We start from the raw sequence: 72,089 nt of genomic DNA on the forward strand, positions 1-72,089 counted from the left end.
TTTCAGCACGTCAGCCGTGGATGGGGAAGGAGCGGAAACAAATGTCCGCTCTGCCTTGGCCAGGGACCTCTCCGCCTGCTCAACCACCCGGGACGAGGTCCTTCGATATTGAGATATCCGTTGGGACAAAAACATACGGGCATGGGATTTAAAGGAGTCCCAAAAAACTTCAAAGGGCGCAGTACCTCTGTTAGTCTGAAAAAACAGGTCCCATTCGGCACCGGCCTCCTCTAAATCAGGGATGACCGATAACCAGAAAGGGTTGAGTCTCCAGTTGTAAGAGGAAGGAGGGGACTCGGTGTGGAGCTCTATCCAGTAGGATGCGTGGTCAGAGAGGACGCGGGGGTTAAACCCCACGTCACCCAAGATGGGGAGGAGGGTACGGGAAGTTAGGATTAGATCGATCTGCGACAGGGAGCCGTGTGTCGAGGAGAAGCAGGAAAAGGTCCTATCCAGCGGATGCCGGTGTCTCCACATGTCCACGAGCTCCAGGTCGAGGAGGAGTCTACCAAATCTAGTTTGAGCAGGGGGGGGCGGTCAGGGGGCATCAGGGACAACCTATCCAAATCATTGTTGGTAACGTTGTTGAAGTCTCCCAAACAGATTGCAGGCACAGTAGGATATTGAGACATGAACCCCAACCCCTCTGTCAGCACAGAAAATAGCGAGAATAAGGAGCTCCAAGCCATGCACCTTAGCATGTAAAAATAAAAATCTACCAAGGGGGTCAGACTGTAGTGTAAGTAAAACGAATTGTGTGGTTTTGGCAACCAGTATAGCCACGCCCCTTGAGTTGGGCGTGTGCGGAGCCTGGTACACCCAACCCACCCATGGCTTTTTCAAAGTCATCATGAGCTGGCCCGTTAAGTGGGTCTCAACCAATACCATAATCTCTGCACGCTGGGCTTTTAAATAGGAGAGAACTGCATTACGTTTAGGGCGGGCCCTGAGGCCCCACACATTCCAAGTCAAAAATTTCACAGCAGGCATGACAGGCAAGGACAAGCATCAATGTTCCAGACGCCACAAGCCCGCGCACCGGCGTCCCCAGCCGCCCCAACAGTAGGGGGAGAGCCGTAGACACCACGCACAGGGCCCAAAGCATCCGGGCAAGGAGGCCTCAGCATAAACCAATGAGCACATAGCATTGTAACAGTAGTATAAAACATACCATCCCATATATCACCCGTCAGTCCCTTCATAGCATCATATATGTCATTCTGCATTACACCAATAGTGAACAAAAGAAAATTAACAACTAACAGATCATAGATCATGTGAAACAAACTGCAAAAAAAGCTGGGGTGTCCGGACACGTGGTCTGCCGCAGAACAGTGCGACGTATCCCAACAGGCTCGGCCAGACCAGGGAAACCATACTTGAGTCAGGGAGCCTAGACTCCCAACAATTAGAACAGCAGATTCCAATGGGGCATCTGCGACTAGGGGGACGGTCAATCACTGGAAAACCAGCAATGGTGCAAGAGGTGAGGCCCCCAGTCCTTGAACTCCATGTAAATGGTCATAGGGGAGAGACAAGGATGTAGAAGTGTGAGTTCTCGTCCCAGGCACCAACACGGGGGGGGGCAGCTCGTCAGCTAAAAACAAGTAGATAGGGCCTCATTGTAGGTTCCTCAGCATAGCGTCCACGGGGGAGCAAGGAGAAAAACAAAACCCGGGAGGGGGGGTGGAAGAGTCAAGGATGGCACCTCCAAGAAGGAGCACGGGCAGGGCCAAGGGAGGATGGATGGAAGAGAATGGGGTGGAGGTGCGGAGGCCAGGCCGCGGGGAAGGGAACACAGGAAGCCGGGGAGCACACAATGGGTTGCAGAATTATGGGTGTAGGATATTGGGCATAGTACCTGAGGTCCAGTCAAGGTAGACAAACAGGGCATCAAAGGGAGAGACTCACACCCCCACGATCAGCAGCCGCGATCTGAGCGGAGGGTCCCTCAGGCCTGCATGGGATTTCTAGGCGGCTGTCTCATGTTCTCCAACCAGGTGATGACCGCCTCGGGTGTGTCAAAGAAATGTGTGCGATCCTCGCCAACGACCCGGAGCCTAGCCGGAAAGAGCATGGCATAGACATAGTGGCGGAGTCTGAGCTGGCTCTTGGCCTCAGTGAAGAGGGCCCTCTTCTTCTGCACGTCCGCAGAGAAATCCGGAAAGACCTTGAGCTCCACGTTTCTGAAGGGGATGTTTCCCTTGAGCCTGGTGAGACGGAGCACAGCATCGCGGTCCTGGAAGATTAATAGCTTCGCTATGAATGTGCGCGGCGGGGCGCCCGGAGGAGGAGGCTTAGCAGCCAATCTGTGGGCCCTCTCCACCACGAAGGATGAGGAGAATTCAGATCGGCCAAACGTGGACGCCAGGAGGTTCTCCAGGAATGTCGGCGGATCAGGGCCCTCCGCACCCTCAGGTAGGCAAAAAAAACGCAAATTACACCTCCTGAGGCAGTTCTCCATGTCGTCTTGCTTCGCCAGGACCATGGTAAGTTGGTGTTGCAGGTGTTCAGTCACAATTTGTAATGGCGGTATCTCGTCCTCCACGCGGCCGACGCGGGTCTCCGCCTCCGTCACCCGGTCCCTAAGTTTCTGCAGGTCCTGCCTGATGAGGGAGACATCCACCTTCACCTCCTCGATTCTGCAAGTCAGAGAGCTCTTACAGTCCGAAATAGCCTCCAGAACTCGCACTGTATTGTCAGCCGCCGAGGCTGCGTGAGCGGAGGGGCCGGCACCGGCGCCATCTTCCTCCACAGCCTCCTTGTCTGGTAGACGGAATTTGGCGAGCTTAGCGATCACATCCAAGGCTTTTTTCGGCTGCGACATGCTCCTCACGGATAGGGGGTGGATTGTACCCAAAATCAAGCAGTTTGTCAGGCAGTATAAGCCCCAGGATAGATGGTAACGGATGTTGGACGAGCGGAGCTCCCACTAAACACTCCTCACACCATGCTAGCCAGGCCACGCCCCCATGAAACATTATTTTTAGTGAGAAAGCTAATAGCCCAGTGCTAGCTGCCTGGCTTGCTGAAATTAATATTACCTTACCCTATAAAAAAAAGGTGATTTACAGTGCCTTGCAAAAGTATTCACCCCTCTTGGAATTTTTCGTGTTTTGTTGCTTCACAACCTGGAATTAACATGGATTGTTTGAGGATTTGTATCATTTAATTTAAAGAACATGCCCACAACTTTGAAGATGTTTTTTTTTTTATTGTGAAGCAAACAACAAATAGGACAAAATAACAGAAAAAGTCAATGTGCATAACTATTCACCCCCCTGAAGTTAATACTTTGTAGAGCCACCTTTTGTGGCTATCACAGCTCCAAGTCGCTTTGGATAAGTCTCTATGAGTTTGCCACATCTTACCACTGGGATTTTTGCCCATTCCTCCTTGCAAAACTGCTCCAAATCACACACAGAGTGGTACAGGTTTTGCTCAAGAATATCCCTCTATTTAGCACCATCCATCTTTCCTTCAACTCTGACCAGTTTCCCAGTCCTGACTGCTAAAAAACATTCCCACAGCATGATGCTGCCACTACCATGTTTCACTAGGGTTGGTGTTCTTTGGGTGATGTGATGTGTTGGGTTTGTGGCAGACATAGCATTTTATTTGATGGCCAAAAAGTTACATTTTAATCTCATCAGACCACATGCCTTTTCGCTAGGGATGAGCCGAACACCCCCCCCCCCAGTTCAGTTCGCAGCAGATCATGCGAACAGGCAAAAAATGTGTTCGAACACGCAAACACCGTTAAAGTCTATGGGACACGAACATGAAAAATCAAAGTGCTCATTTGAAAGGTTCCCAGGGGACATGTATCAATGCAAACATTTTTTTTAAAAACTGACGTTTTTTCGGGAGCAGTGATTTTAATAATGCTTAAAGTAAAACAATAAAAGGGAAATATTCCTTTCAATTTCATACCTGGGGGGGTGTCTATAGTATGCCTGTAAAGTAACGCATGTTTCCCATTCTTAGAAAAGTCCCTGTACAAAATGACATTTCTACTACCCCTTCCTTTCCCCCCTAAATACTTTAATTTTATCTTATATGCTCTATTGTGACTATGATGGATCACTAATTTTAAATATTGATCCTTGTTTTATGTTCTTGAATGTAATGTCACTTTTTCGACTTATTGCATACATTATACCAAGATCGCTTTGTATACTTTTACATGTTTTAAAAACCCAATAAACATATTTGAAAAAAAAAAAAAAATGACATTTCTAAAGGAAGTCATTTAAAACTACTCACGGCTATAAGGAATTGTCGGGTCCCGGCAATACAGATAAAAGTCATTGAAAAAAATGACATGGGTTCCCCCCCCCCCCCCAGTGGGCGGGGGGCTTATCGGAATCTGGAAGCCCCCTTTAACAAAGGGGACCCCCAGATGCAGCCCCCCTCTATGTGAATTGGTAAGGGTTACATTGTACCCCTACCATTTCACCTAAAAAAGTGAAAAAAAAGGTAAAAAAAACACACACACAGCTTGGGACAAGTCCTTTAATAAAAAAATAAAAATTCCAGCACTATGATCCTTCTACGACCCGGGCCCGCTGCCACAAACTATACAGCCTCCATAGATGGCGCCCAGCCGAATGACGCGCGACCCGTCTGACATCTCTTAAATAACCAAGGGTGGGGCCACCTGTGATGTGGACGGGTGACACCGCCCCCGCTGACGCAACAGGGGTTTCCCGTGACACGTCAGAGGGGGGCGGGGTCACCTGTGACACATTTATGGAAATAAATGACACTGGATTTACTTTCCCTTTTTTTATTTTTCTTTTGTTTGTTCTCATATGTCGTTTATTGGGTTGGAAGACTCTCCCCATTACATACATTACATTGTACAGTTGTCCTCTATAACTCTTTTGTACAAAACTCAATAAACTTTTGTTCCAATAAAAAAAAAAGGGATCATAGAGTAAAAAGTGTATTGGTTACTAGAGTCACCTTTGATATATTGGTACATCGTAATCATATATCATATCCCCTCTTAACCAGTTAAAGACCGCCCAACACATATATACTGCTGCAGGGCGGCTCTTTTGCGTGAAACAACGTACCTGTACGTTGTTTCATGCCACAGATAGTGTGGGCGCACGCGTGCCCACTGCACGCCGGGTATTGTAACTAATATTGCAATAATTACTACTAATTATATGTGTACTGTAACCTATAATATCTATGTATAACTATTGCATCTGTATTACTGTATATGAGCCATTCGCTTGCGAGTGTATGAATGAACAAACATGTGCTCAAGGCCTAAAGCCAGAAATTAGTTAAAGACAGACACATTTGAGTCAAACAGTTATATTTATTCTAACAGAATAAACTATACTTTAACAGAGATGTCTATCACATAAAGGATAATACTCTTAACAAAAATGTCTTACTATAACACTGGTAAATAAGATGGAATTATACTCAACACTCAACAGCTGTGTAACCTCATGGCCTGCTCTGGATGGTACAGAGAGAGAAGGCTTCGGCCTTGCCCCACGTGGCTGGGCCCCAAACTACACGCCAGGCTTAAGGCTTCCATAAGGCCCAATTGAACTAAGGACTAGTGAGTTGGGCTTTGAAGGCACACGATACAAAAATTATAGAAAACTAGAAAAATTTATTATAGGTACAGAAATATCATAGAAACCGTTATGAATAAAAAATCACAAAGTGAAGTTCAATTGACAACTGGTTTACCACACACGGTTCACATTCATCGTATAGTTCTAACATAATAAGCTTAAGATAAGAAGCATAATTATAAAAACGTTATATCACAAGTGACCAGATGGTTGTCCAGAGAACTAGGAGGATTTTCTCGACATGTTGCGCGCTTATGGAAATAGCGCTTACTCAGGAGCATAGATATTTCATTAAGGGGTATGCCGCGTTGGTGGTAATCAACGAGTGGTCTCTTATTGGCCTATCACTGATTGTAATTCACAAGGAAATTTGTCTCAACCAGATAGGGGATTGTAATCATAAGAATGCAGGACTAAATTGCATGCGGTGGTATGGCAGTTGATTGCTGGTAAGCAATGAACAATGAACCTAATCCAGGTATATATTCACACACTCAGTTAATGCATACAGTGTATTCAACCGGACATGAAAGAACAGATGGGTAAATCTGTCTGAATAATCGCCTACCTAACTGACCTTAGTCCATGGATATGGAAAGGATAATAGGTGGAGGCGTTAAAGTCCTTAATATTGCAGTACAGTGTATAGCTGAGTGTGTCCCTGGTATCAGAGTAGCGCCAGTAAGGCCCAGTCCATGTGGTTCCAGCCTAGGCCTTCCTCCAGCTGAGCTCTTCACTCAACCTTGCATCGCTGATAATAGAGACCTCTTGTATTGCCAACATTCCTTTTTACAAACCTCACTCATTCACACTACCTCCCATTTGCCTTGGACCAATCACTCTTCATCGGGCAGCCCCCTTCTTCAGCTTGTTTGTAGAGTATTGTCTTTCACTAAGCCAGCCCCCCCTGCTGTGCAGATTTTGCCTGAGGGTAAAACATTCTCTGTGCCTTTCAGGACTGCAGGAGTCATTCGTTGTATTTATCAGCCGAATTATTCTGCAACACCGGGGGAGCGCACATGCAGGTCCCACGCACTCGATGTTCACCGGGCACCCGCAATCGCTCTTGACAGAGCAGGAACGTGGATCTGTATGTGTAAACACACAGATCCATGTCATGTTAGGGGAGTAGAGATTGTGTGTTCCTAGTATATAGGAACACCGATCGGTCTCCTCCCCTAGTCAGTCCCATCCCCCCACAGTTAGAACACACCTAACACAGTTAACCCTTTGATCACCCCCTAGTGTTAACCCCTTCCCTTCCAGTGACATTTATACAGTAATCAGTGGCTATTTTGAGCTCTGTTGGCTGTATAGATGTCAATGGTCCCAAAAAAGTGTCAGATCTGTCTGCCGCAATGTCACAGTCCTGATAAAAATTGCAAATCATCGCCATTACTAGTAAAAAATATATATTTTGTAAAGGCTATAATTTTTTTGCAAACCAATTAAAATACACATATTGCGATTTTGTTTACCAAAAAATAAAAAACGTCAGAGATGATCAAATACCACAAAAAGAAAGCTCTATTTGTGTGGGGAAAAGGGACATCAATTTTGTTTGGGTACAACGACGCACAACGGTGCAATTATTATTTAAAGCAATGTAGTGCAGTGTCGTAAAAAATGGCCTGGTCAGGAAAGGGGCAAATCCTTCAGGAGCAGAAGCGATTAGTAAAAATAATAGTTTGATAGTTAGATAACAACAGACTGTTTCTTTGTGTGGTTGGATGATAATCTGTGAAAATAACATGCAATAATGAAAGCGTATGTTAACCCAAACCCCCCCACAGATTCTGTCCCTTTAATGTATGCTACTACATGTTAGCTTGTACTGTTTCATTTCACACCCTGTAACAATGTAATATTAGACAGAAAAACACATAAAGTCTGGGTTATGCAGGGACTGGGTAATGTCAGTAAATGTCAGCAGACTGGCAGACAGGGAGTGGCTGAAACTTGCCCAGGATAGTTTACAGACATTGCATGGAGGGGAGGGGAAAGCTATCACGGCTGGTGGCATGTAAAGCACACTGAGAATTGCTTATGACTAAAAATGTGTTTCCTTTTATTAATTAGCATGCTATACTACATTATTATACAGATAATAAAAGGAGCCTTCATAGACCCCTTTCACATGGGCGGACTGTTGAGGTCCGCCTGTCAGTTTTTTCAGCGGACCTGAACGGGCGCTCCATGTAAGTCTATGGATCGATGGATGTCAGTGGTGACCATGTCCGATCCGTAGGGTGACCAGGTGTCCCGGATTGCCCGGGACAGTCCCGCATTTTGCAGGTCTGTCCCGACACATTCATTCCAGGACAATACAGTGTCCCGGAATAAAAACTGTCACAGCCCCCCCCCCCCCCCGGGCGTATCTGATGCCCCCAAAAAAGGCTTTCACATCACCGCTTTACTCACTGACAGTACTTGTCCTGGCCGGGAATGCCAGAAGGAGCACAATCCCCACCCCCTGCTTGTGATTGGAGAAATCATAAATCCCGCCTCTTGTGTCCAATCACTGTGCTGTGATTTGTTACAGCTTGTTACAGCTTTTTGGAAGGGAGGGTGTCCCTGAATGGTAGTTTGGAAATGTGGTCACCCTACCGATCCGCTAAAATCAGACGTATGGCGATACGTTCGCCATCCGTCCTGGCGGATCGGATCGGGTGAGATCTGATGAAAACAGACATGTTGTCTGTTTTCGTCCAATCTCTCCATAGGACTCAGCGGCGCTCGACAAGCCCCTCCCCACTCGGAGAGATCTCCCGCTGAGCTGGCGGACTCCGTGGCAAAGGATCCGCCTTGCGTGAACGAGGCCTTAGTTGTCAGCCTAATCTTAAGTATAATGATCAGATAATGAATGAGTATAGTGAACAGTAAAGTAGTGCGAGTACCATGTTCCTATATTTGTATGGAAACACAACAGCAACATATTAAAGAGGAAGTAAACCCTCTGAAAGTTTTCCTAAAAAAAAAAAAAAAAAAACCCTGCAAGAGAAAGTCATAATGAGCTAGTATGCATAGCATACTAGCTCATTATGTATTACTTACCTTAGATCGAAGCCCCCGCATCGACCCTCGTTCCTCTCCTCCGCCGCCACCATGATTCCTGGAGTGACTTCCGGGTATCGCTGCTCTGGTGCTGTGACTGGCTGGTGCAGCGATGACGTCCCTCCCACGCATGCGCGTGGGAGCCGTCAGGGACAGCACGGTCCTATTCATTAATGGCACACATGTGCCATAGTCATCGGTGCAGTCTTTTCTGCAAATATCTCCTTAACCGTGTGGGTTAAGGAGATATTTCTTGCACCTACAGGTAAGCCTTAATCTAGGCTTACCTGTAGGGCCAAGTGGTCTGTAAAGCCTCGTACACACGATCAGTCCATCCGATCAGAACGGTCTGAAGGACCGTTGTCATCGGTTAACCGATGAAGCTGACTGATGGTCCGTCGCGCCCACACACCATCGGTTAAATAACCGATCGTGTCAGAACGCGGTGACGTAAAACACAACGATGTGCTGAAAAAAATGAAGTTCAATGCTTCCAAGCATGCGTCGACTTGATTCTGAGCATGCGTGGATTTTTAACCGATGGTCCTGCATACTAACGATCGGTTTTGACCGATCGGTTAGGAATCCATCAGTTAAATTTAAAGCAAGTTGGCTTTTTTTAACCGATGGTTAAATAACCTATGGGGCCCACACACGATCGGTTTTGACAGATGAAAACAATCCATCAGACCGTTTTCCTCTGGTTAACCGATCATGTGTACGAGGCCTAAGGCCCCGTACACATGACCGAACATGTCTGCTGAAACTGGTCCGCGGACCAGTTTCAGCAGACATGTTTGGCCGTGTGTAGGCCCGAGCGGACCATTTCCTGTTTCCTGGACTTGCTTTAAAACAGTCTGTACAGACCTACCGTACATGTCCGGCCGCCCGCCATTCCCTCGCATGCGTCGAATGATTACGACGCATGCGTGGAAGCATTTAAAAGGCAGGCCCGTCCACGTCGCCGCGTCATTGTCGCGGCGACACCGCGTCATCGACGCGGCGACACCGCGGATACGCCCCGCGTATTGTTTACGCGCGGACTTCTGTTCGATGGTGTGTACAGCCATCGAACAGAAGTCCCCGGGCAGACATGTCCGATGAAAACGGTCCGCGGACCGGTTTCATCGGACATGTCTGCTCGTGAGTACAAGGCCTAAGGGTTTACAACCACTTTAAACTGCTAAGGTGCAAAAAAACTTGACAAATGTAAAAAAATCACTTAAAAAGTCTGAATACCTTAAAGTGTATTAAACAATAACATTCTCCTATTTGCTCCCATTTTGTCTGTTGTCATAAATGTTATGACCTTTTCAATATTTTGCAGGATTTTTGTTGTTGTATTTTATTGTTTAACCACAATTTTCAGCTTTCAGCTCTGTCGCACTTTGAATGACAATTGCGTGGTCATGCAACACTGTACCCAAACTAAATTTTTATAATTTTCTTCCCACAGATTGCTTTTGGTGGTATTTGATCACCACTGGGATTTTTAAAAAAATACCAAAAGTTTCTGTTATAAATTTTAGTTTTCTCCTTCACTGACAGATACAACTAAAAATACTATTAGAAATATGAATGAATATATATATATATATATATATATATATATATATATATATATATATAAAAACTGCAGTGTATTGTGATAGCTATATATACCAAGCAAAAAATCTTTTAAATAAGTGGATTAGTTTCTGTTCCTTCATTAAGCCCTGGGGGAGACAGTATACTGTATAACAAGCCTGCACAGGATGCAGGTGTACCGCCCTGCTCTTTAAATTTTTTGGGGACTGATCTGTTATTTGGCTCAGACAAAAGTGATTAATGGCAATTTAGCCTCTGTTTCAGCCATGGCTGTGCTAGGGGTCCACCATTGTTCGCCTGGGGGTGTCATTACCACCCCAGGCCAAGGGTGGCAGCAGCAGGGTCAAGGTACATTGATTGTTCCCCTCGGCAGCGAAACAGTGGTAGTGGTTGCTCGCTGTGGGGTACTTAAGAAACAGACGCCATTGTTGTGGGTGTGGCTCGTTCGCACCTCGTGGCCCGTCTGGCCTGAGGTGCGTGTCCTGAGTCCTGGTTCCGAGACCACGTTGGCCCGGGGCTGTGACTTCGTTGGTGGGCCCAGTAGTCTGGCTGGGGCCTGCCTTGCCGAGGTGATCCTGTGCTGTCCGTCCTGCGGGAGGAAGCCACTTGATGAAGGAAGCCAGGGGAGGACCTATCCTGGAGAGGGCCATGCAAGAGGCTGGTACCTTGGGAAAAGGCCTGGAAACTTCATCGAAGGATGCACCGCGCACCGAGAGGCTTGACAGTCGGGTCTAAAGGTTCTACCAAAGCTAAGCTGGAGAGATCCAGGTGCTGAATCCTGTGGCAGGGGATTCCGGACCAAAGTGTCTCCTCATAAAGGACATTGATTGGCAGATCGGAAAGTGAGGACCGCAGTACAGGTCGTGTCATGTATTCGCTGCCACAGATTGGGCTGAGGCCTACCATGTTCCTGTCCGGAGCTAGTGTGAGTTCCGCACCGCCGGGAGCATTACTGACGGATACAGGCATCCGGATGAAACCGCATGGGCGTTTTGTGCTATATACCAGCGGCAACGTGGAGGCGCTTGGTATGTTGTGCCCGAAGTGCGAGGGATTGGCAGTCCAGCTCCGACCTTTCGGCCGATACTTCCAGTATAGGGAGTACAGCGAGAATATAGAGGTAACGTGCCACTCAAAAATAACCAGCAACTCCTCCGGGGGTAGTGCTACACAGGCATTCAGCAAAACCTGTACACAGGATTGAAGGTTCCATCCCACCCAAGATACTTTGCAACCTTCAGGCTAACCTTTTCCTGCTCTATTCAAAAAAGTAAAAAAAAAAAAAAGATTTCATCGATACATCTATTTTTTCCTACTTAGTTTATATACTCACTTAATTGTATGTGTGTATTTATTAATTATAGGGAACAGTTAACTGCATATGTATTGATTAAATGTGTTGTACTAGGTACTGCAAATGTAACATATATATATATATATACACACACTTATGTATTTCAGTACATTTCCTTTTTTATTTTCTCCTCCCCCAACTTATGTTCCCCTATTGAAATCTCAATAAAAACATTTGACAAGAAAAAAAAAAAACAGATTTCATATCTGTATATACAGGAGCATGAATGTGTGCAACAACAACTATGTGCATATATGGGTAATACAAATAATAGTTTGATACTTAGATAACATCAGACTGTTTCTTTGTGTGGTTAGATAATCTGTGCAAATAACATGCAATAAATAAAGTGTTTGTTAACCTTATAAAAACAGTGCTTGTGCTGTGTAATTTGACGCCCTGTAATACCTGACTGATTCAGAACAAAGTCGGGGTTATCCAGGGACAGGGTAATGTTAGTCAGTGAATGGCAGCAGACTGACAGACAGGCCAAGGGTAGTTTACAGACGTTGCAAGGAGGGGAGGGGGAAGCTATCACGGCTTGTGGCATGCAAAGCACACTTAGGCCTAGTACACACGATAGGATTTATCCGCGGATACGGTCCTCCGGACCGTTTCCGCGGATAAATCCTCTGAGGATTTTGATCCGATGGAGTGTACACACCATCGGATCGAAATCCGCGCCGAATTCCCATGGCGATGACGTGTCGCGCCGTCGCCGCGATGATGATGTGGCGACGTGCGCGACGCTGTCATATAAGGAATTCCACGCATGCGTCGAAATCATTACGACGCATGCGAGGGATGGGTTCGGACGGATCGATCCGGTGAGTCTGTACAGACCACCGGATCGATCCGCTGGAGCCGATTCCAGCGGATAGATTTCTTAGCATGCTAAGAAATTTTTATCCGCTGGAAATCGGTCGGCCCGAAATATATCCGCGGATAAATATCCGATGGATCGTACACACCAGCGGATCTATCCGCTGAAACCGATCCGCGGATCAATTTCAGCGGATCGATCCTCTCATGTGTACGGGGCCTAAGAATTGCCTGTGACTAAAAATGTGTTTTATTTTATTAATTATCATGCTATACTACATGGCAATTTACAAATGTATAAAATCACTTAAAAAGTCTGCATACCTTAAAGTGTATGTAAACGATAACATTCTCTAATTTGCTCCTTTTTGGTCTGTTGTCATACATTTTGCACAGTTTTTGTTGTATTTTATTGTTTAACCACAATGCTAGCTTTCAGCGCTGTCACACTTTGAATGACAATTGCGTGGTCATACAACACTGTACCCAAACTCAATTTTTATAATTTTCTTCCCACAAATAGAGCTTTCTTTTGGTAGTATTTAATCACCACTGGGGTTTTTATTTTTTGCTAAACAAACTAAAAAAGACAGATTAAAAAAAAAAGAAAAAAAGTTTTTCTTCCTTTCTGTTATTAAATTTAGTTTTCTCCTTCAGGCACTGATGAGGAGGCTCTGATGGGCACTCATATGTAGATGTTATGGGCAATAATAGGCGGCACTGGTGGGCACTGATAGGTGTCACTGATGGGCACTGACAGACAGGACTGATGGGCACTGATAGCGGGCACTGATGGGCACCGATAGGCACTGACAGGCGGCACTGATTGGCACTAATAAATGGCACTGATGGGCAGCACTGAAAATGAGGTACTGACAGATGTTAATGCCGAGCACTGATTGGCACTGTGATGAGCACTGATTGCACTGTGGTGGGCACTGATTGGCACTGTTATGGGCACTGATTGGCACTGTTATGGGCACTGACAGGCATTCCTGATGGGGCACTGACTGACAGCTGTTGGGCACTGATTGGCATTGTTGTGGCACATCTGATAGGCGGCTGAGTTTTCAGGGATCTCCTAAAAGTGTTCAGAATAGGAGATAGCCGAATAGATTGGATAGGGAGTTTCAGAGGATGGGAGAGGCTCTGGAGAAGTCCTGGAGATGAGCTTGGGAGGAGAAGACAAGGGAACTTTAGAGCAGGAGGTCTTGGGAGAAGCAAAAAGGATGGGTTGAGTGACTTTTGGAGACAAGATTAGTGGTGTAGCTCGGGGCAGAGTTGTAAATGGCTTTGTATGTTATTGTTATGTTTTGAATTGTATTCGTTGGGCAATGGGAAGCAGTGGAGGGATTGGCAGAGAGGGATGGTGATACCTTAACAGTTGGTAAGGTGAGTCTGGCAGCAGCATCCATGATAGACGGAAGAGGGGATAGCATGTGAAGTGGTAGGTCAATGAGGAGGGAGTTACGATAGTCAAGACTGCAGCTGTAACTAAAGGAGGTAGCGGTTTGGGGGTGGTAAGGGCATGACTCAACCGAGGGGTTTTAGCACTCCTCAACCACTACTGTGAACAAGCCCTAAGGCCTCTTGCACATGGGAGTAAAAAACACCACATTACTTACTAATCTGCATATACTGTAGGTGCATTGTTGTATATGAAACTATACACACAGCTTCTTAAAAATAAGTAATAGAGCGATGAGTATTGTTTCAAGGCCATGAAACAAAAATATAAATGTTATGTTTGAAAGCAGTACTTTACAAGTGTATGGAGGGATGGACTGGCCATTGGGACTTCCAGGAGATTCCCAGTGGTTCAGTGGGATGGTTGTCAGTGTCACTACGACCCGCAAATCCCAACGGCCTTAGGCCTCGCAAATCCCAGGGGCCCGCCTAATTTGCCTGTACCTCACCATTTCCCGGCAAATCAAACTTTTTGTTCCCACACGCCACTGCGAGCTCCACTTTTTACTGCAGAGAGAGCCGAGTCAGCCGACATCTCTCCCCGCAGTCCCCGGCTGCCAGGCCCTGACACACACACATACATTGCAGACTGTAGAGTGCCATGGAGTGAACTGAGCCCACCCCCGCCTTCTCCTGTTGTGTGATGTTTCCTGTGTACACAGAGGAGGAGAAGGAGGCTCACCATGCTGAGTCAAAGCTACTCATCTGAGACTGCCTGAACTAATGCAAAGTAAGTTTTCCAGAGGTGGGGGAGAATAAGCCTACAGTTCACTTTGAGTGATTTGGGGGGGGGGGGGGAGGATGTGATTTAGGGGGCACTTTAGGACTTGTGCTACAAGGGGGCTTGGATATGAAATCTACCCCCCTTAGCACATATCCTTCCCCCCCCCCTCAAATCAAAGAGATACTGTCTGCCACAGAAAGGGTGGCCCTTGGCACGCCACAAGTCATGTGCACAATTGCTCCAGGTGCCCAAACTAGTGCCCCCCTTCCAGGCAAGTTAGTGCAGCAAAGTGAAAAACACAGGAACACGTTGTGAGTTCTGTGAAATGCACATGTGACCCAGGTGCAATTTCAGCCCAATTATGTTCGCAGACTCTCTGACCATCTCCTGTAGTATGTATGCAGTCTCTGACCATCTCCTGTATCATGTCAGCAGTCTCTGACAATCTCCTGTACTATATCTGCAGTCTCTGACCCACACCTGTAGTACATTTTGCAGTCTCTGACCCTCTCCTGTCTATGTCTTCAGTCTCTGACCCTCGCCTGTAGTGCGTTTTGCAGTCTCTGACCCTCTCCTGTACTATGTGTGCAGTCTCTGACCCTCACCTGTGGTACGTTTTGCAGTCTCTAACCTTCTCCTGTACTATGTCTGCAATCTCTGACCCTCGCCTGTCGTACGTTTTGCAGTCTCTGACCCTCGTCTGTAGTATTTCTGCAATAAAGGAGGGCTACAGGCATGAATGAATTAATGTACTGCCACTGCTGGTCATGGTCACTGATGAATTTAATGTTTTTGTGCGTGTTTGCAAAATTAAAGTGGGCCGGTCTGGATGAAGTCCAGGGCCAATTTTTGTCTCAGTCCAGCCTGAGTGTATGTGCCTATATGCATTTTGTGCTTGTGTGTGTGTGTGTGTGTGTGTGTGTGTGTGTATATATATATATATATATATATATATATATATATATATATATATATATATATATATATATATATATATATAATTAGCAACACTGGCAATGAAGAAGACGCTTACTCATCTTTATGCTTCTTTATGCCTCTTTATGTGAGGTTTTAAGGAACATTTTACTCAGGATCTTTTTGTCACTAAGATCCTTAGTATAAAAATCTGTGAATTATTTACGTCCATGTGCAACTGGCCTAAAAGTTCCATTGCAATATTTTGCTGTTTTTCCATTTTTCTGCTCACTAGTCTTGCTGGAACTACCATGATTCTCATGTTCTGTCTGACAAAACTGCTCTATTGTTGTAGAAGCTGCTTCAAATCCAACTGTGTGCTGGTCATATTTATTTTTATATCTCAATGACATGAATGCAAATTCTAATTTTGTAGACTCTCCCTTAATGTTCTTGGATCAGAGCCTAATGTAATACAATACAATGTAATGCTGCTTACACACGGTTGGAATTTCAGACAAGAAAAGTTCAATGTGAAATTCCACAGCGTGTACAGCGTGAGTCTGTCTATTTGGAGGCTTAACACACATGTCTACCGTCTCTTATCGTTCTGCTTGGATCCATATAGGAGGCGGGCTGTACTCCAGTATACCAGCTTTGTTTGTCCTCATTGGATTCCTGATTTTGCATTTTGGTGTCTGTGGATAGTATAAACTTTACTCTCTGGATACCTGCCCCCATTAAGCAATACATTTTTTATTCACTAATTTACGGACAATACTTTTATTAGTGTCCAGTATACAGCATTTCCTACATTGGATATTCCCCACATAGGGAACTCCTGCCTAACCTCTTCATCTGACATGTGGGCAGAACTTCAGATATATATGCTGCCTCTACTATATTTCCTATGGAACTCTTTTCGTCTATATAGATCCTCCGATATTCAGATATTTATATATCAGATCCTGTCCGTTTCAAGATAGCAAGATTTGTTCTCTGTTCTTGCTATTTTTGTTGTTCGTCCTGAAGAAGCCTCACGGCGAAACACGTAGACTCACATGGGACCAAATCTATACTTTGTAATATCTTGTATGGTTTTAATTGTTGAACACTATATTAATCAACTTGTAAACTCTATCTAATATTTATTTTTGTGTTTTGCTTATTCTATTGTGTTCTTGCCTATAAAGTCTAACCATTGGTTAACCCTTCTGAGTATTCACTTATGTTTTTCACAAAAGATAAAGAGCCTAATCCACAAATACGACAAAAGATTTCAAGCGGTCATTGATGTTAAAGGGGGCAATACACAGTATTAAGAACTGGGGTATGTAAACTTTTGATCACGGTCATTTGGGTAGTTTCTGTTGTCATTATGATTTAAAAAGAGTAAACACAGTTGATTGATAATAAATGGCTTCAGCCAAACACTAACCACGAGTGAAAGAAAAGTTTTTGTGTTATCATTCATATTCTCTGAACAGAAAAAGAAGTCTAAGGTGTGGACATTGAACTTTTTCTCAGCTCTCATCTATTACCCTGGACGGCGAGGAAATAGAGGTAACATGCCACCAAAAACAATCCAGCAGCTCCTCCGGGGGTAGTGCTACACGTGGGGGCTCGTCCGAAATTGGCTGTTACCTCTCGCAACGGAAACAAGAGTTTATTTCGCCATTGAGAGTCTGAATTTGTCGAGGTGTTGGACTGTGCTCGCAAATAAGGGGTTAAGGTCAGGTTGCTTGGCTAAAGGCGTGACGTGCTGGAGCGACATGCCAAGAAAAGAACTGAAAGTGGGAGGAGTAACCCACCCCTGCGTGAGACGTGAGTGTGTCTGGTGGGGAGTGTGTCCGGATGAAGCCGCAGGGGCGTTTTGTGCTTTACACGAGTGGCAACATGAAGGCACTCAGTGTGTCCTGCCCAAGGTGCGAGGGGCTGGCAGTCCAAATCCGACCCTTCGGCCGATGTTTGAGGTGTGGAGAATATCTTTTTGAAGTGGACCAGCCTACTGAGTCGCCCCGTGCCTATCAGGTGTATTGGATCACAGGGGCCGTTACTGCAGAGAAGGCTACTACTTGGCCCACTACGGCTACTACTTTGGCCGCTACACCTGCTGTGTCTTCTGCAGTAAGTGACTAAGTGACTTTGATAGAAGTAATGAGAATGTTTCCGAGTCACCTGTGGATGCCGTTACAGAAGCCACGTGTATGGTGGTTGTACCTGCTCAGCCCACTGCAAAGAAAGTGGGATACGTGAAGGCCTCCCACGGCCGTGGTCGAGGCCTACCCAGCGTATACCAGGACCAGACTCCAAGGAGGATGTTACCCTCATAGAGGCCACGACAGGAACTGGTAAACAGACTGGGGACAATGTGATTAAAGTCGTGCGTACCTGCTTGCCCACAGAGGAGTATGCAGACTCTGAATTAAATTCATCATCTGATGCAGGAGATGATCATTGGTTTGAGCCAGAGTTTCCTGAACTGACATGGGGTAAAGAATTCCGTGCCGCCACTACCCACAAATCAGGGAAATGCTCACCAATGGAGATCCCGAGTGTGAATTGGGAAGTTGTACTTGATACAGGTGTCATTTCTGGAGGGAAGGATGTGCCTCCAACCATGACACCTACCTTGAAAAGATCTCCGGAGGCATGTGTGATGCTAGGACTGGGACACTCCCGCAAACTGCCCAAACTTGCCCGTTTGCAAATAATTTTAATGAAAAGGGTAGCACTTGATTATAGGTGGGAGTTCCCCTATGTGCCTGAGGCCACTATGAAGGAGATTGAGGAGAATCATGAAAAATGGTACCAAGTAGCTATCTGAGACTTCCTTAAAGTGCCAAAGCCCTCCCATAATGGTGAATTTTCTTTCATAATGGTTACTCATCGTTTTGAGGGATGTCGGGAGTCTTGGAGCTATGGCCGGCACATTTATGCTGATTGGGTGGTTATTCAACGGCCTGGGATGGATGACTGGGTCTGCTCAATTACCACCCTTGATAACCAGGGATTAAACCCTTACCTTGTCCGATCCCAGGTTCTATTTGTAGGACAAAGAAAGAGAACCGTCAGAACTTGCTCGCAGGGTTTTTCTTTTTCCCTTTTCAAGAAATCCATGAGGAACTATACTTTCTTCCTTGCTGTTGCTGAGGACTTTGTGGTCAAAAAAAGTATCTTCGGTGGCAGAAAGTGGTGCACAATAAGATCATATACTCTGCCGCTAGAGGGCAGTGTTCCGTAACACTCAGGAGAGACTTTGTGTTTTTTTTTCTTCCTTCTTCATATTTTTGCCTAGCACTTAGGTTTTAAATAATGCTCCTTAGGGAGGAGGGAGGCTTCATCTATATGGCAAAAGGTGCAGCTTCTCTCTTCCTTAGGGAATGTGTATAGTTTGGTATTGTGTGTGTTTTCTATTTTATTTTTCAGGTCCAGTTGATCTTCTATCAAGACTGTCAGAGAATGGGGCAGACTAGATTGATAGGAATAATATTGTAAATTGTACAGAATACTGTGATGTGATGACACTTCTTATATTTTTATTATTCCCTCTCTTTTTCCCTCTCTGCTTCTATCGTATTGTTTAATTGGGTCTAGGTGTGGGCGCTCAGGCTTGAATCGCCATGGTTTTGACACTGGGCACAGTGTCTAATTTAGTGGGGGGAGTGTGTAGTGGCCTGTTACTTTTTAGCCGGCGCTGCTTTAAATTTAGAGGGTAGTCTTAGAGTTAGTTGACTCAGACCGTATGATTCTTTCCAAATCTGGGTCTCTGTTCCAGCCATGGCTATACTGTGAGTGACCACTATTGTTGTCTGGGTTGCCGTTACCACCCCAGGCCAAGGGTGGCAGCAGTCAGGTCAAGGTGTTTTGGGTGTTCACCTTCGGCTGCCAATCAGTTGGAGTTGATCATCCCGATGTGCATGCTGTGGAGGAGTACTTAAGGGACAGATGCCATTAGCCCGGGGTCGTCGATCCTGGTCTGTCGTCCCACCACCCCCCGTGTGTGGCCCTCCTGTCCGGGGGTGCGTGTTCATGTGTTCCTGGCTCCGGGACCACGTTGGTCCGGGGTTGTGATCTACTAAGTAGTCCCGGTAGTCAGACTGCGTCTACGTTTGCAGAGTGGTCCTATGATGTCCGTCCTGGAGGGAGGAAGCCACTCGAAGAACCTTTCTTGGAGAGCACTGGGCACGAGGCTGGTATCTCAGGAGAGACCTTGAACTTCATCGAAGGATGCACTATTACTGAAAGACTGAATGATGGTCGCCTGTCAGTTCTAAGTTTACAAGAAGCTAATTGGGAGATATCCGGGTGCTGAATCCTGTGATGAGAGGATTTTGGACCGAACATACCTCCATCTTTAAGAAGGTCTGTGGCAGAGACTTTACCAAATTTTCTGTGTGTCATCTTGGCTGCTTGGCTAGTGAGAGAGGCCTATCCGAGTGCGCAATACCCACTCTTGCTGGAAACAGGAGTGTTTCCGAACAAAAGTTATACACCTGAACCTATTACATGTTACCCTTCCACCTCTTCAACTACTTATTTTATTCTTTTACCGAGTTCAGCAAATAAAGCAAAGAAAAAGAAGTCTAAGGTGTGGACATTGAACTTTTTCTCAGCTCTCATCTATTACCCTGGACGGCAAGGAAATTGAGGTAACATGCCACCCAAAACAATCCATTAGCTCCTCCGGGGGTAGTGCTACACATACTTGCCTAGTGCCTTCAGTTAGAAAGCGTCCCATGCTGGTTTTGTTCTCAGGCTGATTTTGGAACAGCAGGGACAGCTGCAGAATCTCTCTCTGCCTTTGCCATTGACTGTTTACACTGCCACCCGGGTCCTGAAACTTCTCCTCCCATGCCCCTGTGATCGGCCACTGTTATATCTTGCAAGGAGGAAATATGGAGGTAAAAAGTTCTCTGCCTGCTTCTCCCTGAGCTCTGCTGACCTCCACACTGTGCTCTGTGTATCGTATATGCTGCATGTTGTACTACTGCTGGAAGAAGATGGGGGATGAAGCTGCAGAAAAGATTTAGGATTTAGAAAGGGGAGAATGTGCCAGAAGCCAGCCTTGTACTTTAGGTAGACCCTGGCTACCACTGCAATGCTGGAGCTAGGGGCCACTAAATACACCTCTTCCTCCACCTGAAAGACCTCTATGCATCAGCCATTTCTATATGGCACCCCTGAGGCCCCATTCACACTTTGCATAACGGGAATGCATGTTCCTGCTCGCATTTTTTTTAGCCTGTTTTTCACACATAGGACAGCTCATCCACTTGAATGGACTGCCCTACGTTTGACAAACACACCACAGAATGCCCTTTTGAGGCATGCAACTTTGGAAGTTTGCCACATGACAAAACGCAAAACTGCTAAGTGTTTTTGGGGTGCCATTAACAATTAATGGCACCACAAGTGCTATGTGAGTTTGTAGTGCATTTATGAAAAGTACTGCAAAGCATGCATTTCCTGTGCACTTTGTCACACATTTAGGAAATGCAAAGTGTTAATGCAGCCTAAGGACTCTTTCACATGGGTGGCTGAGCAATGGATTTTCCCGCCATCTTTGGCTGCGCACCCAAATCCTGGGCCCTGTTAGGTAGACTGTTTGGGGCCCTGTGATTTCTAACAGCCCTGCCTGCAACCCAGGGGGGGGTTGTGTGGTGGTGCTGTCAGTGTGTCCTGTGAGCCCCAAGGTGGGGGGGTGCTATCAGTGTGCCTCGATCCCCGCTGGGGGGGAGGAATTGTTGTCAGTGTGTCGTGCGACCCCCGAGTGTGCTGCGATTCGGGGGGGTGCTGTTATCGTGTCCTCAACCAGTCTGGGGGTGCTGACAGTGTGCTTAGAGATCAGTATATGTGTTGCTGCTAATCTATATACAGTATATGTGCTGCTGCTAATCTATATACCCTTTATGTGCTGCTGCTAATCTACAGTATATACTCCTTATTTGATTCTGCTAATCTATATACCCTTTATGTGATGCTGCTAATCTATATACCCCCTATGTGATTCTGCTAATCTATATACCCTTTATGTGATGCTGTTAATCTATATACCCTTTATGTGGTGCTGCTAATCTATATACACTTTATGTGATGCTGCTAATCTATATACCCTTTATGTGATGCTGCTAATTAGGGATGAGCCGAACACCCCCCAGTTCGGATCGCACCAGAACATGCGAACAGGGAAAGAAACCTCTGACGCGCCAGAGGGGGTGGGGTCACCAATGACACCATGGGGAATCCGCCGGAAACCCCCGTACATCAGAACGGGCGGGCTCACGCGTCATTCGCCCAGGAGCTTTTTTTATGGAGGAGGCTGTATCGTTCGTATCGGCGAGTAGCGCGGGTCCGGATCGTGGAAGGATTTACATTGCTGTAATTTTTTTTTTAAGGACTTTTCCCAAGCTGTCTGTGTTTTTTTACCATTTTTGACATATTTTTTTCTGAAATGGTAGAGGTACAATGTACCCCGTTACCAATTCACATGGGGGGCCCGAATCTGGTTGTCCCCTTTGTTAAAGGGGGCTTCCAGATTGCGATAAGCCCCCCCGCCCACAGACCCCCACAACCACCAGGTAAGGGTTGTGGGGATGAGGCCCTTGTCCCCATCAACATAATTTTGGCGCAGAGTTCCCCTTAAAATCCATACCAGATCTGAAGGTCCTGATATGGAATTTGGGGGGACCCCCACACATTTTTTTTTAAATGTTGGTTCCCAGCACAAAATGTCACTTTTGAAGGTAAAAAAAAAGTCATTCAAAACTACTTGCGCTATTAATGAATTGTCGGGTCCTGGCAATACAGATAAAAGTCATTGAAAAAAATGTCAGGGGTTCCCCTTAATAATCATACCAGACCCACATGGCCTGGTAATGGACTGGGGGGGGGACCCCTTTCATTTTTTTCAATTACTTTTCTCTGTATTGCCGGAACTGAAAATTCACGAATAGCCAGGTGTAGTTTTAAATGACTTTTTTCCTTCAGAAATTACACTTTGTGCAGGGACAATTCTAAACACAATACATACCCCAGATATGAAATTTAAATGAATATTTCACTTTTATTGTTTCACTTTAAGCATTATTAAAATCACTGTTCCCGAAAAAAATGCAGTTTTTAAAACTTTTTTTTTGCATTGATATATGTCCCCTGGGGCAGGACCCGGGTGCCCAAACACTTTTTATGACAAAAACTTGCATATTAACCTTTAAAATTAACACTTTTGATTTCTCCTGAACGGATGAACAGCCAATGTTCGAGTCGAACTCATGTTCGATTCGAACATAAAGCTTATCCCTACTGCTAATCTATATACCCCTTATGTGGTGCTGCTGATTTATATACCGTATATGTAATGCTGACCTTTATACCCTGACCTGTGATGCTGAGCTGTATACTCCTGACACTATGTGGGTGGAATACAGGGGACGATTCTATAAGGGGTGGGGCTTATAAGAAATGGTAGAGGTCAAAAAGGAAGGACAGGGTTTGGCGCCCCCCCCATCCTAAAACTTCACCAGCCGCCACTGCTTGAAAATGCACTTGAAAGTGCAGTCGCTGTAGATTGCTGTAGATCTGAGGGGAAGCTCTGAAATAAGGAGAAGCTCTGCAGAGTTTATCATCCAATCATGTGCAAGCTAAAATTATGTTTTTTATTTTCCTTGCATGTCCCCCTCAGATTTACAGCGACTGCACCTCCAAGTACACTTTCAAGTGCACTTGTAGTGCAAAGTTTATTTGCCTTTTGTAAAGAACCCCCTTTGTGTACATTTTAAAACAAACTTAGATACTTTGATAAACAACCCAAAAGTAAAGATCAAACATTTTAAAATCTCCAAGCATTGTTACAATTATTCCAATATTGTATCAATTGTATTAACTCTTTCAACTTTATATTAAATAGGTTAGCAACACAATTGAAACACTTTGGGGTAGATTCACATAGACATACGACGGGCGTATCAATAGATACGCCGTCGTAAGTCCGAATCCCCGCCGTCGCAACTTTAAGCGTATGCTCAAACTGAGATACGCTTACATTTTGCTAAGATACGACCGGAGCAAGTCTCCTGCGCCGTCGTATCTTAACTGCATATTTACGCTGGCCGCTAGGGGCGTGTACGCTGATTTACGCCTAGAATATGTAAATCAGCTAGATACGCCGATTCACGAACGTACGCCCGGCCGTCGCAGTAAAGATACGCCGTTTACGTAAGGGGTTTTCAGGCGTAAAGTTATTCCACCAAATACATGGCTCAGCTAATGTTAAGTATGGCCATCGTTCCTGCGTCGAAATGTAAAAATTTTACGTCGTTTGCGTAACTCGTCCGTGAATGGGGCTGGCCGTAATTTACATTCACGTCGAAAGCATGACGATTTGCCGACGTCATTTGGAGCATGCGCACTGGGATAGGTCCACGGACGGCGCATGCGCCGTTCATTAAAAACGTCAAATACGTGGGGTCACTAGTATTTTACATAGAACACGTCCCCAACCAGCCTATTTTGAATTAGGCGGGCTTACGCCAGCCCAGTTACACTGCGCCGCCGTAAGTTTCAGCGCAAGTTCTATGTGAATACGGGGGAAAAAAGGACATCAATTTTATTTGGTTACAGTGTCGCATGATCGCGCAATTGTCAGTTAGAGCGACGCAGTGCCGTATCGCAAAGAATGGTTTGGTCATGAAGGGGTGGGTCAATCTTCCAGAGGTCAAGTGGTTAAAGATATAAACTGTTTTAAAAGAGCCATGTACTGACAAAAGTACAGATGCTGCTATTGCTGACCCATTCTAAAAAAAGGCTTTAGCCACTTGCTTACTGGGCACATATACCCCCTTCCTGCCCAGACGAAATTTAAGCTTAAGGCCCCATACACACGATAGAATCCATCCGCTGAAAAATCCCAGCGAATGGGTTTCAGCGGATAGATCCTATGGTGTGTACACTCCAGCGGATCTGTTTCCGCGGATATTTATCCCCTGGGATGGATTTCCAGTGGATAAATATTTGATGACATGCTATCAAATCTATCCGCTGGAATCCATCCCAACGGATGGATCCGCTGGTCTGTATAGACTCACCGGATCCATCCGTCCGAAGGGATCCCCCGCATGCGTCGTAATGATTCGACGCATGCGTGGAATTCCTTATATGACAGCGTCGCGCACGTCGCCGCGTCATAATCGCGGCGACGGCGCGACACGTCATCGCCAGAGGATTTCGGCGCGGATTTCCATGCGATGGTGAGTACACTCTATCGCATGGAAATCCGCGGAAATCCTCGAGAGGATTTATCCGTGGAAACGGTCCGCTGTACCGTATCCGCGGATAAATCCTCCCGTGTGTATGGGGCCTTAGGCACTGCGTCGCTTTAACTGACAATTGCAAGGTCGTACGACGTGGCTCTCAAACAAAATTGACGTCCTTTTTTCCCCACAAATAGAGCTTTCTTTTGGTGGTATTTGATCATCTCTGCGGTTTTTATTTTTTTGCGCTATAAACAAAAAGAGCGCCAATTTTGAAAAAAAAAAAAAATATTTTTTACTTTTTGCTATAATAAATATCCCAATTTTTTTTTTATATGTTTTTTTCTCAGTTTAGGCCGATACGTATTCTTCTACATATTTTTGGTAAATAAGCCTACTCAGAAAGGTCATAGCTGTTATTACCATGAAAAGGGTGAATATTTTGAATAATTTCCTCCAGTTTGTTCTTCTTAGGCCTTGTACACACGATCAGTCCAAACTGATGAAAACGGACTGAAGGACCGTTCTCATCGGTTAACCGATGAAGCTGACTGATGGTCTGATGTGCCTACACACCATCAGTTCAAAAAACGATCGAGTCCAATGCGGTGACGTAAAACACGACGACGTGCTGAAAAAATCGAAGTTCAATGCTTCCAAGCATGCGTCGACTTGATTCTGAGCATGCGCGGGTTTTTAACCAATGCTTTTGCGTACTAACCATCGGTTTTGACCTATAGGTTATCAGTCTATCAGTTCAATTTTAAAGCATGTTCTATTTTTTTTGACTGAAGGATAACTGACTGATGGCGCCTACACACCATCAGTTTGGACCGATGAAACGGACCTTCAGTTCATTTTCATCAGTTTGGACTGATCGTGTGTACAGGGCCTTACACATCAGCCTTTGGACTCCACAATCATGAGGAAATTATTCAAAATATTCAGCTATGACATTTCTGAGCAGGTATTATTGCGATTTTGAAATTATTGGTGATTATAGTGATTGGTTTGTGCAAAAGTTTTAGCGCCTACAAAATAATAGACAGAATTATGACCTTTTTTTCGTTATTTTTTTTTACTAGTGTAGCATTACCCCCAGAGGAGCTGTTGGTTGTTTTGGGTGGCACATTTACCTCATGGCTCCTCAGAATTCCTAGGGGTGGATGATGCATATTGCATTTAGTAGAAGTAAAGGAATGTCCACAACAGGTGCTCTTTGCTGTGCTCTTTATTACCCAGCCGGGTAAACACTATAACTTCTAGTGAGGAAAGTAAAGTTCAAGAAGAAAGAGAACAGCAGATTCAGGCGTGATTATAGGGAAACAGTCCTGCTCCCAAGCGTAACACTCTGAGCCACTCCTGCCAGAGTGGGTTTAGTGTATCCAGACAGGCCTCTCTCACTGCCCTGGCAGCCGGAGTATCACTCGAACGTTTGTAGAATAAAGTCTCTGCCACAGACCCTCCTTGGTGAACTGCAGAGAGACACCCCTGCCACAGGCCCTCTCTGATTTGGTAGTTACGGAGATAATCCTCCTTAGATGAGTTACGCCTGAATCTCCTTCAACTTGTTGCCCAGGTAACGACTGACAGGTGATCAATTCTTCAGTGTCCGGCTACCTTGATCCCCGGTGGTTTGTCGAGGCCCATTTGGACCGCCAGCCTCTCAATGGCTCTCCCCAGACGAACTCTCCACCGAACAGCAAATACAGCTTGGGATCCGCAAAGGTGGGAACCCAGTCGCTCACTGGGTCCCCGTCGCTGTTCAGATGCTCCGGGCCAACATGGTCCCGGAACCAGGAACACCGCGTGGCACACACGCTCCAGCCAGGTAGGCCACGAAGTCGGGCGCCTTGATGTGGTCACCCTAAAGGTGGGTGCCACACTCGAAGAAGAAGACCCAGAACCAATAACGTCTGCCCCATAAATACCCCTCCCCAGCATGCACAGCGAGGTCAAACCCTCCTGATTGGCCGCTGGGAAAGAGCACCCAAACCTTGACTCCACTGCTGCCACCTGCAGCACCGGGGTTGGAAGAACACCCCAGTGTAACAGAATAGCCTACAGCACAACCAAGCTGAGACAGAGACCCTGCTTTGCACTTGACAATTTGGATCAGAGTTTAACTATACTCTGATCTCCCTCTAAATTTAACTAGCACCGGTACTATAAAGTACACAGACGCTACACTAGTAATGGCGGCGATCTGCGATTTTTATTGGGACTGCGACATTATGGCGTAGACATCGGACACTTTTGACACATGGTTTAAATGTGTTTCCCAAGAGTGATTCTAACTGTGGGGGGAGGGGACTGACTGGGGGAGGTGACCGATCTGTGTCCCTATGTACATGGGACACAGCATCAGTCTCCTCTCCCTGACAGGACATGGATCTCTGTGTTTACACACAGAGATCTACGTCCTTGTCTGTGTAATGGCCGATAGCGGGTACCTGGCGGACTTCACGGCCGGCAGGCATGCGCATCGGCACCTCCGGGACGCGGCGGGCACGCACGCGCCGCCGGCGACACTCCCACCCCCCCCAGTGGCTGGAGGAACAGAGGACGTCCCGGCATTGTAGAACCACCTTGTGGCCGTCTATTTACAATGGCTGGAGCTTCAAGTGGTTAATACTTTCTGGAACACTGACCTATGCAGATCAGTAAAGTCAAAGCTCCTTTTACTACTGTCAGTGACTCAAAGGGTTGTATTTATGAAAAAAAAAAAAATTCCAGAGCTATGGACATTTGTTCTGCATACAGAGGGGCACTCCACAAGTATGGGCTCTATGGGGTCAGTATATGAGGCAAGGAGCTGCTTTGTTGCTGCACCTTCTGATCCTGCTGTAATAGGTGCTGACCAATCATTACTTTATAGTTCCTGGTCATTAACCCTCCTGGCGGTATCCCCGAGCGTGACTCGGGGTAGATATGCAGAGCCTGCAGCGCGCGCTGGCTTACCTTCTCCTGGATCCAGCGATGTCACCACGCTGTGTGAGCGAGCGGGACCTCGCTCGATTCACACAGCGTCCTCCTGTGCCGCCGATCTCCGTTCCCTGCGACGTTATGACGCACGGGAGCGGAGATCGGCGCCAAATTCAAAAAAGTAAACAAACACTATACATACAGTATACTGTAATCTTATAGATTACAGTACTGTATGTAAAAAAAACACACACCCCTTGTCCCTAGTGGTCTGCCCAGTGTCCTACATGTCATTTTATATAATAAAAACCTTTCTTTCTGCCTGAAAACTGTAGATTGTCCATAGCAACCAAAAGTGTATTTTTATGTCAAAAATGATTTTAGAGCAGCAAGAAAACAGCGATAATAAATTATAATCAATTGCAGAATTGTGCGATAGCGATTTGCGGGGAAATTCGTCATAAAAAAAAAAAAAAATAATGACAGCAACAATTCTGCAACTGAGCAAATTTCAGTGATTTTGAGTTGATTACATTATTGAATAATTTTTATTTTAATTATATTATTACTTGCTATAATTATTTATAATTATTTATTATATTATAATTTAAAATTTTGTTTTTAAAAAAATGTCATACCCGGGATGCCTATTAGATTCTTGTTTGGTCAGATTTAAGTGAGTTATTCCTAAAAATTACAGACCTACAATATAAAACACCAAATTTCCTTGCAAATAATTGTACCGCTTTCAGCATGTTTTTTCAGAAAGAATCATACCGCCAGGGAGGTTACTGGTCTGTTGCATTTTGTTTTATTAATTATGGTTTGTTCATCTTCCAGATCAGCCTTTGGACTCCACAATCATGAGGAAATTATTCAAAAAAATCACCCTTTTCATGGCAATAGCAGCTATGACCTTTCTGAGCAGGTATGCCCTAAAACAGAAAAGCTTTTACATCATGAATATCCTAATATGGAATAGCTTACATCCAAGAACACACTATGATCCTGAAATCTCCCGTCTGATAGAAAGTGTACCCTCTGCTACTTTCTCTGCAAAAACTGTTCTAAGACAAGGAAATGGAATCTTATTTATGGAGACCACAGACAGAATGGAACCACCACCTCTGGTCTTATGTGCTATAGAGTCAGCGGCTCGAGTCTACCCTGACAGACCAGTGGTCTTCTTCATGAAAGGACTGGGGGATATCATGACAGAGGAAGATGAGAAAAGAACAAGAAAACGTTTTCCAGTTCTCTCCTCTTTTCACAATATCTACTTCTTCCCGCTCAAACTGAATAAGTTATTTAATAACACGCCTCTTATGGAATGGTTCGAAGAGGTACGGTATGTCACAAACTAGATAGGATACAATTTAGAAAAGCTGTGAATAAAAAAAGATTTGGGTATGCTCATAGACAGAGAGTTGGATAACTTCACTCATTGCTCGTCAGGGGAGGGCCAATGGTTCATGCTGCTGTGTGAGCCAATAAGAAGAGAGAGACCCCAGAGAGCCACTGCTCTCCTGCACATCGTTAGGTAAGTATGAAGCCTCGTACACACGACCGAGAAACTCGACGGGCGAAACACATAATTTTGCTCGTCGAGTTCCTTGTTAGGCTGTCGAGGAACTTGGAGAGCCAAATTTCTCCATTCCCGTAGAGGAAAAAGAAGACATGCTCTCTTTTTGGCTCGACGGGATCCGACAGTTTCCTCGTCGAAAAGTGTACACACGACCGGTTTCCTCGGCAAAAAAAAAAAAACAGCGAGTTCCTTGCTGGTTTTTGCCGAGAAACTCGGTCGTGTGTACGAGGCCTAAGGGGGGGATGGGGAGTTGCACCTTAAGTTTTTTTTTACCTTAATGCATACAATGCATTAAGGTAAAAAACCTTGAGCCTTTAGAACCACTTTAACTGGTTTCTGGCAGGCTCACACAGATATACTGCGGCACAATGTTTCTTCCGGGGCGAAACCCCGTACGGGTACGGCTTTCCCTTTAGAAGCCGCCAGAGGGCACACAAGTGCCCGCTGCAAGGCAGGTTGCCCTATGCACTTGGCCGGCGGATGGGAACGCCGCCAGCCATGCCACGATCACATGCATGAGAGCCAGCAAATCACTGATCTATCAGGGGAGAGGGGACATATTGATTGTTCCTACTAAGTAAGAACAACAACGATATGTCTCCTCCCCCAGTCAGTCCTATCCCCATACAGTTATAACACACCTAGGGAACACACATTTAACCCCTTGATCGCCCCTAGTGTTAACCTCTTCCCTACCAGTGACATTTACACAGTAATCAGTGCATATTTATTGCACTGATCGCTGTATAAATGTCAATAGTCCCAAAAATGTGTCAAAAGTGTCCGATATGTTTGTCGCAATGTCGCAGTGGTGCTAAAAATCACAGATCACCGCCATTACTAGTAGAGTTTTTTTTTCCATAGTTTGTAGACGCTATAACTTTTGCGCAAACCAACAATATACACGTATTGTGATTTTGTTTACCAAAAATATGTAGAAAGATTTATATCGGCCTAAACTGAAAAAAAAGTAAAAAAAAAAAAAAAAAAATTCAAAATTGTCGCTCTTTTTTGTTTATAGCTCAAAAGATAAAAACCGCAGAGGTGATCAAATACCACCTAAAGAAAGCTCTATTTGTGGGGGAAAAAAGGACGCACATTTGGTTTGGGTACAGCATTGCATGACAGCGCAATTTTCAGTTAAAGCAACACAGTGCCAAATTGTAAAAAAGTGCTCTGTTCAGTAAGGGGGTAAAATCTTCCGGGTTGAAGTGGTTAATAAATAACTCTCTGACAATGCTACACATTTAAGCTCATGGCTAAGTTACACTTTACAAAACACAGTGGGCTAGATTCAGATAGGTGAGCGGATCATTTACGTTACGCCGCAAGTTTTTTAGGCAAGTGCTTTACAAAAGCACTTGCCTGTAAAGTTGCGGCGGCGTATAGTAAATCCCCTGGCGGAATTCAAATTCGGCGGGTAGGGGGCGTGTATCATTTAAATGAAGCACGCCCCCGCGCCGACCGAACGTCCCAAAAAAATCCCAGAGTGCATTGCTCTAAATGACGTCGCAAGGACGTCATTGGTTTCGACGTGAACGTAAATTACGTCCATCCGTATTCGCGAACGACTTACGCAAACAACGTAAAATTTAAAAACTCAGCGCGGGAACGACGGCCATACTTAACATTAGCTACGCCTCATATAGCAGGGGTAACTATACGCCGGAAAAAGCCGAACGCAAACGACGTAAAAAAAAAGTGCCGGGCGGTCGTTCGTTTCTGAATCGGCGTAACTCCTCATTTGCATATTCCTTGCGTATACAAACGGAAGCACCACCTAGCGGCCAGCGTGAGATTGCAGCCTAAGATCCGACGGTGTAAGTCACTTACACCTGTCGGATCTTAGGGATATCTATGCGTAACCTGATTCTATGAATCAGGCGCATAGATACGCCGGCGTATCTCTTTTCTGAATCAGGCCCAGTATATTTCTCCATACAGTTTAACTGCTGCAAACCATGTTGGGTGAACAGCTTTTTTAGGCCAGTCCTACATCTAAAATAATTAAAGTTCAAGCAAAAGTTTTAGGCTTCTTGCCTATTAACTAGCCTACTTTGGCGGCTCCTAAACTTTTTTTGCCAAAGCTCCTAAACTCAACTCCATAAAAGCCTGTGGGGGTTATTTATGAAAGGCAAATCCACTTTGCACTACAAGTACAAACTACAAGTGCAAAATGCACTTGAAATTGCACTGAAAGTGCACTTGGAAGTGCAGTTGCAGCAAATATGAGAGGAAGATCTGAAATGAGGGAAAGCTCTGCTGATTTTATCATCCAATCATGTGTAAGCTAAAATGCTGTTTTCTATTTTCCTTGCATGTCCCCCTCGGATCTACAGAGACTGCACTTTTAGTGCAATTTCAAGTGCAATTTGAACTTGTAGTTTGCACTTGTAGTGCAAAGTGGATTTGCCTTTCATAAAATACCCCCCATGTGTCAATGCACACATAGGGGGTTATTTACGAAAGGCAAATTCATTTTGCACTGCAAGTGCAAAGTGCACTTGAAAATGCACTGAAAGTGCACTTGGAAGTACAGTCACTGTAGATCCGAGGGGGACATGCAAGGGAAATAAAAAACATAATTTGAGCTTGCACACGATTGGATGATAAAATCAGCAGAGCTTCCCCATTTCAGATCTACCCCTCAGATTCACAGAGACTTTCAGTGCAATTTGCACTTGTAGTTTGCACTTGTAGTGCAAAGTGGATTTGCCTTTAGTAAATAAGCCCCATAGGCTTTTACCAGAGGTTATGAGCTGCTGTGTTTAGGTGAGCTGCAACATCCCTTCTCCTGAATGCGGAAATATTGCATTCAGGATAGGACCATTTTGACCGCCAGCCACAGGAAAACACAAAACGTGGTGCTGCGGTAAATGTAGGCTAGTGTACATGAAGCTTTAGCCAAAGTTCTAAAAGTAAGATCAGAATGGAACAAAATGGTGTCTAATGACTTACATGTGTTAGTTATTTCTAAAGCACTCTGCCCAGCCCACAGAAAAGTCCTTGTCCTACAATAAAAGGGATGTAAAGGTTCGTCTTTTATTTTCTAAGTAGGTTCCTTTAAGCTAGTGCATTGTTGGTTCACTTACCTTTTCCTTCGATTTCCCTTCTAAATGTTTTTTTTCTTTGTTTGAATTTCTCACTTCCTGTTTCTCCTCAGTAAGCTTTCCACCATCATCCGAGCGGGGGAAAGTCATTTAGCATATAACAAAAAATGAACACACCCATATATGGTTACTGCTAAAGAGTAGTGGGGACTCAAAATGAGCGGTCACTCCTCATGTTTGGGGTCTCAACCGTAGCCAATTATGAACGCAAAAAACTAGGTACTATCTTGTGGAAATCTCTAGAGGGAAGACACCCAGGGATGGACTGGCCATTGGGACTACAGGGAGTTTCCCGGTGGGCCGATGGCTTAGTGGGCCGGCTTCAGTGACAGCGGGCCGCCGCCCCCCTCTGCTCCTCTGTCTCTCCCTCCCTGCAGCGCTCACTTCCCTGCAGGGGGAGGACCAGAGGAGCAGGGGGGATTGCAGAGGAGCATGGGGGGGACCAGAAGGAGCACGGGGGGAGCACGGGGGAGGGGACAGACAGCTGACTCAACAGTTATGGCCTGGGAGTTTCTCACTTCTGCCTAATCTTGTCCCATGGGGGGGGGGGGGCACCGAACTGATTCTTTGCCCGGGTGAAATAATGTCTAGCTTCCCCACTGTACTGCCTATAATGCCGCGTACAGACGGTCGTTTTATGTCTTCAAAAAAACGCCAAAAAAAAAATTCGAACATGCTTGAATTTGTTGTGTCGTTTTTCAAAACGTCGTTTTTTGTTTCACAGAAATTGACCGTGTGTAGCAAAAAACGACGTTTAAGGCCCCATACTCACGACCAAACATGTCTGCTGAAACTGGCCCGCAGGCCAGTTTCAGCAGACATGTTTGGTCGTGTGTGGGCGCGAGCGGGCCGAATTCCAGCAAACATTTGCCCGCCGGGCCTTTTCCCAGCAGACAAATATTCCTGGACTTGTTTTAAAACAGCCCGCTGGAATTCAGCCCGCTCGGACATGTACGGTCGTCAGTACAGACCTACCGTACATGTCCAGGCGCCCGCCGTCCCTCGCATGCGTCGAATGACTTCGACGCATGCGTGGAAGCATTTTAAAGGCGGGCCGCCCACGTCGCCGCGTCATTGTCGCGGCGACACCGCGTCATCGACGCGGCGACACCGCGGACACGCCCCGCGTATTGTTTACGCGCGGACTTCTGTACGATGGTGTGTACAACCATCGTACAGAAGCCCTCTGGCAGACATGTATGGTGAAAACGGTCCGACGGACCGCTTTCACCATACATGTTTGTCCGTGTGTACCCGGCCTTAAACAACGTTTTTAAACCCGCGCATGCCCAGAAGCTAGTTATGAAGTGAGCTTCAATGGAAAAAAGTGGTGAACCTCCCTTTGCTAGAGCATTGTGAAAAAACGATGGTGTGTAGGCAACGTCGTTTTTGAAAAATGAAGTTTCAAAAACGTTGTTTTATTTCATGATTTAAAACGTCGTTTTTTTTCATCACCAAAAATGACCGTCTGTACGCGGCATTAGAGTACCAGTACCAGCCGTTTTACTCTAATAAAGTAGAACGGCTAGTGGCTAGTGAAGGGGGAGAGGGGGCTTGGGTGGCTGGGGGGGGGGGGGAGTTGTCCGGCCGCCATAGGAGAGACCTATCAAAGTGGGCCAGTCTGGATGAAGTCCAGGGCCAAATTTTTGTCCCAGTCCAGGCCTGAAGACACCACAAAGATAAAAGGGGCTACTATTGGTGGAGATGGACAACACTCATCCGTGTAGAAATAATGAAAATTGTTTATTATATAATAAATAAGTCACTACATAGAATAAAATAGCAGCAAAGTACTAGTGCAAATATATCCCAAGTCCTGGGTCTCAATGTACAGACAGAGTGCACCAGTAAACCCGTACTGAGTGCAAATAACAAATGTCACAAGAAGGACAATTACAAACATGTAACAAATATACAAGACAGTCCGGACGCCATAAATCCACATATGTTACAGTTCCCAACGGAAAAAAAACGTAATCATGCAAAAACAATCCAAATGGGAAACTAATGGAAACAATGCAACATATGTGTCCCCGCGGGGGAGATAGATGAGGGGGTGACGGTGTAATAAGGATGATGTAATTAGTGCATATGCAGGATGGAAATGCAAACGGCATATATAAATACGCTTCAACTGCCAAAATTAATGCTGTAAATTAATGTCATTAATGTGGAGTAATCAAAGTTGGCAGAACAGTAGTCCATGTAAAATGTACATCTTTAGATGTGGTTTCCCTGGATAAATGAAAGGGATGACTATAAAGGGGACATGAAGCCTAGAACATGTATAGACTGAATTACTACTGTTGAGGGAATGTCTCTTTAAGGCAAAATTGCCTGTGAATGGCCACTCAGGGCATGAGTTTCACTTTGCGCAAAGCCTGTAAGATTTTAAGATGACATGTCCTTTTGTAATCAAGTCTAGTCCATCTTACCACTTCTGCAGTCTTCAGTGGAATTGGGGCTCACACGTTCTCTAAGTATTGAGGGGGGCCCGTCACAGTCCACCAATTGTGTTGCACCTGTATGGTGGTATGAAGATATTCAGCAGATGGGTGTTGTCCCGCTCCTGTTGTGCGGCGCGTGTACGCCGCACACGTAACTGGCTAGTGTTGCCAATAGACTGCCGTATGTCCCTGCATCAACTCCGTGCTGACGGGGAAAGGAATGTGGCGTCCCAGGACAGTGACGTCAACGCGCTTCGCAATCTTAGTCACGTACCTTCGTCTGGGGTTATTATATATTAAACTATTTTCATTATTTCTACACGGATGAGTGTTGTCCATCTCCACCAATAGTAGCCCCTTTTATATTTGTGGTGTCTTCCCTCTTGAGATTTCCACAAGATAGTACCTAGTTTTTTTTTAAAGTCATTAAAGTGGAGTTCCACCCATAAATATAACATTACATCAGTAGTTTTAAAAAAATGTCATCAGTCCTTTACAATTTTTTTTTTTTTTTAGATGCCTTCAAAGTGTTGTTGCTAGGCAGAATAGTTAATCTTCCCACTTCCTGCACCTAGGTGCTTAATGCTTCCTAACCTACACCGCACAGACTCCTGGGAATGTAGTGGGTGTAACTTTCCAGGAGTCTGTGCACTCCCCAGTCTCAAAGAATCATGTGACTTGGACAGCACAGGTGCTGAAACCTGATCTGACACTGCTTGTGCAGCACTGAGCATGTGCGAGATTTGCAAGGCTGAAATCCAGGAAGTCATACAGTCTGGCTTCATGATGCACACACTTAAGATGGCCCCAGTCAATTTCTATTTTATAAAGTGTCTAAATGCTGTAACAACCTAACAAAACGGACCTTAGTTTACAGACTAACTTTACTAGAATACATTAAGCTTGTGTATTACAGGGGTATTTATATTTAAAAAGTGAAATTGTGGCCGGAACTCCGCTTTAAGAACAGCTTACTGAACACCTTACTGAGGAGGAACAGGAAGTGAGAAAGAAAACAAAGAAAAAAAAACATTTAGACGAGAAATTGATGGAAAAGGTAAGTGAACCAACAATGCACTAGCTTAAGAGTCGGTTCACACTGGGGAGACACGACTTCAAGGGCGACTTTCAGAGGCAACTCCAACACGACTTGAGCATGAACCACAGGGCGATCTGGGGCGATTTACAACACGACTTGAAGTCGTCTCCAGGACAGGAGACTTTCCAGTAGCCAATCAAACAACAATTAGCTCTAGGGGAGGGAGGGGGAGGGAGAGGTTTGCCTGAGAAATGTATGTTATCTTCCTGGAAAGTCACTTCAGTTAAGACAGTGATCAGACTTGGAGGCGACTTCCATTGAAATCAATGGGTACAAATCGCCTACAAGTCGGATTAAAGTAGTACAGGAACCTCTTCTGATGTCGGAGCGACTTGAGTAGTGTGTATTAACACCGCTCCCATTCACTTGCATTGTTTTTCTCTACAGCGCGACTTGGGACGACTTGAGGCGCCCTCAAGTCGGATCCCAAGTCGCCCCAGTGTGAACCGACTCTAAAGGAACCTATTTATAAAATAAAAAACAAAACTTTTGTAGCACTACCCCAGGAGGAGCTGCTAGATTATTTTGGGTCTGCGCTCGGTGATTAACCCCTTAAAGTGGCTCAAAACCCTCCTGTGACACACCTGGCAATAATTGAGAGTTGTGAACCTCAGTAACTTGTGAGGAACACAATATCCCATTACACAACAATTGATTATGCAATAGAAGGGATTACCTTAAGTGGAAGGATCCTGCAGTATAAAAGACAGACTGCACACAGACTTCAAGATAACCAAATTAATGCTTTACTTAAAGAACAACAAAAGACATGAGTAAAACAGTGACACTATGGGGTTGATTTACTAAAGGCAAATCCACTTTGCACTACAAGTGCACTGCAATTGCACTTGGAAGTGCAGTCGCTGTAGATCTGAAGGGGACATGCAAGGAAAATAAAAAACAGCATTTTAGCTTGCACATGATTGGATGATAAAATCAACAGAGCTTCCCCTTATTTCAGATCTTCACCTCAAATCTAAATTGACTGCACTTTCAAGTGCACTTGTAGTGCAAAGTGGATTTGCCTTTAGTAAATCAACCCTTATATCTTGCAGGTCCCCGGCAGTATCAGTGGCAATATTAAAGTTTTAGCAAAAGCTAGGCTGTAAAGTCAAATAGACCTGTGTGAGCTCACAGCAAGAGGGTCTCCCTCAACAAAACGTGTATAATGAAAACGCCCTCTTGCCAAAACTCAACCAGCTCTCGCCTCTCTACAATACAATATAAACAGTAAAACAGATTAAGTAGAACGTATTGAATAGTGTTGAGCAGAATATGCCATATTCGATTTCGCGATATATCTCGAATATATATTCGAATATTCGAGATATATTCGCTAAATTCGAATATTCGTGATATTTTATCGAAATTAAATGATTGCGATTTTTCGCTATTGCGAATGCGAAAATAATTGCGATTTTTTGATAACTGCGGTAGGAGCACTCTGATTGGCTCAGAATATTCGTGATATTTTATCGAAATATCGCAACATGCGAATGCGATATTTATTGCGCAATTTCGAGAAATGCTGGAGGAGCGCTCTGATTGGCTCAGAATATTCGTGATATTTTATCGAAATATCGCAACATGCGAATGCGATATTTATTGCGCAATTTCGACATATGCTGTAGGAGCACTCTGATTGGCTCAGAATATTCGTGATATTTTACAATACAAAATAATTGCGAATATTCGGCAAATGCGGAAGGAGCACTCTGATTGGCTCAGAATATTCTTGATATTTTACAATACAAAATAATTGTGAATATTCGGCAAATGCAGAAGGAGCACTCTGATTGGCTCAGAATATTCTTGATATTTTACAATACAAAATAATTGCGAATATTCGGCAAATGCTGAAGGAGCACTCTGATTGGCTCAGAATATTCGTGATATTTTACAATACAAAATAAAAAGTGTTTTGCATTGGTGGTGATTCTTTACTCTATCCATCTGTCACAGCCGTTTGTCAATCAAACACCTTGAAGATTGAACACGTTCATGCTGCATGCTTTGGACTTTTTTTCACTTCACATATCAAAGACATTTTTATGAAAGATTATTTTTCTATTATTGGGACTATATTTCTTTATATATTTGTTTCACTGTGTATTTCACAAGTTATTTGCGCTTGCTTATTTTATAATTTGCCCACATGTCTTGTCACTAGACATATTTTTTATTCTTGTAGAGCGACTCCATTTTCTGTCTTGTATTAATTTATGTCGTATAACATTTTTGAGTTGCTGCTGTATTCTCCCCTTTTTTAAGGTATGCGCAATTTTTTCCTTCTTACAAAAAATAATAATATCAAACATACAAATATTCATAACATACACATACACAAAGCCCCCCCCTTTTGCATCAGAGACAATCAGAGTTCTCCTACCACAGTTATCGAAAATTCGCAATAATTTTCGCATTCGCAATAGCGAAAAATCGCAATTTTTTTTTTATTCAATTTGGCAACATAAAAGGATCGCCTCAGCTTAGCTACTCGGCCCAGGGTCTCTAATCATACCAGCAATGCTTTTAGACGTCGATAGGATGTGATCTGTTTTAAAAATCAAATTGAAAAAATGCGAATATTCGGAATTGCGAATATTCACCGCGAAATTCGAAATATAGCGCGATTTCTCGAATATGCTATATTCGAGTCGAATATTCGCAATGCGAATATTCGTGAGCAACACTAGTATTGAAGTAGTAGAACTGATTACTCGCACGGCGAGCAATGCAACCAATATATTGAATATACAACTCTAAACAGGTAGTCCGTGATTGTTTTAGCTAATTAGGATGGCCTGGCGTCCCAGACCAAACTTCAAATAAGTCTCTCGCTAACAGTTCGTGAACTTGTTCGATGGCATGCGTTGGCGCGCTAAAACAACTTGTAATCCAGTAATGGAATAATAAACTGACAAAGTTTCCTGGATAGTCAACCCAATAAAATGGATATCAGCAATCCGCCCTTCCGCAAACAAACAGTACTTTCAGGCAAGTGCCCGTCTCACCCAACTGGTTTAGGCCTTGTCCGTACACGGCATACCGTCCAGTTGATCAGCAGACTCCAGTCCTCAGACAGGTCGTAGGGTTACTGGGATCTCGTCCGATGGCTCCGGTACAAGCTCTGTCTCTCTGTCTCAAAGCTGCCCCGCCCGGGCGTATGTAGGCCTCAACTGCGGCCTACTCCCCATGGAGACACTCCTGCAGTGTCCTCCTGGGTTGAAGAGGCGGTTCCGAGAGAGCGCACCAAACACGTCCTCTCCCTTAAATTACCTCCCTCTGCGGGTGGTGCGGAAGGCAAAGCATCTTGGGGTTGCACAGCTGCTCTCTGGGTAACGTAGTTCATTACAAGCCAGGGCAAATGGAGTCTCTTCTCCTACTAAACTCAATTCCCCAACATTCACTGTGGTACCAGAACAGAATGTAAACAACAAGTGGTTGTAACCCAACTCAACCACTGGAGGGAGCTGAGACCCTTCATTAATAGCAATCGTAGTCTTTTTGTATCACATCCAAAGGGTAATACCCACTACACACTCCCCCCACTCAAAGAATCTTTGGTCCTCCAAAGATAGTAACAGTTTGTAACCTGGTACACATCTTTCAATTACATGCAGAGGGAAATTGGTTAGTGCATGCATGATAATAAGCAATCAACATTCCCATATCTGGAACCTAGATTCAGGCAACTCATGTCATAACACAACGTTGACAGAGGAACCTCCCACCAATTGTCGAAGGACGGGGGGTTGTCCTGTCCACAGGCCACCTGAACAGACATGGCCTTACCAGGTGTGTCAGGGAGTGAGATATGGTTACCCTTGTGTAAATGTACAGCAGAGGGATCTGTCAGATAAACAGTCCTTTTAGAAGTGAAAACCACTTCATCAGAGCATTCGCCCAGCTGGCTGTAAGTTAACTTCTTTGGAAGATGAATGGTTCTTTTCCCCTGCTCTTCTGGCTCAGGCACATGGAGTTTAGTCCCTTCTTGTGGAACTTCTTCTTCTTCTTTCAGAGCCTGTCCCTCTGGAGCATCTCCCTCTGGAACATCGTCCCCTGAAACAGCTTCCTCTGGAACATCTCCCTCTGGATCATCTTCCTCTGGAACATCTTTCTCTGGAATATCTTTCTCTGGAATATCTTCCTCTGAGGCTCTTTCTTCTGTGGATTCCTGTTAGGTTTGAACCCTTGCTGGACCTGGTGTACATTGACCTCCTGCCTTTTGGCAGCTTGTGTCGTAGGAGGAGACACATTTGATTGCCCAAAGACAGCAATAGGGGCACTTGTGAAAATATTGGGGGGTAGGGGGCACTAGTGAAAATAAATAATAGTGCCACAAATCATACATACAGTGAAAATGCCATAAACAATACATGTAATATGACTTGCAATAGTCACAAAGTGTGAAATAAAAGTCCATATATAAATTCAACATATAGTGATAATGCAATAAGGTGCACTATCCCAGTGATTGCACCAATCCTGATGCCGCGTACACACGGTCGTTTTTCGGCATGAAAAAAAATTAAGTTTTTAAAAACGTCATTTAAAATCATTGTGTGTGGGCTTCAGATCGTTTTTCGGCTTCTGAAAAATGACAAAAGAAAAATTCGAACATGCTGCATTTTTTAACGTCAATTTTTAAAATGTCGTTTTTTGGGTTGTAAAAAATGATCGTGTGTGGGCTAAAACAAAGTTTTAAACCCGCGCATGTCCAGAAGCGAGTTATGAGGCGGGAGTGCTCGTTCTGGTAAAAATACCTTTCATAATGGAGTAAGCACATTCATCACGCTGTAACAGACAGAAAAGCGCGAATCGTCTTTTACTAACAAGGAATCAGCTAAAAGCAGCCCAAAGGCGAATAGAACTTCCCCTTCAGAGTGCCGTCCTACGTGTTGTACGTCACCACGCTTCGTTCATCATTTTTCAAAAACGATGGTGTGTGGGCAACATCGTTTTTAATGATGAAGTTGGAAAAACTTAGTTTTTTGGACATGCTGAAAAACGTCGTTTTTTTTCATGCCGAAAAACGACCGTGTGTACGCGGCATTATTCAAAAGTCCTCGGTAATGAATGCATAATTAAATTATTGCGTGCTGCAAACAAATCCACTGTGTAAAGTGTCCACCTTCACCCGCTGCAAACAAAAGGATCACCCAATGTGCTCAGAATATGGATGGCACCTTACCAACAGTTGTTGACCCTTTTGGTTAGAATGAGGTCAATTATAGCTTGTTTACACAAAGTGTATTGCTCGATGCAAATCAGGGATTCCTTATCAATCGATCATAATCCAGTAGCAAAACCATGGGATATGGCATTAAAAAGAGAGGAAGGACCGCAATAGTATAATTCTGATTTATTAAATGAATTTAAAAACTAAACTGCCAAGTGGCTCCTTTCTATTTGCAGTGCCTGTATCTTGGCACTGATTAGCAATACACTTTGTGTAAACAAGCTATAGTTGACCTCTTTCTAACCAAAAGGGTCAACAACTGTTGGTAAGGTGCCATCCATATTCTGAGCACATTGGGTGATCCTTTTGTTTGGACGTGACTACGTGACTTCTTCAATGTGATAATCCCACCACCGAGAGAAATGCAGGCTTACCAGAGTGCGTTGACTTAAAGCGGATCTCCACTCTAAAGTGGAGTCCCGCTGATCGGCACCCTCCCCCCCTCCGGTGTCACATTTGACACCTTTCAGGGGGGAGGTATCTGCACCCACTTCCGGCCCTACGATACGGGCAAAGGACGGGTTTTTTCTCCGCTTCCCGTCCGTCCCCCGTTGTATGCTGGGAACACTCGGCTCCCAGCACACAGCGGGAGCCAATCGGCGGGCGCAGCGCGACTCGCGCATGCGCCGTAGGGAACCGGGCAGTGAAGCCGGAGCGCTTCACTTCCTGGTTCCCTCACCGTGGATGGAGGGGGGAGCAGCAGGGTGACGAGCGTTAAAATGTAAAAACACCCGACTGTGCCCCCTGCATTTTTCAATATCTCTTTGTCACTACTGTGTCCCCCGTCTCCACAACTGCACCTCTGGACCCCTTTACATCACACAGCCCCCTGCACCTCTGGACTCCTTTACATTACACAACCCCCTGCACCTCTGGACCCCTTTACATTACACAACCCCCTGCACCTCTGGACCCCTTTACATTACACAGCACCCTGCACCTCTGGACGCCTTTACATTACACAGCACCCTGCACCTCTGGGCCCCTTTACATTACACAGCATCCTGCACCTCTGGACCCCTTTACATTACACAACCCCCTGCACCTCTGGACGCCTTTACATTACACAGCATCCTGAAGCCTTTGGGTTCACACTGGTGTCCTGGAGTTTGTCGCAGTGTATATGCAGTTTTTCGGCATTTAATCCCCACTTCTATTAGCTTGTGTAATTTTACTGTGTTTTCTGAAAGCACACCAAAGATTCAGTATAGAGAACATTTGATGCGCTTTTAGAAAATGTTGCAAAAATGTGTAATCTAATAGAAGTCTGTGGGACTGTAGTGAAAATGGAGATACATGCAGGAAATCTGTGTATACACCGGCACTGCAACTGAACCACAGTACATCAGTGTAAACCCACTTGAGTCCTAGTTTACATATATGCGATGCAGGAATTGGCGAGATTCCAGTGCGATTCCTGCATTGCATGTTGCTTGTCGGACGTTTACGCTGCCCTTTGCAAACTGTTATGGGTGTCAATGTAAAATTAATTATACCCCCATATCGGTTTGCAGATTGCAGTGAGAACTGTGAAATGGTGCAGGAATTGGATTGCATAGGTGTAAAAACCCATCCACTCCAAAAAAAGGGTCCTACACAGTTTTGGTGCAAATGCCATTTTTAGCCATACAGTTTGTATGGCTGAATTTGCATCGCACAGACATCCCATGTGATTTAGGCAGCAATGCGGTGCGAATCACATGCAATGTCTGTGGTCACACAAGTGAAAACTCTGGCTAAAGGAACATTATGGGGCCAACTATCAGCATACTGCTGGAGCACAACAGGAAAGAGGAAAGAGGGGGGCTCGGGAGTGAAAGATTTGGGAGAGAGAGAGAGGGCAGAGTACACAGGGACAATGCTGATAACTCACTTGATGTTCCCAGCATTGATGATTGTACACAGGAACAGAGGGGAGGGAGGGAGGGGGCAGAGCCGATGCAGCCTCTTCCATTTCTGTGGAAGGGGGGTGGTTGTACTCACTGGGATGTTACACACAGCATTGTGACAACGGGTCAGTCCACCTGAGCTCTCCCTGCGCTGTCAGCATGTCTCATTGTTGCTGCACTACCAAGCCCGTCCTGCTCTCACTGTTTTAAGTGAGAACCAAGTCAAGTGTCTTCTCTTACGATCCCAGGGGGGGTCAAACGACCCCCCTTACACTATGGAGCGGACGCCCATGGACCTGTGTGAGCTCACAGATAGAGGGTCTCCCTCAACAAAACGTGTATATTGAAACACCCTCTTTCCAAACCTCACCCAGCTCTTGCCTCTCTACAATACAATATAAACAGTAAAACAGATTAAGTAGAATGTATTGAAGTAGTAAAACGGATTACTCGCACAGCGAGCAATGCAACCAATATATTGAATATACAACTCTAAACAGGTAGTCCGTATTTGTTATAGCTATAACTAATTAGGATGGCCTGGCGTCCCAGACCAAACTTTAAATAAGTCTCTCGCTAACAGTTCGTGCACTTGTTCGATGGCATGCGTTGGCGCGCTAAAACAACTTGTAATCCAGTAAGGGAATAATAAACTGAAAAAGTTTCCTGGATAGTCAACCCAATAAAATGCATATCAGCAATCCACCCTTCCGCAAACAAACAGTACTTTCAGGCAAGTGCCGTCTCACCCTACTAGTTTAGGCCTTGTCCATCCACGGCACACCGTCCAATTGATCAGCAGACTCTGGTCCTCAGACAGGTCACAGGGTTACTGGGATCTCGTCCGATTGGCTCCGGTAGAAGCTCCGTCTCTCTGTCTCAAGGCTGCCCCGCCCGGGCGTATGTAGGCCTCAACTGCGGCCTCCTCCCAGTGGAGACACTCCTGCAGTGTCTTCCTGGGTTGAAGAGGCAGTCCCGAGAGAGCGCGCCAAACACGTTCTCTTACTTAAATTACCTCCCTCTGCGGGCGGTGCGGAAGGCAAAGCATCTTGGGGTTGCACAGCTGCTCTCTGGGTAATGTAGTTCATTACAAGCCAGGGCAAATGGAGTCTCTTCTCCTACTGAACTCAATTCCCCAACATTCACTGCGGTACCAGAACAGAATGTAAACAACAAGTGGTTGTAACCCAACTCAACCACTGGAGGGAGCTGAGATCCTTCATGATCAGCAATCGTAGTCTTTGCATCACATCCAAAGGGTAATACCTGCTACACTTTACAACCCCTTTAAAGCGGTGGTTCACCCTTAGAGGGCACTTTTTAGCCTTAGATTCCTGCTCGTTTTTACTAGGGGAATCGGCTATTTGTTTTAAAATATGAGCATTACTTACCCGTTTACGAGATGCATCCTCTCCGTCGCTTCCGGGTATGGGCTGCGGGAATGGGCGTTCCTTCTTGATTGACAGTCTTCCGAGAGGCTTCCGACGGTCGCATCCATCGCGTCACGATTTTCCGAAAGAAGCCGAACGTCGGTGCGCAGGCGCAGTATAGAGCCGCACCGACGTTCGGCTTCTTTCGGCTACGAGTGCCGCGATGGATGCGACCGTCGGAAGCCTCTCGGAAGACTGTCAATCAAGAAGGAACGCCCGCTCCCGAAGACCCATACCCGGAAGCGACGGAAGAAGATGCATCTCGAAAACGGGTAAGTACGGATCATATTTTAATACAAATAGCCGATTCCCCTAGACCGAACGAGCAGGAAGCTAAGGAAAAAAAAAAGAAATGGTTGAACTCCCGCTTTAAGCTGCAGAGAAGAACCACTGCACTCAGTGTGAGAACAGCAGTCCCTTTGCAACAGGCCAAGACCCCCGTAACCTCATCACTACAGCACAACAATCAGCAGCACTTACTGAGAATAGCTAATGATTGGTCAAGAGGCAGAATGAAGGCCTCTTAAGCCCCTTAGGGAAAGAGAGCCTTGACTGATGGGGGCATTGCCAGGTACAGGACAAGGTGATGGTCACCCGAGGATTGGTTGTTAGGGGGTATGGGATGGGCCTGAGCTCGGGTATAAGCATTGCCCCAGGGAATTATGGGTCTTTCAAGAAACGTGTTTGCAATGCTCCCAACTGTCCCTGATTTTGAGGGACTGTCCTGTGATTTGGAACAAAGTCCCACTGTCCCTCTTGCCTCCTCATTTGTCCCTCATTTTTGTCTGATCTATATAATTGTATATAAAATGCACTTTTTAGCTTACAAAAAAAGTGTTTCCCAGTACTAGACTTTTTGTCCAATTTCTAAATGGTTGCATTAGTAAACTTCAGAAGCCTGTATAAAGGAATAGTCCTGGTAAAAAAGAAGCACTTGTGGGTTTAACTAATCTTTTTTTGTATAATTCTTCTTTAAGATGACGCGGTAGGGGGGTGTCCTATGCCTACATACTTTTGCTAATAGGTTTCCCTCATTCCCATCTAAACAAGTTGGGAGGTATGTAATTGGGCTGTGGTCAGCCTTTCTGACAGCAATAACACTGAATTGCACTGCAGTCCAGCTAAATCCAGCTAAAGTTTGTGTAAGGTGCACACAGCTAGTGTGAATGATGGCTTGAAGTCACTGTCATTCACTGTGGGTTCCATTACACTATTCAGACTTTCATTTTTAGTTAAATTTGCAACAGGTTTAGCTTGCCTTGCTGTCAGGCACAAGAAGTTGACCTTTTACTTTCAACTGAAACCCCAATTTTTATTCCTTGTTTTGGGATTATCGATTTGCGGGAAAAAATTCAGGGCACTCAGCGGGATGTTTGCGCTTCACAGTGCATTCTAGGGTCCTAATTAATTAATTGCGGTCAGGTGCAAGGCTTTGCCAATTGGGGCACAAAGCGCTGTCAGAGCTCTGATTGGAGAAAGTGACAATGACTTTGTCCAATCAGGGATCATCGCTCATAGTGCCACCCCACACTATAAAAGGTTCCTTCCCATAAGAAGTGTTTGCAGTGTGTTGTTGGAGTGGAGCAGGGCTCAGTTTGCTGCTAGCAAGTTAGTGGTGGTTATTTACCAAAGGCAAATCCACTTTGCACTACAAGTGCGACTTCGATTTGAAATTGCACTGAAAATGCACTTGGAAGTGCAGTCGCTGTAAATCTGAGGGGTAGATCTGAAATGAGTAGAAGCTCTGCTGATTTTATCATCCAATCATGTACAAGCTAAAATACTGTTTTTTATTTTCCTTGCATGTCCTCCTCGGATCTACAGTGACTACACTTCCAAGTGCACTTTGCACTTGTAGTTTGCACTTGTAGTGCAAAGTGGATTTGCCTTTCGTAAATAATCCCCACTGTGTTCATTTATTAAGACTCAAAGAAAAGGAATTGCGCTAAATCTCTGAGAGATTATTATGCTGAATCAGTCACATGAATAAACTAAACAATCATGCGTCATGTGTCACTTCAATATGATGTAATAATAAAGTGAAAATGAGAAAAAACAAACAATCAAAAAAATATTGCCATTTGCTCCCGCTGCTGTCAATCAAATCCAATGACGCATGCGCCGAGGGGCGGGGACGAGTCCTGCACTCGGTGACTATGGACGCCAAATGCAGGACTCGGGAGCGAACCCGCAAGGTGACCCCCTTAGGAGAGCGCTTCCCAGAGGGGGTTATCAGAAGCGGGGGGGAGCCAAGCTGCACAGTGGAGGTATGTATGACATGCTTTTTATTTTTATTTATTTTTAAACTAAACTATAGTATCACTTTAAATTACAAATTGGTGTTGCACAAGAATTAAAAATGCCAGTGACCAGAGTATATACTTATAAAATGAAATTCCCATTACTTTTCAAATAAAAGGGAAAGCACTAATAACTAGACCAATGGGCTGAAACAGTTTTATAGTCAACAGCATTTTTCTCAAAAATGTTACCCCTTAAATACGTTTTTAGATCTCTGGGAACCTTGTGCTAAAATTCATTATTTGGGAGCTATAGGGAAGAATGTCCCTTACAGTGGTGGTCTGTAGAAAGAATGCTCTCCATCCCTTACATTCAAGGTCAGAATGTTACCCATCGCAACAGCTAAAAAGATCATTGGTGTTACGCCATTGGAACTACCAAATGTCTCTGAAAATACTGCCTGAAAAGTCAGGATTAACAAGTATATAAATAAGGAAGTGGTTAAATGGAAAGTAAGTCCTATTGAAATCTATAAAAAGTAAAGTCTAATTTGGTAATGAAATTTAAGTTTCCTTAGTTACAATACTGAAATGTGAAATTGTAAATAAGCATATACAGTATATGTTTAGGTTATGTTGATTCTTTAATAAGTAATTGCATTTTTTTCAATTAGGTGAACCCAAAGAAGGAACGCTACTGGACTCATGTTAGCTCAGATGCCTGTAGGTTTGCTATGATGTGGAAATACGGTGGCATTTATATGGATTCCGATATCATATCAATACGTCCAATCCCCCATGATCATTTTCTAGCAGCTGAACATTCCAAATCCACCAGCAGCAGTGTATATGGCCTCTCCCCATTTCACAACTTGACTTGGCTTTTTATGGAGGACTTTGCTCAGAACTACAGGGGAGATCTATGGGGACACCAAGGACCAAAATTGTTTACACGTATTGTGGTAAAATTGTGTGGTATGCCAGAATTTACCACTATAGATGATCTGATGTGTGTAAATTTACCCTATTTACACCCTCGTCGCTTCTATCCCCTTTCTTATGAATCGTGGAAAAAGTATTTTGAAGTTTGGGAGAATTTTCCAACATTTGATAACTCCTATGCCTTGCATCTATGGAATTACATGAATAATGAGGGTAAAACTATGGTACCCGGGAGTAACACACTGGCGGAGCAACTTTTCCAAAAACAATGCCCTAATACCTATAACTATATTTTGAAAAATAATCTTTAACCAGATCTACTGAATCCCTCATATGGCTAAAAGCAGATCAATAGTGAAAAACTAAAATATGCTTTTACTTCTCCCAGGCAAATGGTATTTATTTTCATTTTGCAACCTGGTTGTCCTGCTGGCAAAAGCTCTGAAAAGGCCGATATCTTCATCTCTTTGATGGCACTGAATCTAAGCCCCTGAAAATGTAGGTTACTGGTTGTCTCCATGTAGCAACATCCGTACAATATGAGAGATGAAATAAGATTGTACAGTACAGAATGATGTTACAAGAGACTGGGGCAAATTTGAAAGCTTTGTAGGAAGTCAACTGAATTGGCCAGAAGTTACAGACTTTCTGTTTTAGTACTTGCATTGGGCTGCATGATGGACTTGACATGATGACCTATTAGGCTAGGTTCACATCTTTGTGTTTGCGGTACATGCATTGTTTTATGCGTTTTTGGGGCATGTTTTTCACACATTTTTTATGTGTTTTCATGCTTTCCCTCTTTTTTTTGGTAGGAGGAGACTGGTTGTTAGCTACAAAACCCTACCAAAAATGCATCAACAAAGCATTTACATGCAATTCAATTGGTTCAATTAAGGTCTATCGAACCAAAAATGCATCTTTCTGCGTGTAAAAAAGTCCCTCCACTACTACAGGAAACTGCAAAGATGTGAACGGGACCCACAGGAAAAATTGTTAAATGAATTGTAGTGCGTTTCTGAAGATCTACAAATTCACTAAACACATAGATATGAACCTAGCCGTAGATTCTATTTATTGTACATGCTGTATTGAAAAAATAAAAATATTTAACCTCTTTCCCCCCATGCTATAGCCAAAAAATGGCTACAGCTCACATTGCCGGGAGGGCATCTATGGATGTCCTCCCGTGATCGAGCTGCCTGTGCCCCCCCCCCCACCCGAGGCACGCATCGGCAGGAATCTGTGATCGTTGTGGCCATATGATCACAGATTGGGGTAAAGAAACAATCATAGCAGCTCTTTATCACGTGACCAGGTATGTCCAATCACAGCTGATCACAGTGTAAACAGGAAACGCCAGTTATCGGCAGTCCTCTTCTCACACTGACAGTGAGGAGAGGAGAGCTGATAACTGGCAAAACAACACAGATGACATCTACACTGATAATCTGGTCACTGGTCATCAGTGTGCTGATGATCAGTGCAGCACCAACAGTGCAAACAAAGGCTGCCAATCTGTACCCATTGGTACTGGCCATCAGTGAAGCCTGTCAGTGCCCTTTAGTGCAGCCTGTCAGTACCCATCAGTGTAGCCTCATCAGCACACATCAGCGAAGGAAAAAGAAATCTACATTTTTTGTTTGTTTAGCAAACAGTGGTGATTAAATACCACCAAAAGAAAGCTCTGTGTCAAAAAATTTGTTTGGGTACAGTGTAGCATGACCGCACAACTGTCATTCAAAGTGTGAAAGCTGAAAATTGGCCTAGGCAGGAAGAGGATAAAAGTGCCCAGTAGGCAAGTGGTTGATAAGACAGTGGAAAGAACAACGAAAATGCAGTACTCCATAGACACCTAATATAAATTGTAGTTTATAGATGTAATGGTTCTCTCATACCCATTCATACAGTGTATTAAGGTAATTTTTTTGTGCCTAGACATGCCTTTGCATTAAGGGCCATTCAGAATTAATCAGCTTAAAGCGGAGGTCCACCCACCGCTGCAAAAATTGAAAGCCAGCAGCTGCACATACTGTAGCTGCTGACTTTCAATAATAGGACACTTACCTGTCCTGGAGTCCAGCGATGTCAGCACTGCCGCCTCCATTGTGAGTAAGGAAATCCAGCAATGTAGCCTTACAGCTTCCCGCCGGGAACCCTACTGCTCATGCGTGAGGCGCTGCTCCTCTCTCCTACTGGCCTGGCAGCCGGGGAAGGAGGAGGGAGGAAGAGGGAGCCCTGCGGTCACATCAATACCTGTGGCTGAGGCTCCCAGAAGTGGTGATAGCATACCTGTGAAAGACAGAAGACAGGTATCCTGTCCCCCGCCCCCCCCCCCCCCCAAAGGTGCCAAATGTGGCACCGGAATGGGGGAAGGAGTACAATGAGAGGAATTTCCACTTTTGGGTGGAACTCAGCTTTAACTGGTCTCAATGCATGGAGAAATAGATCTGCACCAGTTCACAAAAGAGGATATCGGAGGAGAAAGTTCAGAAAAGGACAACCAAATTGATAATAAGCATGGAGGACCTTGCACTGAGAAAATATTATCTGAACTGAGTATATTCTCGCTATGTTTGGGATGGCTGAGCAGGGTGGGTGGATTGGGCTTTCAAATGGACCATTTTTCTGTTTTTTTTTTTTCAATTTTTCAATTTTTATTTGTTGTTGCCTTTGGCAGAATACCCTGGTTTTTCATTTTTATTCCCTCCAATGCTCTTACTGATTTACAAAAAAAAGGAGACAGAGGAGGTGAAAAAAACACACCTCCTCCCAGAAAGAATTCTTCAACAAGGAACTGCTGGGAATTATAGACTTTATTTAGTAAACCGCAATAAATTACTTATACAAAAATTGGAAATAACACCACACCTCCCTCCACCATATTATTAAAATAAGACTAGTCTAAACTATAAACCTGGGTGGCCACCCGATCAGCCATACACACCACAATCACTTCATGACTCATCCTTCCAGGTTGTGAACATTTATATCCCTCCCCCTTTTTCAGTGAAGGTATTGTCCAAATTTTTACTTATGCTATTATCAAAACCCCCGGGCATCTTACTTTATGTGGGTGACTTCAATGCCATTATGGGCCTGACCATGGACCGCTTGGAGGGGTGGGGGTTGACCCTTTCCCTCCTTTATTGATTAGACACAAGTTCACGGTCTCACAGAGATATGGCACTGGAAGCATCCGGATTGTCTACCAATACTCCTGCCGCTCGGACTCTTTCCATGTCTCGGATTGACCTGGCGTTTGCCGCAGAGGACACTCTTCCCATTGTGTCTGCGGTGTCCTACTTGCCCAGGTGAGTGTCAGATCACGCTCCTCTCTCTGTGGACCTCCTCCTATTCCCAGGCTCGGGCCCTTCTATTTAGCACTTGAATGCCTACTGGCTGGAGGATGAGGTGGTGCAGGGGGAATGCAAAAAAGGCATTGATGGTTACTGGAAAGACAATCTGGGTATAGTGGAACCATTGACAGAATGGAAGGCCTTTAAGACCACACTGAGGGGTACCTTTATGTCCTTCACTGGTGTTATACCTAAAAATAATCAGCAACGCACTGAGGAATTAGAGACAGTCATGCTGACAGCAGAATCTGTCTATGTTACTAACCCTGACTCCAACACGAGAGATGCATTGCGACAGAGCTGCAGGAAATACAAGCTCCGTTTGTTAGATCTTACACAAAAACGCATGTTACAAGCTACTCAGAAGTCGTTTGAGCATGGTAATAAAGCTGGGCACCTATTGGCATACCTGACTAGGCCCGACCGCTCACCTATTTCTATACCACGCATTCTAACTACACAGAGTCAGATTCGTGATACTCCTAAGGCCTCGTACACGGGACAGAGTTTCTCGGCAAAAACCAGCAAGAACCTTGCTGGGAGATATTTTTTTGCAGAGGAAACCGCTTTTGTGTACATTTTCGTCGAGGAAACTGTCGAGAACCTCGACGAGCCAATAAGAGAGCAAGTTCTCTATTTCCTCGACGGGAGTCTGATTTGGCTCGTCGAGTTTCTGGTCGGCCTGGTTTTCGACGAGAAACTCGAACGTCTGTATGCTAAGAAACCCGCGCTTGCTCCGATTAAATATTAAAATTAGCATGAGACGGGAGTAAAAGTAGCATTTGTAATGGAGATAACACATTTTTAAAGCTGTAACAGACTGAAAAGTGCAAATTGTCTCTTACCAAACTTTTATTTAACACGCAAACATATGAAATTAGCAAAAGCAGCCCCAAGAGTTTAGCCAGTGGAATAGAACTTCCCCTGCCGTTGTATGTGTTGTATGGCACCACGTTTGAGAACGAGGAGATTTTGGCTTGACGGTGTGTACGCAAAGCAAGCTTGTCGAGTTCCTCAACAAGCCTAACAAGGAACTCGACGAGGAAAACAATGTGTTTCGCCCGTCGAGTTTCTTGGTCGTGTGTACGAGGCCTTAGGATATTATGGAGACTTTCTTAAACTTTTATAAGGACCTCTATACATCTATGGTTGACTACACTGAATCCTAAATAAATGACTACTTAGCCAATATATCTCTCCCCTCTCCATCGACTGAAAGAAGAGAGGAATTGGAGGCACCTATTTCTGTAGACAAAATCGCAACAGCCATTTCTCAACTATTAACACATAAGGCTCCAGGCCTGGATGGATATCTGGCCGAATGGTATGCCCAGTTTCAAGATCTATTATGCCCATTTCTTTTATATACATATAATAAAAGCCCTAGATATCAGAACTCTTCCCCCCACCATGCGGGAATCTCTGATTATACTATTATTGAAACCTTGCAAGGACCCTCTCAAATGTGACTCATACCGCCTGATATCTCTCATTAATGTGAATGTTAAAATCCTAGCCAAAGTATTGGCAAACCATCTGAATGTTGTGGTTGCGAACTTGGTCAATAGTGATCAGGGAGGCTTTATACTTGATAGATCTACTAGAATGAATATTCGCAGACTGTTCCACAATATACAGTATCCCCATGACTGTCCCCCCACCCATGCCATCGTGTCCCTAGACACTTGTAAAGCCTTTGACAGTGTGGAATGGCCATATTTCTTTCAGGTGTTGCAGCTATACGGTTTTGGCCCCTGCATTATAGCATGAATAAGACTCCTCTATACCTCCCCAGTGGCCCGTATCCAAGTTAACTCACATGTTACCGACTCTTTCCCAATTACTAGGGGCACAAGACAGGGATGTCCGTTATCACCCCTCCTATTCACTCTAGCTATGGATCCTCTTGCTGTACACAGCCACTCCTCCCCCTTAACCACTTAAGACCCAGACCTTGATGCAGGTAAAGGACCTGGCCAGTTTTTGCGATTCGGCACTGCATCAATTTAACTGACAATTGCGCGGTCGTACAATGTGGCTCCCAAACAAAATTGGTGTCCTTTTTTCCCCACAAATAGAAATTTCTTTTGGTGGTATCTGATCACCTCTGCAGTTTTTATTTTTTGCGCTATAAATAAAAATAGAGCAACAATTTTGAAAAAAATGCTATATTTTTAACTTTTTGCTATAATAAATATCCCCCAAAAATATATAAAACAACTTTTTTTCCCTCAGTTTAGGACGATACGTATTCTTCTACCTATTTTTGGTAAAAAAAAAAACGCAATAAGCGTTTATCAATTGATTTGCGCAAAATTTATAGCGTTTACAAAATAGGAGATAGTTTTATTGCATTTTTATTCTTTTTTTTTTCTTACTACTAATGGCGGCGATCATCGATTTTTTTCGTGACTGCGACATTATGGAGGACACATCGGACAATTTTGACACATTTTTGGGACCATTGTCATTTTCACAGCAAAAAATGCTATAAAAATGCATTGTTTACTGTGAAAATGACAATTGCAGTTTGGGAGTTAACCACTAGGGGGCGCTGTAGGGGTTATGTGTGACCTCATATGTTTTTCTAACTGTAGGGGGGCGGGGCTGGACGTGTGACGTCATTGATCATGTTTCCCTATATCAGGGAACACACGATCAATGAAGCTGCCACTGGGAAGAACGGGGAAGCTGTGTTTACACACAGCTCTCTCCGTTTTTCAGCTCCGGGGACCAATCGCGGGACTCCAACGGCGATCGGGTCCGCGGGTCCCGCGGCCGTGGTCGCGGAGCTTCGGACCGGGTCACGGGCGCGCGCCGCGACCCACGGCTGGGCACTTAAAGAGAACGTACAGGTACGTGCTTGTGCCCAGCCGTGCCATTCTGCCGACGTATATCTGCAGGAGGCGGTCCTTATTTATTTATTTATTTATTTATTAAAATTCTTAAAAGTACAAAAAAAGTACAAAACACAGTCAGTTACCCGTAGGCCTCGATGCGCCGAGAACAACAATACAGCAACAACCAAAAAAACACACACAGGCAGCGGAACAGATCAAATTTAAAATAGTAGCAGATCCTTAAGTGGTTAATTATGGGTCTACCCATTGCTACCATAGAGGAACAAATCTCACTGTATGTGGATGACACCCTGGTATACCTGGCTGATACTCATGAGTCACTTCACACTCTGCTTTCCGAAATTAACACCTTTGGCGACTACTCTGGCTTCAGTGGGAACTGGGATAAGTCCAATATTTTTCCTTTGGATCCCGCTGTAATGCCCCATATTCACCCGGACTCCAGACTACAGGTTGTGTCCTCCTTTAGGTATCTCAGAGTTGTGAAACAGATGCCTCTATCTTCCTACATTGCTTACAACCTAAGTTAACTATTAACTCAGCTACAAGAACAAACCAAGCAATGGGTAGATTTGCCTCTGGATCTCATGGACAGGGCCAACACCCTTAAAATTATATATCTAGTTATTGTTCTGGCTAACTCCCCTTGCAAAATACCTAAATCCATTTTTAAGCGTATATATAGACATGATCTGCATGGCTTTCTTATGGAATGGCTGACCCCCCTGGGTGGCTCTTGAAATGCTGAGGCTGCTGAAATACAAAAAACACAGTAACTTCCAGCGCTAATAGGTCTTCCAAGGTGTGGTGTAACAGATATCAGATAAAATGGTGGTGTAAAAGGTATATATGGTATCCCAAATCTAGGTGGATGCTGCCTTCCTCAGATGGGGTAATCCGAAAGGAACTACAAGAAAAACAGAAATGGAAGGTGCGCACACCTAGTGCATTACCAGAGATAATTTAATAAGAAGAATTTTTTGTGTAAAAGTGGGTACTCACAAAATGCAACTGACAAAAGACCATAAACACAGTGCATGGACATGCACAGAACACGGAGTACAGCTAAAGTGTTTCAGGGGCACATCCCCTTCCTCAGAGCTAGGCTCATACTGCTGACACATCTGGCAGGTTTGGCGTTTCCTAACTTTTATCTCTATTATCTCGAATCATTTGGTCCATATTCATGACTGGCTACACCCGGCTGCAGCAAATGCATGCACTACCACTGAGTGAGCCATTACCTCTTTCCTAGAGACCTGCCATATTATTATCTATAGAGGCCGGGTTTCAGCTCATCCCGGCACATCTATATTAACTACTTCTCTTTCGTTATTCCGCTCAGTTGTTTCGAATATATCCAAACAATCTTGGTCGACCTCTCCCAATAAACCTCTGTGGTTCAATCCCAATCTGCAGGAACTGTACTCCCTACCCAATCCCAAACGCTGGTACTTTAAAGGGGTTAAATACCTATGTAATTTATATGATACACAGGGTTTTAAATCTTTATATCAACTACGCATTGACTTTGACCTACCACGCTCCTACCTGTTCTATTATTATCAGCTTCGACATGCTGTTCGTGTCCAGTTTGGCTTGTTAGGCAACCCTATAACTATACCCTCATTGGAGAAATTGCTAAGACACCCTGACCCCACTAAACTCATCTCCACTTACTATGCTGCCCTCACAACTGACTTTAACCCTAGATTCCATATGGCCCAGATGAAATGGACCTCTATGGGCATCTCACTCACGGATGATGACTGGTCAGAATTTAGTGATACATACAAGAGCTCAGTTATCTCATCCAGGGACCGAAATTCACACATCAAAATCTTTCACCACTCTCACCTTACTCCAGCTAGGTTACATAAAATGGGGCTAACCACCTTGGCTGAGTGCTTCAGAGGCTGTGGCTAAACCGCTGATTTCCTACACTGGTTCTGGTCCTGTGGTTCAAGACTTCTGGGCAGAGATAGGTTGTTTCATTTCCTCGGCACTGGGTCTCCTGAACATTGTCCATCCAAAGAACTGCCTTCTAGGCATCTTTGGTGACTTACACATACTGTCTCAGGCTAAGAGACTACTCTGCATTCTGTACTTCTATGTAAAAAAGTCTATCTTGCTGTCTTGAAAGAGAACCTAGCCCCCCCCCCCCCCTGAAATCCTTATGGTTATATGTTGGTTTGTCTTTAAACCCAATAAAAATATCTTAAAAAAATGAATATATTCTCTATTGAAAAGAGGCAACTAAATGGGGGGGATTTGATATTTAAAAAAAAAACCTTAACCAACGAAACGTACGTCGGCGGCGGTAACTGGTCACGTGACGTGCTCTCCGACCTGTGGAGCTAGCAGCCGGGAACCTGTGCGTTCGCTATGGAAGTGGCAACGGTCCCAGACGACCTATTACAAACCGCAATTAGCGGTGACGTGTCTGCAGCCCAAGTAAAAGGCCATTTAGCTTTTCTTTGTGTTTTTACATTTTAAAATAAAACAGTATTACGCTATTGGTTTTCCCCTCCTGTTTTTTTCACATATCCTAATTTGGAACGCCGGGAACGAGGTTACACAACTATTATCCTGTCAGCATGTGTGCAGGCACAATCCTTCTAAAGCTCATTTGACTATCTTTTTCACTAAAGTAGTCAAATCATTCTTGTAAGCGCATCCATTTTCTTCAGCACATTTTGGGTGAAAGAAGATAAAAGTGTGGTGGTGGCAATTCTCACTTTAATTAACCACTTCCATACTGGGCACTTAAACCCCTTCCTGACCAGAGGACTTTTTGCGATTCGGCACTGCGTCGCTTTAACTGACAATTGCGCGGTCGTGCGACGTGGCTCCCAAACAAAATTAACGTCCTTTTTTCCCCACAAATAGAGCTTTCTTTTGGTGGTATTTGATCACCTCTGCGGTTTTTATTTTTTGCGCTATAAACAAAAATAGAGCGACAATTTTGAAAAAAAATAAAATATTTTTACTTTGTTGCTATAATAAATAGCTCAATTTTTTTTTTTACGTTTTTTTTTAATCCTCAGTCTAGGCCGATACGTATTCTACATATTTTTAGTAAAAAAAAAAAAAATCGCAATAAGCGACTGGTTTGCGCAAAAGTTATAGCGCCTACAAAATAAGGGACAGAATTATTATTATTTTTTTTTTTTTTTTACTAGAAATGGCGGCGATCTGCGATTTTTATTGGGACTGCGACGTTATGGCGGACACGTCGGACACTTTTGACACATTTTTGGCGCCATTTACATTTATACTGCAATCAGTGCTATAAATATGCACTAATTACTGTATAATTTTTTTTTTTACTAGAAATGGCGGCGATCTGCGATTTTTATTGGGACTGCAACGTTATGGCGGACACATCGGACACTTTTGACACATTTTTGGCGCCATTCACATTTATACTGCAATCAGTGCTATAAATATGCACTAATTACTGTATAAATGCTTTTTTTTTACTAGAAATGGCGGCGATCTGCGATTTTTATTGGGACTGCGACGTTATGGCGGACACATCGGACACTTTTGACACATTTTTGGCGCCATTCACATTTATACTGCAATCAGTGCTATAAATATGCACTAATTACTGTATAAATGTGACTGGCAGGGAAGGGGTTAACACTAGGGGGTGAGGAAGGGGTTAAATGTGTACCCTAATTAGTGTTCTAACTGTGGGGGAGGGGGGGTGACTGGGGGGGTGACCGATCTATGTCTCTATGTACAAGAGACACAGATCCGTCTCCTCTCTCCCCTGACAGCACCGCTGTCTGCGAGAGCCGGGAATGAGAGATGATCTCATATGTAAACATATGAGATCATCTCTCATTGGCCGCACAGATCGCCTAGGAAACGGCCGCTCCGATTGGCCGTTCACGGCGATCTGTGACTGGCTGTGTCCAAGGGACACGGCCAGTACAGAAGTTCCCCGCCGCGCGCTCGGGAGCGCGCGCGGGGAACGTGTAAAGGAGAGGCCGTAAAAACACGGCCTGTTAGAGATTGGGAGCCGCGCTGAGGCCGTACAAAGTCGTACGGCCGTCAGCAAGTGGTTAATATCACAGCAGATAAGAAGAGTGGATCACTTAATTTACTGCACCTATTATTGGAACTTTATAGCATAGAGACATTTTTGTCACAGAGACACTATATTGATATGTTTAGGAATTTTGTACGATTGACATAGTAATTATTTTAGTATTTTTATTATTGTTTAATTTACGACTACAGGGGATACATTATCTGTATCACTTTTAGTCTAGCGCCCTCTACACATACCTTCATTCATTGCAATCACTTATTGCCTATGAGGAGCAGCTCTTTTATATTATTAGTATTTTTTTTAGTTTGGCGCTGAACACATTATTCTGATCCATATAGCAAACTTTGGCCCAGATTCAGGTACGACTTGCGCTTTATTTGCGGAGGCACAGGGAAACGATTTTGCCCTGCGCCCACGCAAATATTTTGCGCTGCCCTAGATTCACGGAGCAGTAGCTCCGTAAATTGCAAGGGCGCGCCGGCAAAATTGCCCGGCGTAAGCGCGCGCAATGTAAATGATCCCGCCGGGGGCGGGAATCATTTAAATTAGGCGCGTTCCCACGCTGATCGTAAAGCGCATGCTCCGTCGGGAATCTTTCCCAACGTGCATTGCGGCAAATGACGTCGCAAGGACGTCATTTGCTTCAAAGTGAACGTGAATGGCGTCCAGCGCCATGCACGATTCACTTACGCAAACGACGTAGATTTTAAATATCGCGACGCGGGAACATGGGTATCCTATAGCATTGGCTGCGCCTGCTATTAGGATGTGTAACCTTATGCGAAACCCGACTTACGCAAACTACGTAATTTGCGTACGCAGGGCTCGCGCAACGTTGTGAATCGGTGTTAGTATGCAATTTGCGGCAGAGCCCACTGGGAGCCAGGGGGAGGCAGACCCCAGTGGGAGACAGGAGGCATGGCGTGATACCATCTCGCGTATTCCTCCTCTCCGCACTCCCGTGAAAAGGGCCAGGAGGCTTATTCAAATGGAGGAGGAGACCCAGACCCTGATTCGCGAAGCAACTGCGGCCCTCCGAGAGCACCCCAGTGAAGAAGAGGGTTTTGCAGCGCTCATCGCAAGCAAGCTCCAGAATCTTGGAGAGGGGCCAGCGTGTGCGCTGTGAAACCCTCATCTTTAAGGCAGTAAACATGGCCATGTTGGGGAAGCTCGATGACAACACTGACATTGTGCGGATCGCTCCTCCTGTCCTTGCTGCTCCTCCTGCTCCTAGTCCTGCTCCTGCTCCTCTTCCTGAGCCTGCTCTCGGTCCTGCTCCTGGCACAACCTCGCCTCCAGGAACCCAGCCTCCGAGGACTCGGTCTGCAGGGAAGACTGCAGGGAAGAAGACAAGCAAATCAAAGAGATGAGAGATGTGATGTCCCTAATGGTCGCAATTTTTTGGATCACATCCTTGTTTGTTTGCTGTGGAGATCTGCATCTTTACAAATGCAAGCAGGCTCTCCAGTGCTGCCTTCCTGGCTTCTTTGTTTTTATTAACAGAGCTTTTTGTTTGCCACCAGTCTTTATTTTCTATTACTTTTACACAGAATAAATGGATTTTGTGTTTGCTGACAAAACTTGACCATGTTTTTTTTATTAAAAATAGAGAGATTGCTAGTGAGTAGGCAGGGACATTTAAAAAAATAAAATGTTCAAATTAACAAGGGACACTAACCTCCTTGTGGGTAAATTATACTAAATAATAATGTTGTTGTGGTAACTTGACACACTCCAAAAAAATAAATGGAAAGCAGTCTAAAATATTTTCCAATTAATAACCAAAAAATAAGAGCTACATTTTACACTAAAAGATTTTAAATATGCAGAAAAGATGGAGATCTGGCTTAAAAAAAAAATATTCACGAGATAACAATAAATAATAAAGTAACAAGCTTGTCATAACTATGTAACAATATCAGCAGCAAAAGATTTGGATTAATGTAGCATTAAAAAGAAGAAAAGAATGCGCTGCATTACACAATGCAATAATTTCAAACATAACGAATGTGCTATCTCCATTCCGAACGCTAGTTTTACCAGAACGAGCGCTCCCATCTCATAGCTTGCTTCTGAGCATGCACGGCCGAGATGCTGAGGGCGGCTCACCTTTGCGACCCAGCGCAGACCGCCCCCCTGGAGTTGGGACAGAGGGGGGAGAGCGCTAGGAGTCACCGTTACCGGAAGCGGAGTGGTTGACTTGGTGCGCTGGTAACAGTTGAGCAGAGGTGGTTCACTGGTGACACCTGAAGGACAGGTAATGATCGTCTGGGAACTCAGAGTTCGTTAGCAGGAACAAGAACTGAAGACAAGTCCAGGAAACAAGCCGAGGGTCAGGGGTTGGAGAGGGCAGTGAGTCCAGAGTTAAAAGCCAAGGTCAAAGGGCAGGAGACAGCAGCAATCCAGGGACGTAAGCCAGAAGGTCAGGTTTCAGAGCGGGGGTAGAGTAGTCAGGCAATCCGGGTCAACAAGGCAAATGCAGCAAACAGGAAAACACACATGAGCTGATGACAAACCAGTAACCTGACATGGGGCAGAGACAGGTTTAAATAGGGAGGTCAGGTCTCCGATTGGTTCCGAAGAGGCCGAGCGCGCGCGTGCCCGTGCGCGCGCCCGTGCACACGGCGCGCCGCCGTACCGCGCATGGGCGCGTGCAATTCGCTCACAGGCAAGCGCAATAGCGATGTTCTACCACGCATGTGCGCGAATCTGTGCCTGACAGAACTGATACCCTGACAGGTGGGGAACTGTAGAGAAAGAAAAATATTTTTTTCAAACAAACATTGCAATCAGATTAGCCAAAAACATTCTTGCCAAAAACAACAGGATATCATTAATTTGAAGGAGTATTTTAAGAGCCAAAAAAATAATGGATCACTAATCAGATTCATCACCACCTCTGATGGCCCAAAAAGTGAATGTTTTTGGGGAGGGGGGTTCAAGATGAGTTGAAGACCTCAAAGAAAAAGAAGACCTAGCACTCTATCTGAATTCAACAACAATTTTAAAATGCACACATTTAGAGGGGGGAGGGGGGGGGGGGTTGGGCAAAGACTACAATGGAGCAGACAAAATACTTGGGGAAGTGACTAGGCTAGGTGTGTTTGGGCCCAGGATAGAATGTTTGAGAGGTTGGCTATTGGAAATATGCATGTAGGCCAAAAAAGAAGCATACAAAGCTTACAGCATGCATGGGGACAAGGGGAACATTCACAGCATATTACAAACATGTTAATTAGGGACTGATTAAAAAAAAAAAAACATTAGCATGCATTAAATTCATAGATTGTGAGGTTAAAGGACAAAACTTACCTTAATATAGTCCTCCTGCAGAACCTGTATAATAGCAGAACCGGTGTCCGGGATTATGACACCCAGAGCCTGGGGGGAGATGCTTGTGGAGAACTTCAAGTCCTGCAAGCTTCTCCCTGTTGCCAGGTATCGCAACGTGGCAACTAGCCGCTGCTCAGCAGTGATGGCTTCCCGCATAACGGTGTCCTGCCTGGTGATGTACGGAGACACCAAAGCCAAAAGCTGCTGGAATACGGGGACAGACATCCTCAGAAAATTCCTAAATCATCAGGGTTATTTTCCTGGATCTCCCACAGCAGAGGCATATGAGAGAACTGATGGCTGAAGAATGGTATCAGTTCTTCAATGCATGCGAACAAAAGTTATTACAACTTATGATTAGGAGACGTAAGATAAAGAATGTAACCTTAGAAAACCAAATCGCAGAACTTAAAATAAAAATGGAACCACTCAAAACCAATGGAGATTACCTAGCTAAGTCGCAACTTTTAAATGCACATCTAACTAAATATGATGGGGAAATTAAGAATAAAACAACTTAAGAAATTCCAGAGAGACATTAAAGATTATGAAAATAATAAAGTTTACAAGTGGCAAACTACCACTAGTCCAAGTACATCTCCAGAATCCACACTAGAAAGCGAACCCACACTTCCTCCCGTAGTGGTACCTTTAATAAAAACCACACAAGTATCAAGTACCCCAACAAAAGAACCTGTGAAGAAAAAAACAGCAAAACAAGGCCCCAAACCACAAGGGGGCCCAACAAAATCTTCCAGTTACCCCAACCCGGGCCAGTATCCCTACCATTACCCAGTGGATACCTACAATCACTATGCTCCACTTGAGCATAGGGGATCTGATCCCTACTACTATGATCCCTATAGATATCCTTATCCACCCAGACCCCCGAGAGGAGGACCACGGGGCCATTTTAGGGGAAGACCAGGTCCCAATCACACTCCTTACCAGGGGGGGGGAGGGGAGAGGGGGGAAGGACACATACCGAATTCCACAGAAATCGCCCCAATCTACCAAGGAAGAATTAGAAAAAGAAGCCGACGTGGAAGAGGGAGAAAGAAAAAGGAGAAGAAATTACTAAATGAGGGAATATACAACTTGGCTGGTGTAGACCTCACAGACCAAAAACTAGAAGTGTTACAGAAAGGTCTAAAGTTCGCCCCCAGTAAAGAATTGGACACATTTGAGCTGTTTATCGATGTGGAAAAACATATTCGTAAGCTCAACATCAAAAAACATTTTGCAAATCAAAATATAATAGAAGTAGAAAAACCTCCGGAATTATATGTACATAGTGGACTGAGAAATCAATCAGTGTTTAATCCCCAAAAAGGAAACAACCACCATATCGAAGTGTTCCGCAAGATGGTGCAAGATGGAATTAGGGAATTACCTATTTCAACAACAAGCAGAAATGTGAACCTCAAAAAAGGTATAAAATCCCTGGAAAAAAACAAGCAAATTGTAGTGAGACCTGCAGACAAGGGAGGAGGACTGGTCATCCTTGATCGCAAGTACTTCTACAGTGAGATGCAACTACAATTGGAAGATACGAAAACATATAAATGCATGAAAGGAGATCCCACCCCAAGACTTAAGGAGGAACTCTCCGCTTGGGTTAATAAAGGACTGACCAAAGAAATACTGACATCGCAAGAAGCAAAGTATTTAGTTCCTCATGCACCTCGAGTACCAGTACTATACACAGTACCCAAAATTCACAAGAACCTAGAGAAACCCCCCGGAAGACCCATCATAAGTGGGATCGGGTCACTATTCTCCAGACTAGGAGAGTATCTAGACACTTTCCTAAAACCACTAGTACGAATGAGCCCCTCGTACCTTAAAGACAGTCGAGATTTGATAGTTGACATCCAAAAGGTGGAAATCCAAGAATCGACCATTATGGCGACAGTTGACATTGAGTCCCTTTATACAAACATTCAACATCAAGATGCCATTGCAGCACTTAGATGGGCCTTAAATGATGATGGGAAACTGAAATGAGATCAAACTAATTACATCTTACAAGGTTTGGAGCTAGCCATTACAAATAACTATTTTTGGGCCAACGAACACTACTATACTCAAGTGGGCGGAGTAGCCATGGGCGCTCGCTATGCACCTAGCGTAGCCAACATTGTCCTGAATAAATGGGAATATGAGAACATCTTCCACCAGAGACACAAGGCACTCAAATTCTACAAAAGGTACATAGATGACGTGGTCATCTTTTGGGAAGGCTCTGAGGTAGACCTACGCCAATATGTCATCTATATGAACCAAAATAGATATGGGCTCAAATTTGCAGCTGAAATCAGCGATTCGTCAATCAATTATCTTGATCTAACAATCAAGAAAGGGGGAAATAGGTTAGAGACCCTTACATACTTCAAACCAACAGATCGCAATGGTTTCGTACCAACCTCAAGCTGCCACCACCCACGATGGCTAGGAGCTATTCCCAAAGGTCAATATATGAGACTCAAAAGAAACTACACCACGGATCAAGACTATCAAGCACAAGGAGAACTACTCACGGCCAAATTTATAGAAAAAGGCTATACAAAGAAAACATTAAAGAAAGTTCAAAAAGAAGTCTCCCAGATAGAAAGACAGTCTCTTCTGCAAACTAAAGAAAAAAAGAAAGAACACAGAGAAGTGGCACTTATCTCAGGGTACAACAAACAGTATAGACAAGTCGAAAATATATATAAAAAATACTGGTCCATCTTGTTAAAAGATCAAGATCTCCAAGGTTGCATCTCTGACACTCCAAAATGTATTTATCGGAGAGCTCCAGGTTTGAGAAACAAAGTGGCATGCAATGTGCCTGATCCACCTAAAAAAACACTAACATTTCTTGATATACCAGGGTTCCATTATTGCACCAGATGTAAGGCCTGCAAAACGACAGGGAAAGCCAGTGCCCCAAGGAAACATACAGAATTTAAATCGCATGTGACAGGGGAATTTTTTAAAATTAAACCCCTCATAACATGCGACTCAGACCATGTGACTTATGTGGTTGAATGTCCTTGCCCGCTACAATATGTGGGGAGAACGACACGCAAATTGCGAACACGAATCAATGAGCATTTGGCCAATATTCGCAATGATGTCCCAAACCACAGCGTGTCAAGGCATTTCACCAGTCACCACAATAGTGATTCTAGTTTATATTCTTTTTATGGTATCGACAAAGTATCCAAACATTGGAGGGGAACAAATATGACCCGGAGCATATCCCAAAATGAAACCATGTGGATACACAGAATGAAGACCATGCACCCCACAGGGTTGAATATTGAATTGGATCTGAATTGCTTTTTAGCAAATGATTGACGGTCATTGTTTTACCTACCTATGACCTTATAGTTCCATATTCAAATAAAAATTCAAGCATTGTCGGGTTTTTGGGGACCCTTTTGACCAATTCCTAGATAGAGAGACCCACATTTCAGTTGTGTGGGATCACCTCCTTACTTTAGGATGGTTAACTTGGACTAAAGACATACAAATCACTTGTTAATGCTTCTAGACCAATTTATCTTTAATCCACAAGATGGCAGCACTATCCCCAATGTCTATTATCTTTCATAATGGATTCTTTTTCTTTTCCTTTGCTTTTTTAACTGTCCAGAAACATCAAACACGCTGTATATTTAATCTAATTCCAAACATTGTGTAGATGCAGAGGTATATAGATTTTATATTATGTTGGATGTACCAATTATTTTATAGAATGATGTTTTTAGATTATCGCCAGTATCCCAGCAATGTAATATGGCCAGTAATATAACACATGTACTTTAACATAGTGTGCGAATAACAATCTATCAGGCTAGTTAAATTTAGGGACTGGAATATATATTTTTAAATATTTTAAGTGCTCCAATGTGCACTGGAGTGATGTAATTAATTGAGCCACTAGATGTGAGGCTTACTGCGCGCTAGTAGGAATGCATGCGTCACTAGTACACGCCCACTACCAACTCGGATTGGCTCTTTTCTGCCTACATAAACCAGAATCCCCGGTCCGCTGCAGACAATAGTGTTGCCATCTGCAGCCTTTGTAGTCAACGAATAATTTGCGGTAAGACCAACACTCACCTAGGAACGACCGCCTTAAGAAGGCACCTGCATGCCTCCCATCACCGAGCCCAGTGGGAGCAACACCATGAGAACCCACAAAGCCACACTCCAGGCTCTCACAGTCCAGCCTCTTCTCCTTCGCCTCTATGCTAACGATTCTCCTCCACTCCACCTTCTATCATGCCTTCCTCACGTTTTTCTGCAAAAAGGCTGGCTTCCGTGGCCCAAATGTTCGATCGTAAAAAAACGATGACGCTGGATAACCCTCTTGCCCAACGGTTGACTGCTGGCTTGTCGGAACTGATAGCCCTCAAACTACTGCCATGTAAACTGCTGGACTCGAAGGCCTTTCGAAAATTTGTGGCCATTGGAACACCACAATGGAAGGTCCCAGGAAGGCAATTTTTTTCTCAGAAGGGCATCCCAGAGCTATATGGCCATGTTCAGCGCCAAGTGAATGTATCTCTGGCACACAGTGTCGGTGCCAAGATACATCTGACCACAGACACGTGGTCTAGCAAACACAGGCAGGGAATGTATATAACTTTCACTGCCCACTGGGTGAACCTTCTGACCGCCATCAAGCATGTAACCCGTGGCACCCATGTAGATTTGGTTTTACCACCACGGATTACATGCAGGCCTGCCTCTTCTTCTCGTCCTCCTACTCCATCCTCCCTCTCCTCCTCGGCTGACTCCTCATTTTCCGATGCTACCGTCTCTTCCGCTGTGCCGTCCAAGATCCCCAGAACCTATTCGACATGCCAGGTGAGACATTGCCATGCTGTGCTGCGTCTGTTGTGCATTGAAGAGCCACACTGGTCCTGCACTCCTTTCAGCTTTGTGTTCACAGGCAGATCAGTGGCTAGCTCAATTTGACAGTTGGTAAAGTGGTGTGTGCCAATCTGCTGAGCGCGCTGAAACAGGGCAAAATTACACACGTGCCATGCATGGCACACGTCCTGAACTTGGTCGTGCAGCGATTTGTTGCCAAATACCCTGGGCTCCAGGACATCTTGCGGCAGGCCAGGAAAATCTCGGCCTATTTCAGAAGACCTTACACGGCCATGGCTCGCCTTGCTGACATTCAGCGACGACACAACCTGCCCGTCAGACATCTTATTTGTGACTGGCAGATGCGATGGAACTCACTCAACATTGTATATGCTTGATAGGCTGCTCCAGCAGAAACGTGCAGTTAACGACTACCTGTACCAGGACAGGTTCTGGGGAGCTTGTTTTTTTGCACCGCGCCAGTGGCTGCTCATGCGTGACTCATGCAGACTTCTGCAGCCATTTGATGATATCACAAAACTGGTCAGTCGCAGCCAGGGAGCCATCAGTGACATCGTACCTTACGCCTTCTTTCTGGAGCGTGCATTGCGTCGTGTCATTGATCAAGCCATTGAGGAGCAGGAGTAGAAAGATGAGGAAGTCGCAATGCTGGATGAATTCTCAGGGGAGGCTACTCCACCTGAGACAAGTCAACAACGAGAGTCTGAAGAGGAGTCAGAGGAGGTTAGTGCCGGGGTGGAGGAGGAGGAGCAAGAAGAGCATGATTTAAACCTTTTCTGGGATCCCTGGTGTTGTCTGTGGATGGGGGAAGGAGAACGAGAATGACATTATCCTGGATGATGAGCAGGAGCCAGGCCAGTACAGCACTTCCAGTTTAGTGCAAATGGGGGCCTTCATGCTCCGGTATTTTAAGAGGGACCCCCGTATAAAAAGCATAAAGGGCAAGGACCAGTACTGGGTGGCAATGTACTTAGACCCCCGGTACAAACAAAAAATGGCGGAAATGTTACCACTATCACAGAGGGCTATCAGAATGCAGCACTTCCAGGCCTTGCTTCGAGAAATGCTGCATTCTGCTTTTGCATCCGCTGGCAGAGGAATTTCCACTCAGAGGGGAAACAGTTTCGGGTACGAATCCAACAGTGCCTGCAAGAAAAGGGCAGTTTGAAGATGTCTTAGTCACTAATAGGGGTGCAAAGGATCGTCACCGATCCGTGATCCGAACGGGTCACCCCGTTCGGATCGGCACACCCCGCGATCCGCGGAGCGCTCCGGAGCCTAGGCCTAGGAAAGTCCCGGCTTCGGCCTAGCTCCGGAGCGGCGGTCATCTTGCTACACCCAGTCTGCTTGCCAGAGCCCAGCGTGACACGCCTCCCCGCCTCCCCGGGGAGGCGTGTCACGCTGTGCACTGGGCTCTGACAAGCAGACTTGGAGAGGGAATGTCAGTGAAGCACTGGTGCTAGAGGAGAGGAGGGGAGGGGAGGGGAGGGGGGAGAGCACAGTAGCAATTAACAGAGGTGGATTAAAGAGGAAGCAAGTGAGGCTGTTTGGACAGGACTTGCTGTAAAAACATCAAGATTGTACTTTTAACAAGATTATTTACTACTGCATGTTATTTCCCCCCCAGTTCTGACAATGACTATAATATGTGTTATATATATATATATATATATATATATATATATATATATATATATAATTTTTTTTTTTTTTTTTGCTGATCCGAAAATGATCCGATCCGTGACTGCTGATCCGAGGATCGTTCCGATCCGTGAGTTTTTTGATCCGTTGCACCCCTAGTCACTAATGATATGAGATCATTCTTTCAGCCGACCCATCGACAGCTGTCCTCCGGATTCAGCATCAGGGAACGCCTAGACGGACAGGTGTTAACATCGGGTTAACGACCAATGTGGATGCACTGAGAAGTGATAAACCCCTGGACAACTGGGTGGGCAGGCTTGACCTCTGGCCAGAGCTTGCACAATTTGCAATGGAACTGTTTACTTGCCCCTCGTCCAGTGTCCTGTCCGAAAGGACGTTCAGCACAGCAGGGGGGGTCGTGACCGATAAGCGCACTCGCCTAGCTTACAACAGTGTTAACTACCTCACATTTATAAAAATGAATAAAGCATGGATCTCGGATCTCGGGCTAATTTTTTGGGCCTGTACTGGCCGACACTTTATTCTGTATCCGGTGAATGCCTAATGTACCACCAGCCACAGAATACAAAGTTGTTTGCTGCTCGGTGAACGCCTGTGGCCGTGGGCTAATTTTTGGGCCCTGTAATGGCCGACACTTACTTCTGTATCCGTTGAATGCCTAATGTACCACCAGTCACAAAATACAAAGTTGTTTGCTGTCCGGTGAACGCCTGTGGCCGTGGGCTAATTTTTGGGGCATGTAATGGCCGACACTTACTTCTGTATCCGGTAAAATGCCTAATGTACCACCAGCCACAGAATACAAGGTTTTTTGCTGTCAGGTGAACGCCTGTGGACTAATTTTTGGGGCCTGTAATGGCCGACACTTACTTCTGTATCCGGTGATTAGCTTAATGTACCTCCAGCCACAGAATACAAAGTTGTTTGCTGTCAGGTGAACGCCTGGCCAGCACTTACTTATGTATCCGGTTTTTCACTTAATACTTCTGGTAGGTCAGTGTCCATGTTGTGGGACTATTTGTGCACAGCTAGTAAGTATTTTGTGGCTGCAAATATGACCTGAAGGTTTTTAATATTCGCCTGCCATTAAAGTCAATGGGGCCCGCCACGAACTTGCGGTTCACGGACATTTGCGATCGTTCGCGAACCGTCCCGTCGGATGTTCGTCCATCACTACCCTCCACTATTATGAAAGATTTCAAATTACTTTAAGCAATGCTCCACATTACCAATATCTTGGATTGGTAAAATAAATATTATAAATATGTCAATCCTACCAAAAATATTATATCTTTTTAGGGTTCTCCCAATACCTATTCCATCATACTTTCTTAGAAACCTTCAACTTAAAGCACAAACATTTACATGTGGTTCCTTAAAATCTCGTTTACCTATGCACACTCTCTTCCTACCCAAAATTAAAGGTGGATTAGGTTTCCCTAATTTTACTACCTACTACCATGCTGCACAATTAGCAATTATCCCTAAATATCATGCCAAACTAGAGATTCCTCTTTGGGTATCAATCAAAACTATAGACAGTGACCCAATCTACATTCCAAACCGAATTTGGTCCACTTCTTCTAATTACAAGATAATCAAAAATGAGATCACCAAACACACAATTGCCATATGGGACAACTTTAAAACAGTAAAGGAACTGCTTTCACCACATACTTCCCTTATTTCTTATCTCAGGAATCCTAACTTCTATCCAGCCCATATATATCCTAATACCTTTAAAAATTGGATAAATGTTGGCCTGACACCATTTTGTGATTTTATATTGTCTAATTCATTTAAAGCATTCCCTGATATCTGTAAAAGAAAAAAAAACAAAACAACCTTCCGATATCCGAGCTCGATACTTAAAGGAGTTGTAAAGGAAAAAATGTTTTGCCTAAAATTAATGTCTGCAAGGTAGACAGACAATAGTGTAATTATTCTGTTAAAAAACGAGTAAATATCTATTAAATTCCTTCATCTATATCACCTCCGGCGTTCTAGTTTCTGTTCTATCATTCACTGCATCCTGCCGCACATTTGTAGTTCCCAGGAGGGGGTGAGCACGTCACTGACCACCACAATAAAGCCTCCCTTCACGGTGGTGAGTAACAATCAGACAAGCAGGAAGTGAACAGAACAGAGAAGAAATAGAGCAACTTCTGAGCAAAAACAAACAGTGAGGAAATAAAAAGAGGAATGTCTGCAGGTAAAGGATGCTTATTATGAAAATATTTGTTTTCTTTACAACCCCTTTAAGATCAAAAACTTCTTCTCTCCCTATCTACAAGATACTAGTAAAGTAAACAATATGACGCAATTTGAAAGTTTTTGTAAACAAGATCCTGAGAGCCCATTGACACAGGGGCAACACGACTTCTAGCAGGACTTTGGGAGGCAATTTGGACACGACTTGAGTATGAATCATCAGGCAACTTACAAGGCAACTTCAAGTTGCCTCCAGGACAGTACAAGGAAACTTCAAGTCGCCTCCAGGACAGGAGGCTTTCCAGTGGCCAATCAAACAACAATCAGCTCTGTGGGAGGGAGGGATTTGCCTGAGAAATGTATGTTATCTTCCTGTATTGTTGCTTCAGTTGAGACAGTGATCTGACTTCTGAGGCCACTTCCATTGAAATCAATGGGTACAAGTTGCCTAGAAGTCGGATTGAAGTAGTACAGGAACCTTTTCTGAAGTCGGAGCGACTTAAAGCGGGGGTTTACCCTAAAAACAATTCTAACATTACATTGAACTCAGTCTCGACATTGACAGTATGCCGATTTTTTTTATTTTTTGCTGTACATACCTCGTATGGCTATTTTCTTAGCCGGCTTCCGGGTAGTGAATCCCGCAGTGGGCGTTCCTATGCAGCAGTTAGTGATTGACGTGATGACAAAAACTACCCACCCCGTCGCATAAGGAGCGTCACAAGTTGCCGAAAGAAGCCGAACGTCGAGTCGGCGCAATACGGCGCCTGCGTACCGGCGTTCGGCTTCTTTCGGCAACTCGTGACGCTCCTTATGCGACGGGGTGGGTAGTTTTTGTCATCACGTCAATCACTAACTGCTGCATAGGAAAGCCCACTCCCACGGGATTCACTGCCAGGAAGCCGGCTAAAAAAAAAGCTATACGAGGTATGTACAGCAAAAAAAATAAAAATCGGCATACTGTCAATGTCGGGATTGAGCTCAATGTAATGTTAGAAAATTGTTTTTAGGGTGAACCCCCGTTTCAAGTAGTGTACATTAAGACGGCTCCCATTCACTTCCATTCATTTTCTCGACCGCGTGACTTGGGGCAACTTGGTGGCGACTTGAAGTCAGATCCCAGGTCGCCCCAGTGTGAACCGGCTCTCACACAAATTGACTCATTTCACTGTTGTATAACTATTTAAATAACGCTTCTAATTCCAATCCACCTTCTTATGTTGAAAAATGGGAGAAAAATACCAGATTTCATTTAGACACATCCAATTGGTGTAAAATCTGGACTAATACCAACAAATCTTCACAAAATATAATAGCTTTGGAAACAAACTATAAGGTACTTATGCATTGTTTTTTGGTCCCAATTAGAATCGCAACATTTGATCCCCAATATTCCCCCCTCTGTTTTCGCAGCTGCGGTGATTTGGGAACACACATTCATGTATATTGCGATTGTCCAGTGGCAAAAATTTTTTGGAAAGAAATGTTCCTTTTACTCTCTAAAATATTTAACATTTCTATATACCCTGGATTTAACTACATCACTTTTAAATTTAAAACAGGCCCATATCTCCAATCCTCAATTTAAACTCTTACTACAGAGCTCACCACCGCCGCAAAACAGACCATCGCTAAAGCTTGGAAGACCACAACATTAATGGTCTCTGAAACCAAAAATAGATTAAACCAAGCTATGATCTTTTCAAAATCAGAAGCAATATTTAATGATAACATCCATCTGTTCGAAACAGTATGGACCTCATGGATGTCATACTTCCACCCTACAGGTTTAGATAACTCTCTAATGCGACCTTGGTAACAGAAATATGTACTTTACATTATTAACTATTTTATGTATTATACATTCTTTTTATCTATAGATACCCCGCAAAGTATGTATTTTTATTTGGAATAATTACCATCTGATTTTTCCTTGCTTTTTCTTTCTCAGTCTTCTACCTTTCTCTCTCCTTGATCTTATTTTTTTTTCTCTTCTTTATATCATATACTGTAAGAAG

General features: G+C 44.5%; 1 protein-coding gene across 1 annotated transcript; it reads left to right on the forward strand.

The window, feature by feature from the left end:
- The first annotated feature begins 16,365 nt into the window (after positions 1-16,365).
- Positions 16,366-48,745, forward strand: LOC120936416 (alpha-1,4-N-acetylglucosaminyltransferase-like). The gene is made up of 3 exons (XM_040348725.1): positions 16,366-16,859; positions 28,546-29,048; positions 47,422-48,745. The coding sequence occupies exons 1-3, from the start codon at positions 16,823-16,825 to the stop codon at positions 47,998-48,000; spliced, it is 1,119 nt and encodes a 372-aa protein (XP_040204659.1). The 5' UTR covers positions 16,366-16,822; the 3' UTR covers positions 48,001-48,745.
- Positions 48,746-72,089: the final 23,344 nt, after the last annotated feature.

The sequence above is a fragment of the Rana temporaria genome, chromosome 4, assembly GCF_905171775.1.
Source record: "Rana temporaria chromosome 4, aRanTem1.1, whole genome shotgun sequence".
Classification (NCBI taxonomy): Eukaryota; Metazoa; Chordata; class Amphibia; order Anura; family Ranidae; genus Rana; species Rana temporaria.

Bases quoted from the DNA above. Each gene is read 5' to 3' on its own strand.
- LOC120936416 (XM_040348725.1), top strand. From the start codon at position 16,823: ATGTTAAAGGGGGCAATACACAGTATTAAGAACTGGG. The intron at 16,860-28,545 runs GTATGTAAACTT...TTCATCTTCCAG, and splicing joins ACACAGTATTAAGAACTGGG to ATCAGCCTTTGGACTCCACA. The intron at 29,049-47,421 runs GTACGGTATGTC...TTTTTCAATTAG, and splicing joins TTATGGAATGGTTCGAAGAG to GTGAACCCAAAGAAGGAACG.